General features: G+C 43.4%; 2 protein-coding genes across 2 annotated transcripts; both read left to right on the forward strand.

Moving 5' to 3' along the window:
* Window positions 1-8720: 8720 nt before the first annotated feature.
* LOC308302239 (fibrinogen-like protein 1) lies at window positions 8721-21474 on the forward strand (the record flags this gene model as incomplete). The annotated part of the gene is made up of 7 exons (XM_080746497.1): window positions 8721-8789; window positions 10997-11228; window positions 12571-12733; window positions 17119-17207; window positions 17709-17797; window positions 18378-18565; window positions 21270-21474. 7 exons carry the CDS (start codon window positions 8721-8723, stop codon window positions 21472-21474), a joined length of 1035 nt encoding a protein of 344 aa, XP_080602623.1.
* Window positions 21475-22250: 776 nt separating this feature from the next.
* On the forward strand, window positions 22251-48011 carry LOC308302240 (fibrinogen-like protein 1; the record flags this gene model as incomplete). The annotated part of the gene is made up of 7 exons (XM_080746498.1): window positions 22251-22342; window positions 23518-23653; window positions 25420-25496; window positions 30797-30885; window positions 36533-36621; window positions 37645-37832; window positions 47807-48011. The coding sequence occupies 7 exons, from the start codon at window positions 22251-22253 to the stop codon at window positions 48009-48011; spliced, it is 876 nt and encodes a 291-aa protein (XP_080602624.1).
* Window positions 48012-72089: the final 24078 nt, after the last annotated feature.

Raw genomic sequence — 72089 nt, forward strand, 5'->3', positions numbered from 1 at the left:
CTCTTTCCGCCGGTGTCTCCGCGCCTTCCGGCCCGGCGTCTAGCGGATACGGATACGTGCCCGGATACGGAACCTCTCGGTCCCGTCCTTCCTCTCCCTCCCGGCCCAGTAGTCCCGCTCAGGCGGTACAACCCCAAGGCTTCTCCGTTGCTCAGCAACACGTTAGCACAGTGTGCAGAGCAATGGAAGCGTTGCAATCCGAATCACTGGGTGTTTCGGACGGTGACACGGGGCTACAGACTACAGTTCGCGGAAATACCCTCCCTATCCAGCAAGGTTATTTACACTCGAGCCCGCGGCTTGAAAGCGGATGCCTTGAGGGAGGATATAGACTCACTATTGCGCAAGGGCGCTATAGTGGAGTTATCACGCGACCAGAGCCGTTTAGGCTTCTGGAGCCGTTATTTTCTGGTTCAGAAAAAAGGAGGGGGGCTGCGTCCGATTATGGACTTACGTGCTCTGAACAAGCACTTGAAAAAGTTCAAATTCAGGATGCTGACGTCAGAGTCACTGATGAAATCAGTGAGACAGGGGGATTTCCACTGTTCAGTGGATCTGAGGGACGCTTATCAGCACATCCTCATTTATCCCCCACACAGGAAGTTCCTGCGGTTCGCCTTCGAGGGGCGCCTGTACGAGTACACGGTCCTCCCTTTCGGTCTTTCCCTGAGCCCTCGGGTTTTCGTGAAAGTGACCGAGGCAGCCATTGCTCCACTGAGGCATCAGGGAGTCAGGCTGGCGAACTACATAGACGATTGGATGATTTCCGCCGCCTCCTGCTCAGAAGCGGCGCGCCATACCAATCTGGTGTTGTCACACCTGAAGGCCTTGGGTTTCAACGTCAATTTTGGCAAAAGCATGTTGTCACCCTCCCAGCAGATTTCCTTTATAGGAATATCTCTGGACTCGGCCACCATGTCCGCTCGCCTCTCCCCGGAGAGGGTGGACAGGTTTCTGACTTGTCTCGGCTCCTTCCGACTGAACCAGGTGGTCAGGTACAAGGAGTGCATGAAGTTGACTGGGCTGATGGCGTCAGCGGTGCAACTTCTGCGTCTGGGCAGGTTTCATATGAGACCCTTCCAGCGGTGGTCACTGGCGCTCAAGATTCCTTCCCTGCAAGGGTACAGGAAGGTGACAGTCAGCCAGGTCTGCATGGACGCTCTGGTCCCATGGAGGGACCAGGCGTTGTTGACGAGTGGGGTCTCCATGGGCGAAGTGGTGTCACGCAAGGTGATCACCACAGACGCCAGCCGCTCAGGGTGGGGCGCCACCCACGAGGGGCGCTCAGCCAGGGGCCTTTGGACCCAGGCCATGTTGGAGTACCACATCAACTATCTGGAGTTAATGGCGATCTACTTGGCGCTCAAGCATTTCGAACCATTTCTCCGGGGTTGCCATGTCCTGGTCAGGACGGACAACACGGCGGCCCTGTATTATCTCAACAAACAGGGCGGCCTCTCCTCGCGTACGCTGGATCAGCTGGCGCGCGAGATGACCCTCTGGTGCTTGCCTCGGTTGAGGTCCATCAGAGCCTCCCATGTCCCGGGCCTTCAGAACGGCGGCGCCGATCTGTTGTCCAGGGGGGAGCCTCGTTACGAGGATTGGTCTCTCCACCCTGCGGTGGTGAGGCAGATTTTCTCCAGGTTCGGTCAACCTCGAGTCGATCTCTTTGCCTCCCAGGAGAACGCGAAGTGTCCCCTTTACTTCTCAGTGAGGGGACCTTCTCCTCTGGGGACGGACGCGTTTGCTTACGAATGGCCACAAGGTCTTCTCTACGCGTTTCCACCCCTGGAACTGATCCTTCCCACTCTGGAGAGGATCAGATGTTCCAACCAGGAGGTTCTTCTGGTGACACCATCCAGGGGAGTGTGGAGGTCTCTGATCACCCCACTGCTCTCTCGACCCCCTTGGCGGCTTCCCTTGCACAGGGATCTGCTGCGCCAGGCAGGGGACGAGATCTTCCATCCAGACCCACGGGGCCTAGACCTGTGGGTTTGGCCCGTGAGAGGGAGAACCTGCTCGCAGCAGGCTTCTCACCGACGGTTGTAGCCACTATTCAGAGTGCTAGAGCCCCCTCTACTAGGGCTGTGTATGATGGAAGGTGGAATGCCTTTTTGGACTGGTGTGAGCTACAGGAGCCACCTGTGGTGGCTCATTTAGCTTCGGCCCAGAGGGTGTTAGATTTCCTGCAGGACCGCCTGGACCTTGGTCTGGCGTTCTCTACACTGAGGGGTTATTTAGCGGCTATTGATGCCTGCCACCTGGGGGTGGCAGGTAAAGGCCTTTCTAAAATCCCTGAGGTGGTCCAGTTCATGCATGGTGTTGACCATTTGAGACCTGTGACTAGAGCCTTGTTTCCTGTGTGGGATCTACAAGTGGTTCTTGAGGGCCTTTGCAAGGCACCCTTTGAACCGATTGGGAGGACCTCTTTGAAACATTTAAGTTTCAAAACAGCTCTTTTGCTTGCCTTGTCTACGGCTAAGCGTGTGAGCGACCTTCATGCGCTCTCTGTGAGCCCTGATTGTATGAGGTTTCTCAATAATGACTCCAAGGTTCTTCTTAAACCTCATTTGAGTTTTATTCCTAAGAACCGTGTGGTCCCGAAGGAACCTGTTGTTTTGACGGCTTTCCATCCTCCTCCGTTTGCATCGGAGGAGGATAGGCGTCTTCATTGTCTTTGTCCAGTTAGGGCCCTGAAGGCCTACTGTGATAGGACGGTGGACAGCAGGTCTACTTCTCAGCTTTTCGTGGTCATGAATGCCCGTCAACGAAAAGCGGTGTCCAAGCCCACTCTGTCGAGATGGCTTGTGGATGCAATTAGGTTGGCTTACACCCGGTCTGGGTCTGAAGTGCCGGAAGCACTTAAGGCCCACAGTACTAGGGGTGTGTCTACCTCTTGGGCTTTGTCCAAAGGTGTCTCCATTGAGGAGATTTGTGCAGCGGCGAATTGGTCTTCGCCGTCCACCTTTGCGACCTACTATCACCTGGACGTTGCGCCTTCTGCTATGGCGCATACGGTTCTGGGTGCTGCTGCCCTTCCTACTATGTAGTGGGGCGGCTCTCTCCCCTTCCTGAGACAGCATGCTACTGTCTCTAGGATACATGGGGGGGGACCCTGAGTTTTTCCCTTATATTACTGCAGTTTTATAAGGTGGACCTGTGTCTGCCCTTAGTGCATAAGGCAGGCCTCGGTCTGTCAGGGTCTTTTTCTGTCTGAACACGCCCAGGCCCTGTGGGTCTGGGTCGGATCAGTCCTGAAAGGGGTCACGTAGGTTGACGGGACCTCCTTCCGGGTGTGGTCGGTGTGCACGACAGTCTTGTCGGTTCATGGCTTCTCGGGGAGTGTATGAGTCCCATAGGGGGACCTTGTCTGGAGGTATGACAATAAACGTATAGGTTCCGGACGGAACCATGTTTATTTAATACCGGAGGACAAGGTCCCCCGAATAAAGCCCCTCGGTTCGCTAGTTGCGGGCGCAGAGGTGCGGCTTTAGAGGAAGTTATGATAGCCCACAGGGCTTATATACACTCGGGGGCGGTGCCCTCGTTTGTGATTGACAGCCCTCCCGACAAATGATATTTCTCGTACGGGAGCTTATGAGTTTTACTCTGTTGCAGCGCCAGATGGCGCTGTTATCCCATAGGGGGACCTTGTCCTCCGGTATTAAATAAACATGGTTCCGTCCGGAACCTATACGTCCTGTTCATCGACTGTCCGACCTGGAGGCCAGCCTCCATCCACATGGCCTGGTTCGATGAGTCCATGTCAGAACACTAGAAGTTGGATATAGAAGGTAAGAACATATACAGGGTTTGTTTCTTCCTTCATATGTGTGATGGGAAATGAAAGAATATAGTCTGAAATTACCACAGCAAGGACATGTATGCCCCGCTCTCCACATGCCGTTATGATGTTTTTTATGTAGGCCCAGAGAGTTCTCCCTGAGACTGATGGCCCAGTGAAGTCATACGCCACTATTTGTTTGTAGTCATTGGTCAGGGAGGCCAGAATTGTGGTGAGGACCTTGGTTGACAGGGAGTCATTTTGGGGGGGCAGTGTCATGGTTCCCAACACCATTTTGCTCCCTTGGTCAAACTGCATTTCTTTCTTGATGGCCATTTCATCAATCTATAAAAAATGAATTATTTGCATTAAAAGCCTAAATTAGCATATGAAGTCTTTTTGAAAAATATCCAATTTAAAAAAGTTGTATGATGAGTTTGTATTACTTAATAATTCTGATTTGGATAAAGTAATAATGGATCTATACAAATTAACTATACATTTTCAATTTAAAGCACCTTTAGGACAGCAAAGCGGCCACTGGGAGGAAGATCCTGCACTTTGACCGCCATCAAATCTAAGATTTCCATTTGGATTCCTGGCTGGAATGTAATTGCTTCCAGGTGCCTGGTGATGGTCCTGTAGCTGGGCATTGGGAATTTCATCTCTAGATTGTGTAAAGATATTTTTGTGAAGTTAAGACATTGTAAATATGTGATATCAAAAAAAGAAACAAATCAAGGGCTCATACCTTTTCTTAAATACTCATACCCACTGACCCCTGTGGCAACTCTGACCTTTAACGATTTGTTAATGGTTTCTGACGTCCAACTTTTGAGCCTGTGTTCAGACTCTGGTGGGTGAAATCTACAGTATAAAGAAAGGGGAATTGAGAAATACATTAGATAGACAAGCATGGGTAGCGACTCCATCATACCACATCCTACCAATCCTTCAGCAGTGGTTGTTAAGTCAGCATTTTTGGAAATTATAATAATGCATTTGTGTCCCCTCTCCTAATCTTAGCATATGTTCAGACCCCAGAGATCTTCCTGGTGATCTGGTGTAATTTTAGAACGTCTTCAAAGAAGAACTTCAGTGTAAGTCACTGTACACAAGACTTGTTGTGTTGGCCCGGACAGTTTGAAAGATTCAACATGTAGATTCCAAACACTAGAACACTAAATGTGTTTAGTAAACCCGCTTCTGTTACCACCTTGGCTTGTAGTGATGTAGTTATCATCTCACCTGCTTTCAAGGCTCTGAATTTGATCAGCGTTAAAGAGGCTCTGAAGCATCTTATTCTGAAAGGAATAGTGCATGGTCATGGCAAAAGAAAAGAGAAAGCATTTTGCATTAATGAAGCTTCAGAAACATTTGTAAATAAGGTATACATAATACTTTGATCTCTAGCTCAGCTTCCAGTTCACTGATCCTGTCTGGTTGTTCTTGAACTCTCTCCTCTGCAGGTTCTACAATCAGGAAAGAGGACAGTGTCAGTGACAACCCAACCTCAACATGACTGATGGAAGGTGTCTGGTGCATCCAAGTTTCAAAGACTGATGCTGCTGTTGCATGTGTAGCACTTTGACAGCGAAAAATAATTTACAATATTATAACATCTTTGCGATGGATACTATAGTTTGTATTTGTTTTACATTTTCCAAAATAATGTCTCTTAGTCTTACCAGTTGATTTCTTGCAATATATGTGATCAGTGGGGCGTATTAGGTCGCCGTTACTGGTGGCACTAGTGGTGCAGATGCTGATGCTCTCTGTGCAGGGGAGGTTCATTTGATCATTGGCTGCTGTAGGGAGAAGACAGGTTTTTAAAACTGGGTGTTTGAAAAGCTATCCTTAATGTGTCTTTGTTGTTGATCATGTTCATGATTACGCTTGATTAAAATGTGTTTTTTTTTACCAGTTGTTTGAATGCAGTGATCCATGGGTGCTGGGTTACTGATGCAGATGCTCTCAGTTATGCATTCTGTGTCATCTTGATCATTGACTGCTGGGTGTGCTGGCTCAGCTGTAGGGAGAAGACAGGGTTTTAAAACTGGTTGTTTGAAAACTTTTGATTAAAATGTTCAGGATTAGATCAGCACATGTTTTTTTTACCAGTTGGGTGCTTGCTGTAGGTGTGATCCATGGGAGTATTGATGTTGCGCAGGGTACAGGGGGTCTCGCTCATTGAATCAGGGACTGCACTGGGCAAAAGACGCCCTCTGCAATCATACTGGGCTCTTGAAAAGTGATCCTAGTTTTGAGAAAGAAGAAGGTGAACCTTTCCAATTATTGACACTGAAATAGCTTTGTGTGTTTTTACATAATGTCTTACCTCACAGAGCCTTGATTTGGGTGTGGGTTTCCACAGTGTGAACCCATCTGAAGCAGCTCGTTTTATAGCTTTAACCCATGTTTTGCTCCTTACTGGATCCTTGGGAAAGCTATAAAAAGACTTTTTGTGTGGCCCTGTTCTGGACTTGCAGTTTGGTGCTGCACAGCCAACCATTGTGACTGTTGTGAAAAGACGCATTAGAGAAGACAAAACAATATGGCCAGTAAAGAACTCAAGATTGTATCTAAAGACTATATTGACTTGACTTGATCATGCTTAATGTTAAGCCCTACCTCTGCTTAATTGGTTAAAAAACTGATCTACAAGCCCACATGGGTCTTCCCTTTAGATAGATTGAATATCTAGCACAACTGCTTGGTCAGATATCTAGCACCAGATATAGCAACCCTAGCCCTTTTTACAAATGTTTCCATGACATAATTTACAAGATGGACTACTTACTTTGTTCACAATCAATGGGTAAAGGGGAAACCACTGGAAAAAGACAATATATATAGTCTAGAGCCACCAATTAGCTATCATGAGATGGTGATGCTGATTGGGAGCTGTATTGATTGAATGAATACTTTATTAGCATAGGAAAAGCACAGGTTTGATGGATTACATTGGGTCTTATGACAGACAAATATACTCAATAGGCCTACTACTATGGAAAACAACAATCATATAACAGTGGGAAATCATGAATAGAAAATAACAGTTTACAAACAGTACTTGTCTTTCAACACATTGGCATATGTTCATATATGAACACAAATAATACACGTGAGCTGTAGAGAATATGAATTAGAAAGAAGACAACTGTAAGTGAGACTGTAGCAGAAATGAAAGAGGTATGACTTGAGTATTAAGAGTGACAAATATGAACGTTTTGAGTTGTATATGTGCTCAAGTTATGTATCAAATATAGGTATTATTATTATGTGTTAGGTGACGCTGGTTTTCAAAGTAGTAGCATTGAAGAGGTCAGTAGATGGCGGTAGTGTACAAGCGCTTGCCAAACGCCAATAAAGAAGAAGTTCATTCTCGCGTTGGTAACACATTCTGCCCAGTGAGACACTCTCTGTTTCTGCTCTTTGGATATTTATATATCAGTAAGTAATGTACACATAAAAAAAACAAGACAGCTGAAAAAAAGTTTTATGTCTTCTTTTATTTTCCAGAAGTGATTATTTGACAAAGGTCTAAGACAGTCAGAATAATTGTTTGTTGGTGGTTTGTTCATGAGCTTCTCCACGGACTTCCATGGAATCCAATGCAGGCAACCAAACTTCCGGCTGCAGGGCTGGCTCCCATGGTGAGACGAATCTGCCGTCTGGAATTGCATGATAGCGAAAATGACGTATATGTCCCTACCTTCTTTTTAATTTCCTTGGTTAAGCCTGGTTTCATTGGCTAATTTTGGTACCGAATCAAACGTGACGTGGACCAGAAACCCGTCTATATGATTATTGCTGAGTCATGGAGACATGAGCGTACTTACCGAAGGTAGAAAGTCATTGTGCGGAATGTCTCATGTCACACATTTTCAAATGTATAAAGTTGCATACAGATATTTTGAAAATAGCAGATCTACAAGCTCACATCATTGAAAATAATTGTAGTGCTGCAAAAGTACAATATTTGCCTCTTTGATGCAGTTGGAGTAGAAGTAAAAGTAACGTTTAAGGGCCTACTCCAGTAAAGTAAAAATACCTAAAAGTTGTACATAAGTACAGTACTCGAGTCCATGTACTTAGCTACTGATGGTGACATGCCTAGATATATAGGAAGACCATATAAGAGAGGAATTACAATGAGTTTGCAGTGAACTGAAACTCCTGAACACTCAGCTATGCTGCACTTTGGCTGACCCTGTGCTTGGACTTCTAACTCAGTGTTTATCAAACTTTCACATTTCAAGGTGTCCCTTTAACTCTGACAGTGTACAAACCAAATGGACCTCAGGACCTGTTAGGGTCCATTTGGTTCCATTTCTACACTGTCAGAGTTACAGACTTGTAAGGGTCAATTTAGACCCCCATAAAGGAACCCATAATGTTCCAACTGCTAAATTTTGGTACATTTGGAGAAGACGATCATTTGAGAGTGTTTAAACGTAATATGATAATGAAAGTCTGTTCTATTGCAAAACACAGTTAACATTTACATTTCTTTCCACCCAATCCCTCTGGCTTTGGCATGTGTGAGTGCATGCATGCATGCGCGTGCGTGCGTGCGTGCCTGCGTGCGTGGGAGCGAGCGTGGGTGTCTGTTCTGAATCAGCACCCTGCATATTTGGGATTTTTATGACTGCAGCAAATCTGGTATTCCATCCGAATTTGCTAGATTTTTTTTTCCTCCTCCTCTTTCTAACACGCCTGCACTCTCCAAGAGGGGAGAGGGAGGATCGTATTATGTGTGCATGTAATGCCTCTTAGCACACAATCCCAGAGATTCTTCAGGGTTCAAATTCAAACGGAGCTTAAACAGAAGCGTATCTTTTTGACTTCTTAAAAAGTTTTTTTTTTTTTTTTTACGAGAAGAAGTTTAAAGGATTTCAAAGAGTTGAAGTGTTTTCATGCTGAGAGGATCATCATGGGAGGATGTGTTCTGCTTCTCATTGAGTTGGCTGTCATCATCTCAGCTGGCTCTCTCACCCTGGCTGTAAGTATGCTCTCTCACCCATCGCCCTACTAGTATACTCTCTCACATAGGCACATGCACACATAGACATCAAAGGGGGCTTGAGCCCCTGCCCTTTTATCCGTCTGTGCCCTCTCAAGACCATGAATGCAGTTTTTCACTATGGTGAAAGAAATGCGAATTTCAATTTCAATTTCCATGCCCTACCTGAAGGCAGCATTCAAGAGAATCGCCTTGTCCAAACTCTCCTGAACTTGAATGCATCTTATGTTGAAAGAATTGCCCTCTGTGTAGAAATCAAGCATCAAGTCACAAGGTATTCTATTTTTGATATTTTCACCAAAAGGCCCTTTTAGAAATGTCGCAGTCCCTACCTCTCTAACATTCTCTGCACGTCCATGCATGAACTGAATGGCAAAATGAGTGGCAAAGTGAGTCGCAAAGTGAATTTAACGTTGTTGACTTTTCTGTTTGGATGTATGGGCTGTCAAGGCCAGAAAGTTTTTTGCCACTCAGTAGCCGTTCTCACATAACTGTCTTCCGGGTCAGGTTCAGGTGCAGGCGTTGGAGTTTCACAGTATGCTCATTTATATAGTTATAGGCCGATAACTTGCCAACTACCAAAACATTACAAGCTTTGCTGTAGTGTCCCACTCCTGTCACTCACCGGACCCGCCTCCATTTGGCTAACCTGGCGTAGCCAGGCTTACTCATCTGCAAAGAGAAAAGCCTGCGAGCAATATGAGGCAGAGAGTGGTTAGAAATGTTGGTTTCCGCCGTGAGAATTTCCCCGGAAGTCTTTTTTTTAAAATTATTATTCCATATTGCGGTGTTCTTAAACGTATTCCCCACTCAGACAAATCTGTTCTACTTCTCCCGCTCCTCCAATTGTGCTCGTAATGTCCAAACAAAAACATGGATTCTGACAAAGTTACACCTATTAACTCATACAGGGCCAGATTTCCAAAATATGAATATGAATGTGCGCTTATAACGCCAGGAAATAGCTATTTTGTATCCCCCCAGACCACCTTAACCAGACCACCTTAACGAATGCACGTTCATCATACCATACCACCAGATGACCACTAGAGACCACCATACACCATACACTGACATGGTCCCATGTTAAGCCTGTTTAAATCCACATAACAGGATGAGACGCTGACTTGGTCCTCATTGACTTAACATGGACGGGCCGCCGGTCACCATTTCAGCTCAATACTGTTCAATTCGTGCTTGATCGTCTCAAACCACCATTGGTATGGGCATCGGGACGTATATAGATGCCACACAGAAAGTTTCAGAATCAAAATCCGACCTAGTGAAGCTACGTGAGGGTCGGATGGTTGCATTGAGGCTAACGCTAGCAGAGGCCTGTTGTCAACAGGAAGCCCTGGTTTAAAGGTGACGTCATAATCGTATCCTTTTTTTTCACGGTTTACGTGTGGACATTAGCTGAGGTAAGCTAACCATTTCGCTCCGTCTATAAACACATATTAAAATCTTAAACAATGCTTTTATATAAAAGTCGCTCCGAGTCGCTCGGCACCAAACGCCATAGTGAACTAGTCGCTCGTAAAGTCGCCCGGCGCTAACTGAGTTAAGAGCAAGTTAAGAGCCACAATCTATTTGTGTTTGTTTCACTGGGTGATGTAAACAGAGTTGCACCGCATGACGTAACTTCCCTTAAACGCAGCACTTCTGCCAAGCGCAGGTCGCGCCCACAGGGTGCCATTTGGCTATGGAGCACTGCAGGGGCGTCAATTGGGTATGGCAGGGGTATGCAGCTGCCATACCCTGGGTCCAGGGGGAAGATAAAAGTTAGTTCTAAATTTGAATCCATGAATGTCTCTTTGTCTATCTGTGCGGGTTATTATGTTGGTAAATTACAGTAACATAACTACAAATGCAAAATTTTACAAAATGGTCACTTTAACAAGGTATTATAATTATATTTTAGGTATAGGCCTATATGTTTATATATTATATGTACTTCTTCTTAAAATAAATATGTCATACCTGTTGCTAAGGTATGTTGCCATACCTTAGCTTTTTCTGAACTGACGCCACTGGAGCACTGTACGTGGTGGTAGGCTTTCTGCTTTTTTCACAAACGTGTGTGTGTGTGTGTGCGTGTGCGTGTGTGCGTGCATGTGTGTGTGCGTGCGTGCGCGTGCGTGCGTGCGTGCGTGCGTGCGTGCGTGCGTGCGTGTGTGTGTCTCCAGGCGTCAGACAGGTGTGCAGAGGAGTTGTCTCGTCTCAGAGAGCAGGAGAAGCTGCTGAAGAGCAGGGTTCTGAAGCAGGAGCTCCTGCTCCACAGACTGCAGCTGCTCAACCAGCCCAACCTGAACAAGGCTGCAGCCAACCAGGCTGCAGCCAACCCGGGCCTGGAGGCTGCAGACACCCAGGCTGCAGACAACCAGGCAGCGCATAAGAGCACACCACAGCAGCACAGAGGTTAGACCCATAGACCGGACACGTGCACAGCACACATAGATATCAAAGGGGGCTTGAGCCCCTGCCCTTTTACCCGTCTGTAAAAAGTGCCCTCTCCAGACCATGAATACAGTTTTCACTATGGTGAAAGAAATGCAAATGCCCTCTTTTCATGCCATACCTGAAGGCAGCGTTCAATTGCCTTGTCCAAACACTCCTGAACTTGAACGCAGCATCTTTCTCTGTGTAGAAATCCATGTCGTTACGCCACATCTCCAGTATTCACTTGATTATGCTTAGTTCAGTGTGGTATCAAGCACCGGAAATAGCTGACACGTTGTGAGCTTGGAGGTCTGCTATTTTTTATATTTTCACTAAAAGGCCTTGCACGTCCCTGCTATGGAACGTAAAATGAATGTAGGCTACTACTGTACGTTATGCCCATATTCTCTACAGATGGTAAATGAAGCCTATATTTACCAAGAGGGCGATAGCAAGAGGGCAGGACAGTCCCGTACTTCCCGTTTCTGCCTGACGTAGGTGGATACCTTTTTAGGAGGCGGAAGCATGTTTGGAGTCTATTCATTTACAATGAGAGAGCTAACGTGAACACAGCTTCTGAACTAATATGTTGACTCTTTGGTCACTGAACTAAATATTGGACCCGATCTTCACAAGCCACATAATATTAACAAAATTGTCATACTAAAGTAGCTTTTTTTCAGCTACAAACAAACACACAACAAACACTATAATTAAAAAATCGAACCTCTGTTCGAAGTGGAGCTGTGTGTGTGTGTGTGTGTGTGTGTGTGTGTGTGTGTGTGTGTGTGTGTGTGTGTGTGTATTGCAGTTGATGCTCAGGGCAGGCTAGACTCAACAGCACCTCTCTGGTCACCCAGGGTTACTACATACAGGCTACATACAGACCCACAGACCCACCCACCCACATACCCACATACCCACATACCTACACACACGGCCACGTATAGGGTAGCTTGTGTTCCACACAGCTCCAAAAAGGAGTAGGCCTAATAGCCACACACTCTTAGCTGCCGATGCAGCTTTTTATTAATAGGACACAGGGGTCCACTCCTCTATGTGTCCTATTAATAAAAAAGTTTGCATCGCCAGCTATACGATAGTGCGGCTATACTCCTTTAATTTTATTTTTATTATAACTACTGTATGTAACAATGCTCTGCCGTTTAGGCTCTTTGTAACTGGCTGTTCTTTCATAATGTCTGACTGCACTGTCATTGTTTATGACCTTTGTATGAGGCATTCTTGTACTTATAATCATGTGCGCATAAATAAACATTTCAAATGTGTGCGTGTGTGCGCGTCTGTGCGTGTGTGTCAGATTGCTCCCAGGTGTTCCAGGCTGGCTCCAGGTCCAGTGGGGTGTACACCATCACGCCACTAGGGGGCGGCGCTGCTCCAGTCTCTGTGTACTGTGACATGAGTGATGAAGGAGGCTGGACCCTCATACAGAGACGCACTGATGGCACAGAGAGATTCAACAGGTAGGCGTGTGTGTGTGTGTGTGTGTGTGTGTGTGTGTGTGTGTGTGTGTGTGTGTGTGCGTGTGCGTGTGCGTGTGCGTGTGCGTGTGTGTGTGTGTGTGTGTGTGTGCTCACAACAAGTAGTACAGGTACAGGGCCAATCACCATGCAGCTCTTGATGGACATCTTCATTAATATTTCATTTTTGCCACAGACATGCAAAATAATCATTTTACAAGAAAACACATTGACCTAGCCCTAGATGTATACTGTACCAATGCACTGATAATGTGCCATAGGGTCTATTCCAATATAGTGCAACATGTTAAAACAATTGTATTCTGCATCAACTATTGAGCCACTTAACCACCCAAATAAAATCCTCATTATTTTTGGTCAAAAATAATTGAGTGTGATCAGTCATCCATCGCAAAAGGGCCACTTAGCTGCAAAGGTGAGTGGGTGTGTATTGCTTTTCTTTTCTTTTCTTTTTTTTTTTACTTATTTTCTATTTGCAGTTTGTTGCATGTATAAAACATTCACAGGGTCAACATCATTACAACATTTTGATTATCACATTTTAATCATAATATATTCGTGGTGTCATTTTGTTGGGTTGTATATATTCAGTCCATTTTTCCCATTTCTCAAGGAACAGTTCTTCTTGTATCATACATATATTTCCTCGGCAATGCACAGCCACTGGCACTGCCTGCGCACACGTTGGAGGGTCACTTTTACACCCTGAGGCAATCCCGGCTGGGCCGAAATGTCCGTTTGCCTGCAGCTGCTGGGGCAAATAATTAAATAAAAAAGGAGAAAGATCACAAGTGAGTGCTGGCATCTTTTCTAAAGTTCATTCGCTCCCTGAGCCGTGCACTGAGACTAGTATTGGAACTTTTTATACCACAATCTAGTTATTGTTTTTTCGCTGGCTGCCAGCAGCACCTTGACCAGATACATGTCGTCTCCATGTGTGTTTTCCTGCGTCAAGTTTTCTAGGTACAGCACCACACTTGTCGGTGTGTAAGCCTATTGCTTTTCAAAGGACAGTGTTACTTGAGGACAGAAGGAGATCAAAACAAGTTCTACCAGCTATTAAGCATTGTTTTGGTTTGGCAAGGTACGGTACAATAGCTAGTTGTGGCTTCCTTATTCTCAGTTGATGAGAAAAGTCCATGGTATGAAAACCACACGTGACACTTGATTTGATTTATTAGACATAATAATTACATCTTAGCTTCTCACAGACAGTGGTGGAAAAAGTACTCAAATGTTTTACTTACTGTAAGTAAAAGTATCAATACTGTGATGTAGAAATACTCAGTTACAAGTCAAATTCAAAATTTAGTAGAGTAAAAGTACAAAAATATTGGTTTCAAATTCTAGTTCCAAAAGTAAAAGTACTCATTAGGCAGAATGTCCCTTTTCAAATGTATAACATCTTTTGAAAATAGACAATCTATAAGCTCACAATGTGTCGCTTCACGATGCATTGTGAGCTTGTAGATTGGCTATTTTCAAATGTAGGCCTATATAGGGTTGAGGTGGTTCATGTGTGTTTTGTTACTAAATCTACAAAGTAACTAATAACTAAAGTTTTAAAATAAAGTAAAAGTACAATATTTGGATCCGAGATGTAGTGGAGTAGAAGTAAAAGTATTCGAAATTGGAAATACTCAAGTAAAGTACAAATACCTCAAAACTGTACTTAAGTACAGTACTTAAGTACATGTACTTGGTTACTTTCGAAATGCCAATGGAAACTTGAGACAAAAAAGATGATGTAGGCCGACATGATGAGTGATTAATGAAGCCATGCCAGGAATGTAATTGAATGCAGTGTCACAATAGTTTCTTGTGAAGGCAGAGGTGATCAGAGGTGAGATAACTTTTAGGTTGGAGGAGGACGTGGGTGGAGGGTTACCATGGATTATGTGGATTGTGGAGTGTTATTATAGTTGTTATTGTCATTATAGTGGACATTTTGAAACACTATCTCTCAACAAACAACAACTATGCTTTACTTAAATGCAAATAGCTCCTTCTGAACGGATGACGGATGACTTTGCTCTTTTCCTGCACCATTGTTTCACTGTGGTCCCTTGCATGCCGTTGGTTTGAATCGTTTCATTGTCTGGTTGAGGTTGTAACAGGGTTTAAATGGAAAAACAAATCCAATATCCAGCAGGCAAAAACAGAGGTCAAAATCCAGGTACAAAATGTGACTAACAGTGCAGAGGTGCAGAGTATAGACTAGAGGGGCCGAATTGAGGGCTGTTCCAATTGAAATGGGTAGAAGTCAGTGAGGGCTGAGGCCTGCCCCTTTATGCAACATTTCTGTATGTCAGGCGTCAAACGCCAGTCATTTCAAGTATGCAAATGGTCATGTGTCACGGTTCTCAAAGGGCCGCTACTATAACAGGGCGTACATTAACCGGTCAGCCAAAGAGCCAGGCTGGTTAGCGAGCGGCAACGTGCCGTGAAAGGAGTCGAGGAGGTGGAGGAGTCGTCACCCCATCCCATGAGTCGCACTCGGGACCCCGGTTTCACACATACTTTCTGCCTGCCTGCTTGCCATGTATTGTCCATGCATGATTAGAAATCAGGACAAAGCTGTCAGATCCAGTTTTCCCAACTACTGTATATGAATAAAAACAATATTCTACTGATACCCAGAATCCTGTTTGGTAACTCACTCAGTGGCACTGACTCTTCGTTGGGTTGCTTTATCTTGTTGCATAGTTTCATGATTCCATATGTTATGTATCCTACACATAACACTGTCAGACAGACAAGCCCTGTCAACTGGGGCACAACATAGACAGTTAAGCAGTGGTATAGTAAATATTAACAGGAAAAACTATTTGACAAGGCTAAGAAAATTAAAAGTTAGTAGGCTAGGCAAAGGACATGCAGCATTGCAATAAGGATTTAGAATATTGTGTTACTATCAAACCCTCCACCACCTGTCTGTCCGTCAGTCAGTCAGTCAGTCAGTCAGTCAGTCAGTCAGTCAGTCAGTCAGTCAGTCAGCTCCAGGGACCCCCAGGGACCCCCGCCAAAAAGCAAAAAAAAAAACTACGAAACTACGACATCGTTGCCCCTATCCATGTGAAATTTACCACACACAATCCTTGTCTGCCAATCCACAACCTCCACCCTTCCAGGGACCCCCACAGCTCCAGGGACCCCCAGGGACCCACGCCAAAAAGCTAAAAAAAATCACACAAATCGCTACACAGTATGTCTACACTCATCTCATCAACTTGGATCTGTCCCATATAGCGCCACCATCAGGCCGACTTTTTTAACACAGTTGACGGTCGCTTATCTCCCGATTAGGGAGTCTTACTGGTGGGATAGAGGTCCTTATTACTGTCATGTACTTTACAGTATACTGAGTATATTGAACTTACCTGAGAATCAACAATGAACTGCTGTGTTCTTAGCATACATCCTTCGCGAATTGTGAGGTTCATGTAGTGAGGTTCATGTAAGCAGATAAAAGTCGGATCAATTGGCTCACACCATCTTCGTGGCATTGCATTTTCAAGAACCACATATCTTCCTTCCCAGTCAGTCAGGACACAAGCAGCGTACTGGCCGTCGAGACATAATAACATCCACCAAGTGCTGCTGGGGAACAAACTGGCCAACAAAATCTTCCACCACACTCTGCATGTCAAAACTCCTCTTTGCAACAGCAACATTATGTAGGTGAACATGATGGCTGGAATTAAACCGACGACAAGTACAAACATTTTGTTGATCGATGTTCCATCACAAGGACACTCAAATTGCATGGAAATAATCTTCTCAAGTCCCATGAGGATGAGGCCAATAGTTGCGTGTGACACTACAGGTTTCTTTACCAATTCTTTTGCCAACTGATCCAAGCCCTTGCCCAAGACTGCTGCCATACTGACTATAGATGCAACAAGTGGCACTCTGCCACTGTATACTATGCTGGTATTTAACAGAGGAGGGAGTGCCCTCAGGGCTCTGGTGTCAGGCATATTGGGCGAGGCTTGCTGCTTAAACCTAAGCCCTGTTGACATTTGAAACTAGCCAATGTAGGAGCTCTCAATGTGTCATAAAATTAAACGGTTTAATACTAATAAAACACATCATCACTGTAATGAATTAATACACAAAGCTGCAGAACAACACTAACGTTTCTATACACCTTCATCACAGTCCAGACATTTGTGACACAGATACAGACTGCAGGTTAATACACAGCTTCACATGAGCATCACATATGCAGTAGGTGCCGCTTGACACCGTAGTTATGGCTGCTGCTCTGAGAAATCGGTCTATAGGTGGATTAACTGTCTGTCCTCCCACCCACCCACCCACCCCTCCATCTGTCTGTCTGTCTGTCTGTCTGTCTGTCTGTCCAGGTCATGGGCTGACTATAAGTCTGGTTTTGGAGACATCCGTTCAGAGTTCTGGCTGGGGAACGACAACCTGCACCACCTCACTGCACAAGGTCACAGTGCATGTCGATTGATTGAATACTTTATTAGACAGAAATATAAACAGCACAAGGTACAGTCAGACATGCGAGCTAAAAGGATAACACAAAAAAGTCCTGGGGATTTGTTTCCATTGTGATAACCAAACTAACTAAATCAAAGCTCACAACGCTGTGAGCTTGTAGATCTGCTATTTTGGGCTGATCAGATCCTCAGGTTCAGTGTATGACGGACACTTTCATGCAAAATGCTCTGATCTAAATGTCTGTCTCCTGCTACTGTACATGGGAATATGCTCTATTCTTTATTTTTATTTGTTTTTGGGCTTTTATGCCTTTATTGATAGGACAGTAGACTGACAGGAAATGGGGGGAGAGATGGGGAGTGACACGCGGTAAAGGTTGTCTGGATCAAATGCCTATGTGGTATGCGCCTGGACCAGTAGGCCAGCAGGCACCGCTGGCCTACTGGTCTATTCTAAATTTGTAAATGTGTAAATGTGTCTCCCCCTACAGGTGACTATGCTCTAAGGATCAACCTGGAAGACTTTGATGGAAACCAACGTTATGCAGAATACAACAACTTCACTGTGGACAATGAGGAGGTGGGAGGGAAAGGAGGGGAGGGGTTGGTGGTGGATGGATGGATGGATGGATGGATGAGGCTTGCCTACCCCAGATCTTCTCCCGCTAATATAAAACTGATTTCATGAATCATGATACAGTGAAAACAATAACGTTCTGCTTGTGACTGTTACACCCTCATACACATTTATCGTAGCTTTTGTGACAGCATATCTAACATGTGTAGGCCTATATTGTATGTGCTTTAATGAAGCACTATTACACAGTGTCCACCCTGTGTCTGTGAGGTCGGGGGTTTGATTCCCCGGTCGGGTCATACCAAAGACTGTAAAAATGGGACCCGGTGCCTCCCTGCTTGGCATTTAGAAGCAAGGGTTGGATTGTGGGGTTAAAGCGCGGCACGGCTACGGCTCACCGCTCCAAAAGATGGGTCAAATGCGGAGAACAGATCTAGCATACAGCATGTGACAAATAGTAGGAGTAAACTGTACCTACTGTATGTTCCCTACTGTATGTTCCCTCAGCCCTTTATTGCTCTATATGCTCTCTCAAAACTAACACTAAAAACATAATCTAACCCTCCTCTCTTCTTATCTCCAGGAGAAGTACAGGCTAGCGTTTGGCGCGTACTCGGGCACAGCGGGCGACGCGCTGTCTGCCAGCTACCAGCCGGGCGTGTCGGTGTGGGCCAGCCACCAGGGCATGGCCTTCAGCACCTACGACCGAGACAACGACCGCTACAGAGGGAACTGCGCCCAGGAGGACCAGGGAGGATGGTGGTTCAACAGGTATGGGAAAAACACTCAAATGTTTTACTGAAGTAAAAGTATCAATACTGTCGAAATACTCTGTTTCGAGTAAAAGTCCGGAATTCTAAATTTACTTGAATAAGAGTACAAACGTGTTGGTATCAAAATGTACTTAAAGTAGGCTACCAAAAGTAGAAAGTACTCATTATGGAGAATGTACCATTTCCATTACCATTTACCAAGTTTTCAAATAAAACCCTAACTTGTTATAAAACGTCTAAAAGTCTTTTAGAAAATAGTAGATTGTGAGCTTGTAGTTCGGCTATTTTCAAATGGCCAAAATGTATACTGTATCCACCTGTTTCCGCGGGAGTTTACTGGAGATTATTTGGACCACACTTCCGGTTTAACAGCAGACATACAAGCTCACGTTGCGTCGCAGCTTGTAAATCACACTCGGCTGCGGCGCCGGAAGCTCGGTACAACGTCTGCGCAATGCACTATGGGGCATTGGAAAGCCGTGGATAGGGCAGGACTAATTGGTGCATTTATATAACGCCTTTTCCCAAGGCACTTTACAGAGATTGTGCATTATATTCACCCATTCACACACACATTCATACAACGATGGCGGAGGAAACCATGCAAGGCACCAACTTGCTCATCGGGAGCAACTAGGGGTTCAGAGTCTTGCTCAAGGACTCTTCCACACTAAGGCGGCATTCACACAGGCACGTTTTATTGCGATTAAAACGAATCCTCTAACGTATTGTCAGAAAATACACAACGTTTGGGCATGTGTGAAGATGCATCCGTATTCTTTTTCGAATCAAAGAAACAAATGCAAATCCACAAAAAAACGGTGGTTTCGATTCGCTACAGCAAACGCTTCACTGTTGGTGTGAATCCAACCGTCTCAAATACAGGCAATATATAGAGCCATGTGCAGGTTCAATCCATAGTTATTTATAAAAGGTTAAATCCCCCTCCAGACCGTCCGTTCTCATTAGATTTCTGACTTTCTGGCCGCCTCCTCCCCTCATTGATTCAATTTCTGATCACCGCTCCCTCGATCGCACATGGTGTATTATTTGTGAGGAGTTGCTCACAGTTAGATAAAAGGAAAGTGCCACAGGAGTCACTTGTATATCATATATAGGCTATAGGCCTAATATAATATAGGCCGATGTGTGGGTCTCTCGCCCTTGCTTGCGCGCGCGGCTCTCTGTGCCAAATAATGTCCAAATGGAGACGCTTCATGCGCGGAGCGCAGAGAGGGAACCAGCGGAGGGCAAGACGAGGGGCAGAGAGAGAGAGAGAGAGAGAGAGAGAGAGAGAGAGAGAGAGAGAGAGACGTTGATGTCCTCCTCTTTGTAGATATTCATATCTTGCTATTAAAAGTATTTGCTGTCTGGTTTATTGCTGGTAGATTTTGCGAGTCCCTCCGGCCGCCGCTGGTTTTATTTTTTGATCGCCCGTTTACGACCGTCGACCGCAGATAAATAGGCTGACGCCTGCGCCTCAATTTTGTGGCGGTCCTGCGGTTACATTGTGAGTTGAACTTGAAGAATTAATAAACACAGGGAGATGGAGGGGGCATTATTATGCAGCTTGGATACATACATGTCCCATGGACAGACGTGGACGATTCCTTGTTTCGGATGACAAAGTGCAGTGCGAGCGCAAACGTATCAATTAAATATGCAAGAATGTAGCAACTTCACCCCTCCCATTCGCACGACTAAACCGAATTATATTATGAGAATGTGGCCTAACTCTGGGAGAGCCCAGGATCAAACTGGGAACCCTTCGGGAACCCTCCGTGTTCTAAGACGGCAACTCTACCCCTGAGCCACTGCCGCCCCAGGACTAAAGTGGTTAATCGTATAACAAAAGAATTCCACAGGTAGACATTCTTGTTCTGTCCCCAGGTGGTGTTTGCGTGTGCTCCTTCTTTTCTTGTTTTTATCATGTGTTTGTTTTGACACAATAATCACACTTGCACACTTTTATTCTGTAAAAGTGTTCCCTGCTCTCCGTACCCGTCTTGTCTCACCAGGCCTGTGATTTTGGCAATGTTTTGCAACTGTTGCACTTTTAGTTTTGAAACATATCCCTTTAGTCTAGCTGTGTCTAGTATTCCCATTTTTGTTGTTGACACTGCATGTTGAGATCATATTTCACATGGTATATTTTTCACAACCATGTCACATAAATGTGTGGGGTTAGATTCTCTAAGCCTGTAGTGGGTTCCCTGAGGAGGTTCTAAATAAACGGACCGTTAGGCCTTGACAATTCAAAAGCTTGAGAACCAGTGCTCTAAACACTATGAACTACTTTAACTATTAAAAAAAAATAGCAGATATACTTGAAGATCTGCTATTTTTCAAGTCTTTGAATATGTGTGACCCGATTCTATAAATGTCTTCTAAATCATTCTTGTAAATCAGTGGTTCTCAATCCCTTTCATGTCAAGGACCCCCTTCTCAAAATATGTTGTTCCAGGGACCCCCAGAAGCAAATATTTGAGTTACAAATGTTTGCTTTTAAAAATATATATTCAAAAATAGCAGATCTTCAAGCTCACATCACTGCACATGGTGCCGCGCTGTGAACTTGTAGATCTGCTTTTTTTCAACAGTTAAAACATTAAATAATTCGAGGTCTACAACTAAAAATAGGACGTGACCAAATGGACCCGTAGACTCTCTGAGTTAAGTCTACCCTTCTCTCCTCCTAATAGGTGTCACTCGGCCAACCTGAACGGCCTCTACCGGCCCGGGGGTCCCTACAGCGCGGCCACAGACGACGGGGTGGTGTGGTTCCCCTGGAGAGGGTGGTGGTACTCCCTGAAGACCACCGTCATGAAGATACGACCCTCCACCTTCAAGATGGACCCCGACCATGACCCCAACGCTGTGGGGAAGAGTGTCACCCCAAGACCATGAAGACCCCGACCACGACCCCAACGCTGTGGGGAAGAGCGTCACCCCAAGACCATGAATCTTTCATCTAAACGCAGTGGTTCTCAACCTGTGGGGTCCCCAAATTATTTTGGGGGGTCCCCAGATGATTGACTCAATGTGCAACATTGTTTTCTCACTCAACAGTAAACAAACCAACATAAAGTTTAAATGTATAGAGGGTATCTGCACAATTTAAGGACTTTTTAATGCCTCTAAATTGACGAATTAAACATTGGCTAAATTGCTAAATATTAGAGGCAGAAATTGTGAAAATAGCTGATCTACATGCTCACAACGATCTACATGATCTACATAATCAAGCCGCGCGTTGCGAGGCGTTGTGAGCATGTAGATCTGCTATTTTCACAATAGAACCGTGCATAATGTTATGCCTCTACTCTAGTAGCACTAGTAGGGTGGGGGGGGGGGGGGGTCCCCAGTTAAAATATGATTATTTTGGGTGTCGCGGCCTGAAAAGGTTGAGAACCACTGATCTAAACGCTGCGGTGTGAGCTTGTAGATCGTCTATCTTCACTTTTTCTTTTACTTTAATGGAGTATGTCCAGTTTTTAGAACTTTTACTTCTACTCCACTACATTTTAGAAGCAATTATACATTTACATTTACTCCACTACAATTATTTGACAACGTTAATGACTTTGTAGATTTGAATTGTTGTTACAAAACCACCAACCACCACCAAACCACCAAACCATCAACCACTTCAGCCTCTATCCACAAGTTTCCAGCGTCCCATCATGCATTGCACAGAATGTGGGCGGCAGTTCCGTCGTCGCAACCGCGCCGAGCCGAGTGTGATCTACATTGTCGGCCACCGTCGGCCACCGCCGTGAGCTTGTAGATTCTACAAGCTGTGAGCTTGTGAGCTTGTAGAATCTACAAGCTGTGCGCTTGTAGAATCTACAAGCTGTGAGCTTGTAGAATCTACAAGCTCACAACGGTGGCATCTGCGACGCAATGTGAGCTGTTCTCAGCTGTTCTCTACACGATTACACACATAATTCTACAGTAAATTGAACAGGGAAACAGGTGGATATATGTTTCGGCCATTTGAAAACATTTGAAATGATGAGTGCACTTTCTACTTTTGATACTTGTACTTTTACCCAAGTACATTTTGAATTCAGGACTTTTCCCTGTAACATTGCAGTATTGTAAAGGCCATGGCATATTTAGCCTTTTATTTCACTTTGAATATCCCTTGTTTGGTATACAATTGAATAAACCTTATACGATTCAAAGAAGAGTCTTTCTCTGGAGTTGTGTGCTTGCTTAACATCCGGGAGCAACATCTAAAAGGTCAATGTAGTCTTCAAAACAAAAGAAAAAAGGACAACAGCAAATCAAGACAAAAAATAATGTGTTACTGTCAGATACTCCCTAGACAGTAGACACAGACTTTCTGTGGAGAATTGGTGGACGGTCCCTGCAGGCTTCAGATAGAGCCCCGCCCCCCCTCACCAGCTGTAAACAGACAGACAGACAGAAAGCTCCATTATGTTTGGAAGTAAAAAAACAACAACAAAGATAAATAAGGACAAAGTTGGAAGTTTGGTAGTTTTCAGAGTGTCAAACTGTGGAGTCACATCTGTGACAGTCGACTCGTAGTGACAAACAGCGGTTGCTTTCTTACTGTGTTTATTTTACAGATAGGCTAAGTTGGCTACCAATACAGCTACCTACGTGTGTGAGTGGCTGTGCATGTTTCAGATACAACTTCTTTCATCCTAGAACAGGATCAGCACACTTGAAAGTGGTTAATGTAATAAAACATTAACATAAAACATTTTGGCCTGTAGTAAGGACATCCTTGGTGACCTGGCTGGACCTCCTGTTGAAGACCCCTACTGTAGATGTAGAGACTGTTCTCCCTATAGCCTACAGCTGTGAATGTTGTACCCTGAAACCCGCTCTCCAGATGTCCCTGTGACGGGTCACTGTGCTCCACCACAACGCTATATGAGCTGTACTAAACATCAGTCAGGATGAACACCTTACCGACAGCCATCAGCATGGGGATGGAGGGCTACTGAGGGTGAGGGAGAAGGTGACGGCAAGGAGCCAGGTGGTCGTGGTCACTGCCTTGGTGACACCAGGAGCTCCCAGCAGGAGAGGAGAGCAGTGGAGAGCTGGACAGGATGTTTGGAGGATGGAGAAGACACCACTGGAGGGATGATCTGAGAGAGAGGAGAACAACATCTCTCTATCCATTGGTATCCAGTTTGACCCTGGACATCACCTACACTACGGAAGTCAAGTAGGGGATCTTTAATATTTTTTTTCTTTGATGCTGCTGCTTTTGTTGTATGTTTACTAGTGTGATTCTTGCTGTTGTTTTTGAGACCCAATAATGACTCTGGCTCTGGAATGGTTCTGGTCTGGTAGATTTGAAGGCTGAGGTGAATCTACGCTGTGCGTGTGTGCGTGTGTTGTGCTGTGTTGCCTCCAGTTGAAGGCAGTGAGTTGGGAACAGTACATAATGTGTATGTTGATCTTGGTTTCACACAATTATCCTTTGCTGTGTGACAGTGCCGTTTCTCTTTAAGTTCCAGCTATAGAGGTACTTTGTCTTGGACATAGAAGCCAATAACTCCAAAAGTTCCAGTGCTGGCCACAAGATGTCACTGTAACTCTGTCTATCTATTCAGAGCCTTTTGTTAATACACCAACCACTGAGGATCTCTCTCTCTCTCTCTCTCTCTCTCTCTCTCTCTCTCTCTCTCTCTCTCTCTCTCTCTCTCTCTCTCTCACTCTCCCAAAGTTTGCAAAGTTTGGCATGAATAGGGGCAACGGTGGCAGAGATATGAGTAGGGCAAAAGTGTGACAGACTGACAGCCGGTGGAGGTTTTGATAGTAACTCATAATCATATCGTGGAGATTAAATGTATCGTGATATCATCCTCCGTCATGCAAATTCACCTTTTATTGGCCGAGCTGCATATCCGGTACCACTTAAACCCTCTATAATTGATAAAAGGTACTTATAACGTACTTGATACTTTTTCACTCACTTGTTCATGAAATCATTTTTCATGATTATCTCTTAAAACTTTTGACTACAGCTTGGAAGAAGCCTTTCTAACCAAAGTGCTGAAATATCAACAACTAGAGCAGACCATCTCACAGCAAGGCTAGAGATGTAAACGTTTAGTTTTTATCTTTGGCAGCCTAGGGCACAAGTTGGTTGTGGGGCGTTCAAATGGCAGGCCTCTCCAAAAGGAGGGCCAAACAGTTAGCAAGGTATTGCTCAGTGTCAATTTGGAGGAGGCGTTGTTTCGTTTACGCATGATTTATGTCCACTGTGTCTGACAAGTAGGGTTATGTCAACTATATTATACAGATGTGCTGTTTCAACTCTTCAGTATTTACTGCTCTTTTCCTGAAAATGTCCTGCAAACGCATTTTTTCCACAGGTTTCTTTCCCTGTTTTGCCTTTCTAATTTTTATGGAGAATGGAGCGTATTTTTGTAGAAACTCGCAAATGGCAAGAAACCACTCTATTCCCACTGAAAAGCAGAATCCACCTTCACAGGTTTAAACTGTGAAGTCAGAAAAGGTCATAAAAATAACAAAAATAGCTGCAAATCCATTAAAAATGCCAATGGCAGAACATGTGATGTCTTGAAATGGCACATCTGTATTTAACAATGCTCTGCCGTTTAGGCTCTTTGTAACTGGCTGTTCTTTCATATTGTCTGACTGCACGGTCATTGTTTATGACCTTTGTAGTCATCCTTGTACTTCTATTCATGTGCTCATAAATCAACATTTCAAATGTGTGCGTGTGTGCGCGTCTGTGCGTGTGTGTCAGATTGCTCCCAGGTGTTCCAGGCAGGCTCCAGGTCTAGTGGGGTGTACACCATCACGCCACAAGGGGGCAGCAGTGCTGCTCCAGTCTCTGTGTAGGCCTACTGTGACATGAGCGATGGAGGAGGCTGGACCCTCATACAGAGACGCACTGATGGCACGGAGAGATTCAACAGGTGTGTGTGTGTGTGTGTGTGTGTGTGTGTGTGTGTGTGTGTGTGTGTGTGTGTGTGTGTGTGTGTGTGTGTGTGTGTGTGTGTGTGTGTGTGTGTGTGTGTGTGTGTGTGTGTGTGTGTGTGTGACTAGGGCCCGAGGTGGAGGGACCTTAATTATTTCATACTTTAGCTATTGAAAAATAGCAGATATATTGCAAGCTTGTAGATCTGCTATTTTTGAAAAGTTCGTGAAAATGTGTAAAACAAAATGGCGAATATTTGTAACTCAAATTTTGCTTCTGGGGGGTCCCTGGAACAAAATATTTTGAGATGGGGGTCCGTGGCCAAATAAATATCATTTTGGAAGTCATTCACATGAAAAGGTTTGAGCACCACTGACATAGAAACCTAATTTTTTCAACAAAAAACATTTTACTAACAGTAACTGACCGCAATGCTGGCAAACTGCAGGTGGGACTGAGTTGCAAAGGCTACAGGGGGCCAATTCCAAACCATTCCCTTACAGACTCAGTTACGCCAGCCTGAATTTTGAGATTGGATGCCGCCCTCGAACATACTGCAATGTCGGCAATGGAGCATCCTTCATTGATTAAAAAGGGAACATTCCCTGCGCTGACTCTGACGCAACGCCCGATGGCTGCAGTGGAGCCCTGGTGTTGGGCACGCGTTCATGTGAAGTCCCTTCCATTTGAAATGGGTTAAGCCAGTGAGGGCTCAGGCAGAGCCCTTAAATAAATGCACCCTTGCTGTAAGTCAGCGTTGATGCAGACTTTGGCCCACAGTTCATTGCGTTACCAGAGGAATGAGGGGAATCCACCTCATTCCAAGTATGCAAATTGGTCATGCGTCACGGTTAGAAACAGTCAACAGTAAGTAGTACGTTCTCACCTTTCTCAAAGGGAGATGGAATGGAAGATAATATATTTAGTACAAAATAAAAAGGGACACAAGATAAGAAATTATCAAAGTAAATACAGAAAGGATTGGAAATACAATTTAAAATGAATAATATACTACCCCTGATCTAAACACACAGTTGCCAGGACAATGTTGTCACTGTTGAACTTTGATACCACCTTGATACGTTCTAGAACTTCATAAGAATCATGTTGCAAAGCTGTCCGCTACCACAGTTTGGTTGCTTGGAAACGTTTCATCTGCAAATGCAGAATCACCATTGTTCTGTGAACTAATCTTTAAACCAGGGGTCTTCATCCCAAGGACCCCTTAGTCGAGAGAGAGAGATGAAGCAGGGACCCCCACAACCTGTTCATAGATTCCATATAGTTTCATTGTTTCACATCACAATCGTCAGTGTATTTTGGATTCATGTCAATTTGTGTTTCAAGATATTTAACCACTTGAACCGTCAATACTTAATAAACTTGACCTTTTACTCTGTACTTAGTCTGCGTTTTTCCAAAGCTCTTTGCCGAAAATAGCCGATCTACAAGCTCACAACGCCTCGAGCTGCGAGGCATTGTGAGCTTGTAGATCTGCTATTTTTGGCTAAAATATGGACGCTAGAGTTATTATAGAAAAGGAGAAAAATGTTTCTATCACTCAAGGATTTGGCGGCCCCCCTGTAGTAACTCTGTGGACCCCCTAGGGGTCCCGGACCCCTTGTTGAAGACCCCATGCTTTAAACAAAGTATGTTTGTTTGGAAAGTGTGTGAGAGGCGAACGTCATGGTGACAAATATCTATTGTAGCCTAATACCCAATAATTATAGCCATGCCTATATAATATGTGGTAATGTAATGTTTGGGAACCAGTGGCTATGGAATGCAGGCGTGAACCTCCACTCTGACTGTCTGACCAGAGCATGTTTTAGATCCCATGATATTGTGGCTGGAAGTCTATCGCTGAACCTAGCACGCCACCGAAGCAGCCGTCAGAATTTGGTTTTCGGTAGTTATTTGAAAGTCGCGTAGCCTTGTGTGCTCTGCTTGCTTGACCCTCCCGCTCCCGTGTGGGAACGTGTACGATTCCCTTCAGCTGGAGGCTCCACTGTTATCACCTGAAATGCACATACAATAAAATAACATTTTATATTTATTTTAGGCTGTTTATTTGTAATTCCAAACATACATGTTTTTCCCCTCAATGTCCCTTGAAAGATCACGGATGAATGAGTTACTGTACAAGTACATTCGTAAATTACCTCAATTCAAACACGTTATTATTCGCTGTTTGAAAAATGCGTGATCTGACTCCTACGCTCACTTAAGGTCTTTGCACACTGCTGCGTTTTTTGTTGCGAAATGCGTTTTTCAGGGCAAGGAGAGAGAGAGAGATAGAGAGAGCAAGGGACCGAGTGGTGCGTGAAACGGGCGGCAGTGTGCAAACGTGACTGACATAACGTGTGGTTGATTTTTTGCATTTGCGCGCTCCAAAATTCACTCCGATATTCGGCCCTGAAAAATGCAGCATGTGTGCAAAGACCTTTAGGATTAGTCGGACTCATGAGCTCCAGCCCCTAATCATTTACAAATTAAGCACTAGAGCCTACACTGGATGACTCATGGGAAGGCAGTCTTGCATCAGGCATGCACATTCTTTGAATTTGCAGGCAACGTGTAACCTGACTCCAGATGGTGGCAGCATTGCATACATGCTGCATGTACACCTGGACTCGCTCAGGCAAAACCACTGTAAGGGGCGGGCCATTTTTTCAAGTTATTTAGCAGGTGATTGGATGGGGCCGTCTGTCTATCACAGTCTGGGAGTGCCAAATCCAACCACTCATATTGGCCTGTCTGCATGACGTTCCACCCAGAATCCGCCTCCTGGGTTTCTGTGGTCTGCAGTCAGACTCTTTTGGCTCAGAGCAGCTCAGAGCCCGCCCGTAGCGGCCGCTGATTGGTCTGGACAGGGACTTTACGGTGATATCAATCTCCTTGAGCGAGTCTAGATGGTATGTGCAGCATGTATGCAATGCTGCCACAGAATCAGGTTAGGCGACGTGTGCAAGCTAAGGGGAAACTGTGGGAATGACTTTACACAGCGTTCCGAGACGACTACACCCCTGATGAAAAACCATTCAACCTAAACGGCGGCATGTTGTCGGAGCCAACTCCTTTCCCGAGATGTTTTGATACAGAGATACCATCACACACACACACACACACACACACACACACACACACACACACACACACACACGCACACATGCGCTCGCTCGCGCACACACACACACACACACACACACACACACACACACACACACACACACACACACACATATTTCTGCCTGCCTGCTTGCCTTGTATTGTCCATGCATAATTAGAAATTAGGACTAATCTGTCAAGTAAAGTTCCAGTTCTCCCAAATATATGAATGAAACAATGTTCTACTGGTACGCACCATGCTGTCATCCGGTGACTGATTCATGAATGGCACTTCGTCTGGTCTATTCATGTTGCATTGTTTTCTGATCCCATATGCTATGAATCCCACACATATGAGAAACAGGTGGAAAAGCCCTGCCAACTGGGAACAAAATAAGCAGTTAAGCAGTGGTATAAGTTAGCAGGCTAGGCAAAGGACAAGCAGCATTGCAATAAGGATTTTTCAATACTGTGTATTCTAATGGGATAGAGGTCCTTAATACTGTCATGTACAGTACTGTACAGTATACTGAGTATATTGAACTTACCTGAGACCTTGCAATGTACCACTGCGTTTGTAGCATACATCCTTCACGAATTGTCAGGTTCTTGTAGACGGGGCAGGTAAAAGTTGGGTCAATTGGCTCACACCACCTTCGCGGAGTTGCATGTTCAAGAACCACATATCTACCTTCCCAGTACGTCATGAAACAAGCACCGTACTGACCGTCAAAGCATATTAACATGAACCAAATGAGGCAGGGGACCAAACTGTAAATAATCACCCTAAACCGTCCTGTGTATGTCAACGAGGCAAGTCTTTGCATTAGAATCATAACGGAGGTTGCCGTGATGCCTGGAATTATACCGATGAGAACTACAGAAATTTTGTTTTCCCATGGATCACAAGGACACTCGAATTGCATTGAAATAATCTTCTCTAGTCCCATGAGGATGAGGCCAAAGGTGGCGTGTGACACTACAGGTTTCTCTACCAATTCTTTTCTCAACGCGCTCAAGCCGCACACGACTGCTGCCATACTGGATTGAGATGCAACAAATGGCACTCTGCCACTGTATGCTGGTTTTTAACAGAGGAGGAAGTGCCCTCGGGGCTCTGGTGTTGGGCACATTGGGCAAACACTAAACACATCACTGTATCACACTGAATCACAATACACAAAGCAGCAGAACCTGTCTGTATCACAAACATTTGCATCACCTCATTTTCCTATATAGACCTCTTTACCAGAGTACTGCCATGTATCTGTGGTGTCTGCACACAGCCGCACAACCACACACACACACACACACACACACACACACACACACACACACACACACACACACACACACACACACACACACAGTAGGTGCCGCTTGACACCGCGAAGAAGCACATTTTATTAAATTATCAAAAAAAAAGGTTTGTTATAATAATCGATGTAAGCCATTTACCATGAGAGGGAGTGGGTTGTTGGCTGATTTACCACTGTTTGTTTCAGGGTCTCTCTCGAAACAAACAACCCTGAAACAGTGGTAAATCAGCCAACAACCCACGACCCTCGAATGGTAAATTGCTTTTCTACCACTTCTACCATATAAATGAAAGAAAACACAGTTGTAACTTGCAGGATCTTGGAAACAGTCAGTGGGCGGGGTCCATGAGCCAACTCAAGGTTGTTGACTGATTTACCACTGTTTTGAGCCAATCAGAATCCAGTATCTATTTGTTTGATTAACTGTTACAACCTTCAATAATAGTCTCTTGTTTGTCTTCCCACCAGGGCAGGGATTTCAGGGAGGCCATGAAGGCCATGCATGGCCGTCGTTGCCCCTCAGTTTGGCACCAGTCTACTCTCTTTTGTCAAGTCCCCATTTTTAAACCAATCCAGTATATTTGATTGGTGCAGGGCTGAGCATGGATCAGATTGTAAATACCAATTTATTTATTTCACAGCAGATAGTCTACATATTACATTTAAAACCATCCTTAACCCTTAAATTCAGTTAATTATTTCAATGGAACAAAATCTTGATAGCCTTCCTGCCCTGGCATTTGTGCCCTCAAACAATGGACAACACTAAAGGCCAAGTGGCCTTGCCCCTAAAATGACGAAATTCCAGGCCTGCTTCACCCACCCTTCCGTCTGTCTGTCTGTCTGTCTGTCTGTCTGTGTGTCTGTCCAGGTCGTGGGCTGACTATAAGTCTGGTTTTGGAGACATCCGCTCAGAGTTCTGGCTGGGGAACGACAACCTGCACCACCTCACTGCACAAGGTCACTATGCACCACCTCACTGCATCACCTCACTGCACCACCTCACTGCACCACCTCACTGCACCACCTCACTGCACAAGGTCACTATGCACCACCTCACTGCACCACCTCACTGCACCACCTCACTGCACCACCTCACTGCACAAGGTCATCATGCACCACCTCACTGCACCACCTCACTGCACCACCTCACTGCACAAGGTCATCATGCACCACCTCACTGCACCACCTCACTGCACCACCTCACTGCACCACCTCACCGCACCACCTCACTTCACCACCTCACTGCACCACCTCACTGCACCACCTCACTGCACAAGGTCACTATGCACCACCTCACTGCACCACCTCACTGCACCACCTCACTGCACCACCTCACTGCACCACCTCACCGCACCACCTCACTTCACCACCTCACTGCACCACCTCACTGCACCACCTCACTGCACAAGGTCACTATGCACCACCTCACTGCACCACCTCACTGCACCACCTCACTGCACCACCTCACTGCACAAGGTCATCATGCACCACCTCACTGCACCACCTCACTGCACCACCTCACTGCACCACCTCACTGCACAAGGTCATCATGCACCACCTCACTGCACCACCTCACTGCACCACCTCACTGCACCACCTCACTGCACCACCTCACCGCACCACCTCACTTCACCACCTCACTGCACCACCTCACTGCACAAGGTCACTATGCACCACCTCACTGCACCACCTCACTGCACCACCTCACTGCACCACCTCACCGCACCACCTCACTTCACCACCTCACTGCACCACCTCACTGCACCACCTCACTGCACAAGGTCACTATGCACCACCTCACTGCACCACCTCACTGCACCACCTCACCGCACCACCTCACTTCACCACCTCACAGCACCACCTCACTGCACCACCTCACTGCACAAGGTCACTATGCACCACCGCACCACCTCACTGCACAAGGTCACTATGCACCACCTCACTGCACCACCTCACCGCACCACCTCACCGCACCACCTCACTGCACAAGGTCATTATGCACCACCTCACTGCACCACCTCACTGCACCACCTCACTGCATCACCTCACTGCACCACCTCACTGCACCACCTCACTGCACCACCTCACTGCACCACCTCACTGCACCACCTCACTGCACCACCTCACTGTACCACCTCACTGCACCACCTCACTGCACAAGGTCATACTGCACCACCTCACTGCACCACCTCACCACAACACCTCACCGCACCACCTCACTTCACCACCTCACTTCACCACCTCACTGCACCACCTCACTGCACCACCTCACTGCACCACCTCACTGCACAAGGTCACCGTACACCACCTCACTGCACCACCTCACTGCACCACCTCACTGCACCACCTCACTGCACCACCGCACTGCACCACCTCACTGCACAAGGTCATACTGCACCACCTCACTGCACCACCTCACTGCACCACCTCACTGCACCACCTCACTGCATCACCTCACTGCACCACCTCACTGCACCACCTCACTGCACAAGGTCATACTGCACCACCTCACTGCACCACCTCACTGCACCACCTCACTGCACCACCTCACTGCACAAGGTCATACTGCACCACCTCACTGCACCACCTCACTGCACCACCTCACTGCACCACCTCACTGCACAAGGTCATACTGCACCACCTCACTGCACCACCTCACCACAACACCTCACCGCACCACCTCACTTCACCACCTCACTGCACCACCTCACTGCACCACCTCACTGCACCACCTCACTGCACCACCTCACTGCACCACCTCACTGCACAAGGTCACCGTACACCACTTCACTGCACCACCTCACTGCACCACCTCACTGCACAAGGTCACCGTACACCACCTCACTGCACCACCTCACTGCACCACCTCACTGCACCACCTCACTGCACAAGGTCACCGTACACCACTTCACTGCACCACCTCACTGCACCACCTCACTGCACCACCTCACTGCACCACCTCACTGCACAAGGTCACCGTACACCACTTCACTGCACCACCTCACTGCACCACCTCACTGCACAAGGTCACCGTACACCACCTCACTGCACCACCTCACTGCACCACCTCACTGCACCACCTCACTGCACAAGGTCACCGTACACCACTTCACTGCACCACCTCACTGCACAAGGTCACAGTGCATGTCACCATTATTTATGGACAGAATTATTGTGATCATTTGATTGATTGAATACTTTATTAGACAGTATTATTTATAAACAGCACAAGGTACAGTGCAGACATTTGAGCTACAAGGATAACAAAAAAAAAAGAAAAAAAAAGTCCTGGGGACTTGTTTACATTGTGATGACCAAAGGAACTAAATCAAAAGCTCACAACGCTGTGAGCTTGTAGATCTGCTATTTTGGGCTGATCAGATCCTCAGGTTCAGTGTATGACGGACACTTTCATGAAATAAATGCTCTTATTAAATAATCTAAATGTCTGTCTTCTGCTACAGGTGACTATGCTCTAAATCAGTGGTTCTCAACCTTTCTGTTGTGAAAATAGCAGATCTACATGCTCACTATTCACAATTTCTGCCTAGGAATATTTGACAATTTGGCCAATGTTTCATTTGTCATTTTAGAGGTATTAAAAAGTCCTTAAATTGTCACTTTAGAAATGTGCAGATACCCTCTATACACTAAAGGGCCAGTTCACCTCTGGGACAACCAGATCTTATTTTATTGTTGTTCTGGACAATTAAGTTCAACACAATCCTGAGTTACTTTTTGTGTTCAATCTGTGTTTTGAGATATTTTAGTATTTCACCATGAATGATGATGCATTTTGCATCATTAGTCAGTTTCACTGTGTATTTTCGTTGGATTTTTTGGGGGATTAGTAAAACTATACATTTTTGGAATCTTCAGAGCATGGGGAATCCAAAAATCTTTGTTGGCATTTGCACAGACACCTGCAAAGCCGTCATTTTGGCCGTTCAAAATGGCCGACATAAAATACATCATTTGTGCTATATTGGCTTCTAGACAACAGAAACTTAATTAAACATGCCAATCCTATGTTTTCTGGGTCAAGGAATCAAATGAGTAAATGATGGGTGTAAAATGTTCTGGACCCCCACCCCCTTTCGGGGGGTTATCTATTTTGGGACCTCCCAGAACAGTACGCCAGCCTTTTAATGTCAGATTTTCATTGTTTTGTAGGTTTTAAAACATCCTGAGTTCATTGATTACAATTTTAAATCAGCCAGAATAACCTTTCTGACTTTTGGTTGGGGTCTTTCCTCACATGGGACCCCCCAGACAGACCCTTGAGCCCATCTCAGTAATCGCTCTGCTCCTGCTCCAGAACAATGTTAAATTAGATCATAATTGAAGCATAAAAGTTGTTGTAGCTGGGTTCTGAAAACAAAAAGGAGTATTGGCAAATACCAGGGGTCTTCCACTGGGGGTCCGAGACCCCTGCGGGGGTCCTCAGAGTTACTACAGGGGGCCTGCCAAATCTTTTTCTTGTTTTACATTTGAAAGTTTGAATGTTTTTACGTATCTGAGTGTATGTACTTTGATGGGTTATTAGTATTCTCAGTATTATTTATAACATTTCTGTGTTAGACAGTTATGGTTGACAGCTGTTATTGCAGGGATTGCAATAATGAAGGTATTGCAACTTCTGACTTTGGGCACGCAGAACAACTTGTTTCTTCGATTGGTGGAAGCTCTTTTCAGGTATGATTTGTCCTGCATTGTGACGTATTTGGCATGGAGGATAAGTGGTAGCAGTGCAGCACAAGTTGGAGGTAGCATCTCACCCTCCAAGTTATTTGACAGAAATAGTTCCCATCTTAGTAATCGCAGGGTTGTTGGACCTTTTAAACTGTAAACACGGCATGCAAAATGCTCCAATAACTACAATGTTGATGGAAGCTCACCATTAATAAGCTCAATAGAACCCTTGCCAGGGTCAATGAAGCGGTTAATGGCTTTGTCATCATTATCCGGCTTCAAGTAGGTGTTGACACATGTATTTTTTGGAGATTCCAACAAATGCTCTTCCCCAGTCAGCACCAGATAAATTGTGTAGGCCAAGGAACCCTTGACATTTGTGACATCCAATCACTTGAACTCGCTTGAATATATCTATTTCCATTTTTATTTAATTTTTTGTACCTTTGACTGTTGCAAATTTCAGAGAAGTAACAGTATGAGGACATCAGTGTCGGGTGACCAAACACATTATGTTTCAGGCAAAGCACTATAAGCACCAGAGGCAAGGACTTGATGAGGAATCAGGGTATCAGCCTCTTCATGTGTGTGCACTTCCTCAAAATCATCCTTCCTCAGGAAATGTATTGTAGTGAATCTCTTTGGGCATAATTGACCATGAGCTTTTTAAGAGGGTGAGGGTTTTGGAGTGACGATAACAAAGAGGTGTGTGTGTGTGTGTGTGTGTGTGTGTGTGTGTGTGTGTGTGTGTGTGTGTGTGTGTGTGTGTGTGTGTGTGTGTGTGTGTGTGTGTGTGTGTGTGTGTGAGTGCTGTGCAATAAATGGACAAGTTGTTCTGCGTGCCCAAAGTCAGAAGTTGCAATCCCTGCTGTAATGTCTAACACATAAATTTTATAAATAATACTGAGAATACTAATAAACCATCAAAGTACAATACATAAACTCAGACGTAAAACATTCAAAGTTTTCAAAAGTAAAAACATTCAAAATTTCAAATGTAAAACAAGTAAAAGATTTGACAGGCCCCCTGTAGTAACTCTGAGGACCCCCCCCCCCCAGGGGTCTCGGACCCCCAGTGGAAGACCCCTGGTATTTGCTAATACTCCTTTTTGTTTTCAGAACCCAGCTACAACAACTTTTATGCTTCAATTATGATCTAATTTAACATTGTTCTGGAGCAGGAGCAGAGCGATTACTGAGATGGGCTCAAGGGTCTGTCTGGGGGGTCCCATGTGAGGAAAGACCCCAACCAAAAGTCAGAAAGGTTATTCTGACTGATTTAAAAGTGTAATACATGAACTCAGGATGTTTTAAAATCTACAAAACAACCCTATTATTATGAACATCTGACATTAACTGGCTGGCGTACTGTTCTGGGAGATCCCAAAATAGATAACCCCCCGAAAGGGGGTGGGGGTCCAGAACATTTTACACCCATCATTTACTCCTTGACCCAGAAAACATAGGATTGGCATGTTTAATTAAGTTTCTAGGTTGTCTAGAAGCCAAGATAGCACAAATTATGTATTTTATGTCGGCCATTTTGAACGTCCAAAATGGCGGCTTTGCAGGTGTCTGTGAAATGCCAACAAAGATTTTTGGATTCCCCATGCTCTGATGATTCCAAAAATGTATAGTTTTACTAATCCCCAAAAAATTCCAACGAATAAACATTTCTTAACATAGTGGACCTGACTAATATGAGTCATCATGCTGCATGATGCAAAATGCATCATCATTCATGCTGAAATACTAACTCAAAACACAGATTGAACACAAAAAATAACTCAGGATTGTATTGATCTTATCCCAAACAACAATAAAATAAGATCTGGTTGTCCCAGAGGTGAACTGGCCCTTTAAGTTAATCATCTGAATAATCAAAATAATGTGTAAATGTCTCCCCCTACAGGTGACTATGCTCTAAGGATCAACCTGGAAGACTTTGAAGGAAACCAGCGTTATGCAGAATACAACAACTTCACTGTGGACAACGAGGAGGTGGGAGGGAGGGATGGATGAGACTTGCCTACCCCAGATCTTCTCCCGCTAATATAAAACTGCATTTATGAAACATGATACAGTGGAAACAATAATGTTCTGCTTGTGACTGTTACACCCTCATACGCATTTATTGTAGCTTTTGTGACAACATATCTAACGTGTGTACAGTATACAGTATGTGCTTTAATGAAGCACTATCATTACACTCAATGGTATACAGTACCAACTCTGTGGCCTTGTGGTTACAGTGTCCACCCTGAATCTGGGAGGGCGGGGGTTCGATTCCCCGGTCGGGTCGTACCAAAGACTGTAAAAATGGGACCCTGTGCCTCCCTGCTTGGCATGTAGAAGCAAGGGGGAAAATTAGTTGCCCAGAGGCAGCACAGCAGTATAAGGTTATTTACAAAGTTATAGAGAAGTATGAAAAAGATAAAAAAAAAAAAAACAAGAACAGCACAATAAGTACAGTAAGAGCAAGGTACAACAGGAAAGGGAACGAATAATATATATACATAAAGTGTCCTAAAGCACGACTATCAATATAATACAGTGCCCAAATCAAAGTGACCATAACATTCAATGTTAGTTAGTGCAACAAGTATCTCTACAACACAAGCAGAAATACTAAAAAAAACTACAAACACAACCTAATAGTGCAGTGTCCAAAGGTCAGAGCGATAAAAACTAGCAAAAGAAAATAAAAAAAAACAAGAAAGGGTGATGCAGCAAGACGCACAAGAGCACCCTCCCTGGAACGTCCTTAGAGGTCAGAGTCAGTGCAGATATAGTTCCAGTAAAAAAGAAAAAAAAAGGCTACTGTCGTCCCACATAGGAAGGTAGTCCTTGTCAATCGACCGTTGTGTGTCTCGTTGTACAGCTTGAGAGCAGCTTGAGAACAGCAATGCATGTGACAAATAGTAGGAGTAAACTGTACACTTTATGTTCCCTCAGCCCTTTATTATGCTCTCTCAAAACTAACACTAAAAACATAATCTAACCCTCCTCTCTTCTTCTCTCCAGGAGAAGTACAGGCTAGCGTTTGGCGCGTACTCTGGCACAGCGGGTGACGCGCTGTCTGCCAGCTACCAGCCTGGCGTGTCGGTGTGGGCCAGCCACCAGGGCATGGCCTTCAGCACCTACGACCGCGACAACGACCGCTACAGAGGGAACTGTGCCCAGGAGGACCAGGGAGGATGGTGGTTCAACAGGTATGGAACTGTGGTGGGAAAAGTACTCAAACGTTTTACTAAAAGTATCAATACTGCAACGTAGAAATACAAGTATTTTACAAGTAAAATCCAGAGTTCTACATTTTGAATAAAAGTACAAAGGTGTTGGTATCATAATGTACTTAAAGCCACCAAAAGTATAAAGTACCCATTATGCAGAATGTACCATTTCACAAGTTTTCAAATGTATGAAAATGTGTAAAAGTCTTTTAGAAAATAGCAGATTGTGAGCTTGTAGTGCAGCTATTTTCAAATGGCCAAAATGTATACTGTATAGGGCAGGGCTAAATGGTGCATTTACCGGTATATTGCACCTTTTTCCAAGGCACTTTACAGAGATTGTGCATTACATTCACCCATTCACTCACACATGGCGGAGGAAACCATGCAAGGCACCATCCCGCTCATCAGGAGCAACTAGTGGTTCAGAGTCTTGCTCAAGGACTCTTTGACATTAACTCAGGGGGAGCCCGGGATCGAACTGGGAACTCATCGGGAACCCTCTGTGTTCTAAGACGGCAACTCTACCCCTGAGCCACTGCCGCCCCAGGGCTAAAGTGGTTAATAGCAACTTAACTTTTCCACAGGTAGACATTCCTTTTCTGTCTCCAGGTGGTGTTTGCTTGTGCTCCGATCTTTTCTTGGTTTTATCATGTGTTTGTTTTGACACAATAATCACACTTGCACACTTTTATTCTGTAAAACTGTTCCCTGCTCTCCGTACCCGTCTTGTCTCACCAGGCCTGTGATTTTGGCAATGTTTTGCAACTGTTGCGCTTTTAGTTTTTTTTTTTTTTTTGAATATTTTGTTTTTATTTTCAATTTTCTCAAAAGTATACAATGCACAACAAACACACAATTCTCCCATTCCCCCTCCCCACACCCCACATACAAACCCACATACAAACAAAACATAAACATAGTACAAATAATAGTACATAAAAGAAATAATAGAAAATAAAATAAAACAAGAAGAGACAATTATACTGTATAAACATTAGATAGCTTCAGGAGGCAACCGACCAGACTGAGGCAGGTATAAATAACTTACAACATCTCTGACACAGGTAATGACAACGTTTCCATATGGGTCAAATAGGGTTGCCAGATTTTCAAGAAAGTCTCAAATCCTGTTTGACTTCTCAGAATATAAGTAATTTTTTCTAGCGGAACACAGCTGTTCATTTCTGCGAACCATTTTGCAATGGGGACGGGGGAGTCAGACTTCCAAGTTATTGAAATACATTTCCTAGCAACTCCGAGTGCCACCTCGATAAACTTTATTTTGTGTTTTCTTATATTTGCACTGATGGTGGTGAAATTGCCCAATAGGCAAAGTTCAGGGTCTAATGGGAAGGGGGCATCTATAATTTTACCCAGTGTATCACAGAGATCATACCAGAATGTTTTAACTTTAACACATTGCCATGTACAATGTAAAAAGGAGCCCTCTTCTGTGCCACATCTAAAACACATGTCTGATATCTCAGATTTGTATCTATGCAACTTTTGAGGTGTATAATAAAGTTGGTGGAGAAAATTATAGTGGGTCAATCTGTACCTGGAATTAATTGCAGCAGAGAGGCTATCACTAAACAGATCTGACCACAAAGATTCATCAATAGTAATATTTAAGTCTGACTCCCACCTTTCCCGAGATTTGTGTATACCTACTCTTGGGTATAGACTCATCAACACATTGTACATATTAGAAATGAATCTATATGAACATTGATCACTATGTAACAAATTCTCCACATCAGTAAACACAGGTAAAGCCATCTCCAGCCCCAGAGTCCTTCTGAGGTAGTCCCTCAGTTGCAAAAAACTGAAAAAATGCCTGTTTGACAAGTCATACTTCACTCTCAATTGTTCGAAAGACATAAGCCTTCCATCTTTATAACAATGCTCCAGGAGTTTTATCCCATTATCATGCCAGCTCTCCAGGATTCTATTGCCCACAAACATGGGTAAAAGCCCATTTTTCTTTAGTGGCGTTTTAGGGGATAAGTCTGTTTTACACTTAAGAATTTTGCGAACTTCATACCAAGTTTTAATCGTATGAATTGAGAAACTATTTTTGGATTTGGTAGCAATGGTTTTAGGATTCCATTTGTAAATAAACTCATTAGCCACAGTATCCTTTAGAGCATGCATTTCAATTTGAATCCAGGAGGGGGCATCATCATCCTTAAAGAGAAAAGAAGTGAACCTCATCTGAGCTGATAAATAATACAACTTGAAATTTGGCAACTTAAGGCCCCCTTGACAATAGTCCCATGTAAGTTTTTCCATAGACACCCGTGGTGTTTTATTATTCCACAGGAACTCCCTAACTTTTTTATTCAAGGATTTAAAGAAGCTTTGAGGTACTGGGATCGGTAGAGACTGAAAAAGATACATAAGCCTGGGCAATATATTCATTTTGATGCAGTTAACCCTGCCAATCAAAGTAATAGGTAAATGTGTCCATCTATCTAAGTCCTCCTCTATTTTTTTAAGTAGAACAGTATAATTAAGTTTAAAGAGATTTTTCACATCCTTATCTACATTTATGCCAAGATATTTAAAGCCGTTCGGGGACCATTTAAAAGGGGTTATTTGTTGATAGTTTGTGTAGTCAAAATCTGTAAGAGGAAGTATTTCGCATTTGTCATAGTTAAGTTTGTAACCTGAAATAGTGCCATAATCCTCAATCAGGCTTATTAATTTAGGGAGAGAAACAGACAGGTTTGTCAAAGTCAGACATACATCGTCTGCAAAAAGATTAATTTTATGAGTTACTTGTCCCACCTGAAAACCATGTATATCTGCATTTTGTCTCACGGCCTCTGCCAAAGGTTCGATGGCCGCGACGAAGAGTCCGGGAGAAAGCGGGCAACCTTGGCGGCTCGATCTACTTAACAGAAAGCTGTCTGACATATGACCATTCGTAGTGATCCTGGCCTTCGGGCTGTGATATAGTGTTTTAACCCAGTCAATAAATGAAGGCCCAAAACCAAATTTAATAAGTACTCTGTACATATACTGCCATTCCAGTCTATCAAAGGCATGGCTGGCATCGAGTGCCAAAACAATACTATGTTCAGGTCTAGATTTGGCCAGTTGAATAACGTTGAATACTCTGCGAAGATTATTAGCTGAAGCTCGATTTCTGATAAACCCCCCTTGATCTTTTCCAATCAGTTTAGGCAAGTAGTTCGCTAATCTATTGGCTAGAATCTTGGAAATCAATTTATAGTCTGTGTTTAATAATGAGATGGGTCTATATGACGCTGGTTTTAAAGGATCCTTGTTCTTTTTATGAATAACAGTTATAATTGCTGTGGAAAAGGAATCAGGAAGAGTCTTGGTTTCTGATGCCATTTTGAGTACATCTATAAAAAGAGGAATTAACAAGTCTTTAAATTCTTTAAAAAATTCGGGTGGAAATCCGTCCTCTCCTGGTGACTTATTAGATTGTAAAGACAACAGTGTCTGTTCAATTTCCGCTTTAGTGAATGGCCGATCAAGGTCATCCTGGTCTTCTTGATTTAATTTAGGCAGTTCAATCGTAGATAAGAACTGATCAATTCTAGTCTCCTGTGGAGATTCTGATGAGTATAATTCAGTATAGAACTGCTTAAAAGTATTATTAATTTCTTTTGGATCATATGTAATCAAGCCAGCATTGGTTTGGATAGAATTAATAGTTCTTGAGCTTTCCTCTTTCTTCAATTGCCAGGCTAGAACCTTGTGTGCCCTGTCCCCTAACTCATAATATCTCTGCTTGGTTCTAAGAATAGCTTTTTCTGTTTTATAAGTACCCATTGTGTTGTATTTGAGTTTTTTATTAACCAGTGAACGATGCAATTCCTGACAACCAGTGCGTTGAAATTCTTTCTCCAGGTCTAAAATTTCTTTCTCAAGTTCCTCCATTTCACCTGTATATTTTTTAGTAAGAGCTTTTGTAAATGAAATTATTTGTCCTCGTAAATATGCCTTTAAACAGTCCCAGAGTATAAAACTATTAGGTGAGGATGGACAGTTTGTCTCACAGAAAAATGAAATCTGCTCCCTCACAAACTTCTTAAAGTCCTCTTTTTTAAGAAGGCTTGGATTTAAACGCTATCTATATGTGTTTTGTATCTTTTCAGGTATCAAAATAGTCAGTGTCAGAGGTGAGTGGTCTGAGAGTATTCTGGACAAATATTCAGATTCCAAAGTTCTGTGCACCAGTCGTGTCGATAACAGGAAGAAATCAATTCGACTATGAGAGCCATGACGGGCGGAGTAGAAACTATAATCTCTATCTTGGGGGTGCATTTGTCTCCAAATATCTGTTAAGTTCAAATCTTTCATAAATGATAAAGTAGAATTTGCAGCCTTTGATCTTGTTACTACATTAGTTGATGACCTGTCAAGAATTGGGCATAAAGAAAAATTCCAATCTCCTCCGGACAAAACATTCCCCTGAGCCCCAGACAGCTGAAGAAACACATTTTGAATAAAAGGAGCATCATCATAATTCGGGGCATACACATTCAAAAATGTCCAAGATTCAGAATACATTTCACAGTGAATAAGCACGTATCGGCCCAATGGATCACAGATAGTTTCTCTGATTGTCAAGGGAATATTTTTTTTAACCAAAATTGCAACACCCCTAGCTTTAGAATTAAATGATGATGCAAACACCTGTCCTACCCATTCCCTCTTCAGCTTCTTATGTTCACTTACTGTAAGGTGAGTTTCTTGTATAAAGGCGATATCGATTTTAAGCTTTTTTAAATATGTAAGCACTCTTTTCCTTTTTATGGGCCCATTTAAACCATTTACGTTGAAACTTATAAACTTTACCACATTAGTCATTTGTCCTATGGAACATACATCTTATAACCAACCAGTCCAGTCTAACACCCCCCGAAGCCAAGTATCTAAATACACTTATGTCTCTTCTAAAACAGGAAAAACAACAAAGAAAAAACATACAAACCTCCCTCCCCCCCGGTACCATCTTAACAAAACCTATGGCACCAATCAAAGCCCAAAAGGGGGCCATGTGTTTCGCACTTGTCAAACCAACTGCCTGACTAACTACACACACTATCGGGTCTAGAGCTTTAGATAATAGTTAACAGAAAATCACTCATTCAATCAAAACAAGAATAGGTATCATGAGTGTCCATTTGAATGACTAAGATTACGGTCGCAGTTTAAGGAAAGTATCCCTTAATAAAAATATAAAAATAATGGTAATAAAAGTAAAAATACAAAATAAAAGCTATAAAATAATAAATAGCTATAGTTATTCAAAAATGTGCGACCCTCAATAAACTTCTATTTGGGACAGTTTGAGAATATAATCTTGACGGAAATAACTAAATATCAATAATTTGTTCAAAACAATAATCTAAACAATAAAATAAAAATAGTTAAAAACAAACACAAAATAAAAGGCAAAGATTTATGACAACCAAGATAGGTTCACAATAATAGTTCACAATAATTCCAACCCCAAAACTGCAATATCTATATAAAAATAAATTATAATCATAATAATAAGGATAACATAAAAACAAAACACTCACAGCGATTGGTGGTGATCACAAAATTACGTTGAGTCCGTCTTTAAAGTCCAGTTGTGATAACTTCCAATAGAATTTAAAGTAAACCAGGAAAAATAAATAAACAAAACAAAAAATTAGTACCTTTGGTGATCAGCAGTCAGCACGTATTACGTTTACCCGGTCCCAGTGGCCTGGTCTGTTTCCACGATATCGATGGGTTCGCTGGGTTCAATGGTAACGTCTTCTTCTGGGCTTGAAAGACCCTCGAGAAAGGCAGCAACTTCACTCGGTGTTTTGAAGAACCTTTTCCGTCCATCAGGCATATCCACACGGAGAGTAGCAGGATGTAAAAGAGAGTAGCTGAGGTTTCTCTTCTGTAACTCCTTTTTCACTTGGGTATACTCCTTTTTACGTTTCAGCAACTTCTCCGTCACATCAGGAAAAAAAGATAGGGGCATCCCATTGAAAGTAATGGAACCATTCTCCATTGACTGCTTTCTGGAGAGGTGTAGAATTTTGTCTCTGTCTCTGTCTTTGAGAAAGCGAATGAGCATCGTTCTCGGGCGCTGTCTTGATTTTGGAGCCGGTCGTGGACCACCTGTCCGGTGTGCACGTTCAATTATCAATGGTTCAGTAAAGTGTTCCTTACCCAGAACAGTCGTGATCAGATCAGTAATGAAATGGACTGGGTCGGTCTTGGGTTCAATTCCCTCAACCAAGCCTGTCACGCGAATGCTATTACGCCGGCTATAATTTTCGAGCTGGTCAATCTTGTCAAGTAAAAAAACATTTTCTTCACGCAGCTTGTTAACAACAACTTCCACCGATCCGAGCGTGTCTTCAGCTGCGCTGATGCGTTCCTCCGCCTCAGTAATGCGTGTGCTCACCCCATCAATTGAATTCCTCAGTTCAGCAATGGAGTGATTGATTTCGTCAGTTTTAGAATCCAACCGCTCCAGCTTGTCAGAAAGAGTCCTATTACCCCTTCTGATCTCCTGCAGTATGCGTGAATCTGCTCCATTCTCGTCGTCAGCCTGGCCACGTGAACCCTTAACAACAGTGCTAGCAACCTTAGCATATGAACTGCTAACGTTAGCTGGTGTAGCTGCCGTCACCACTGGTGGAATACTTTTCTCCATTTCGTTGTTATTCCGTTGTTTTTTTCTGGTCAAAGCGGATCTCGTTAGCATAACAGTGCCTTCAGATAGAAGAACCACCACTTTGTTTGCATGTAATGATTCAATAAATGAGATAAAACAGGATAAGTTTGTTGGAGCTCCAGGACCCTGCGTCTGCCTAGCTCTGCTGCATCACGTGACCGCGCTTTTAGTTTTAAAACATATCCCTTTAGTCTAGCTGTGTCTAGTATTCCCATTGTTGTTAATACATGTTGACACTGCATGTTGAGATCATATTTCACATGGTGTATTTTTCACAACCATGTCACATAAATGTGTGTGGTTTTATTGGGATTGGGATTGGGAAGCCTGTGGGTTCCCTGGGAGGTTCTAAATAAACGGACCGTTACAGGCCTTGACAATTCAAAAGCTTGAGGACCAGTGCTCTAAACACTATGAACTACTTTAACTATTAAAAAATAAATAGCAGATATACTTGAAGATCTGCTATTTTTCAAGTCTTTGAAAATGGGTCAGTGACGTGACGCCCCAAAAAAATGTGTTTTTAAAAAAACTTTAAATTGCAGGCATAAAAGTTATTTACTTTTGTTCTACTCACTCTCAACCTTATGGAAATACATTTTGTTTTTAGATATTTTATTGGAATCAGACTTTATTCAGCAGTTTGTTGTACTTGTGCCTAAAATCGTCATATGGTGTGACATGAAAATAATTGTTCATAAAATGAAAATGGAGTACATCTTTCTTAAGTTACTCACTTTATCAAAGTCCTTTATCATAAATAACCAGTGATCCACTATAGTTTTTTGAAAATTAATTATATCTGTATATTTTTTTCATAATCGACACTCTGTGTGAGGCCCATGTTCATGATCTTACAACATATTTTAAATGTATTCTGTCAAAACTTTCTCTAAAATTACACAAATATTTGTGACTCTTCCTGATAATATTCTCTATGTAATCCATAAACATTTTTTTGGTTTAATCATTAATAAAGGTATGATTTTTCACTATTTGGAATGTCACACCAAATGATTTAGTGTCACACCGTATGATCATATCTTCATGTGTCAAAGCAAACTGTGTTTTAACCTACCTATTAGTGAGTACTGAACTTTACTGATTGATTAAACAATTACCCAGGATAACATGGCCTTAATATTTCTGAACAGGATATTATTGTAGGGCTTTAACATGGGATAAGAAAGAATTGTAGTAGTAGATGGATGATGAGGATGTGCACAGGAATGCTACGCACACCTAAGTCTTCTGCCGGCCCACGGCAGAAGGATCCTAAAGAGACAATAAGGCGCATAGCCACACTTGGAGCCAAGGCAACATTTTATTAACACCAATTAGTGGAAACAGAACTCAGCATTCAGGTAAATTGCTTTTTTCCGAAGTCTCCTGAACTTGAACACAGCATTTTGTGTTGAACAAATGTAATTAGGAATCATGACATTACACCACATCTCCACTAGCTAAAGAGTGATGGGTTGCGCAACTCCGAAAATAGCTGATCTACAAGCTCTCGCAGCACAACGTGTTGAGAGCTTGTTGATCAGCTATTTTCGCTAGTTTTGTCTCGGGTCCTACCTTAACACTGTCCACTGTCCAGTCCAGTGAGTGAAAGTACAAAAGTATTAGATCAGATTAGATTATACATTTAGACTGTATTGTACATCAGCCAGTCGTATTTGGTGAGGGTAGCAAACCGGCTGCCTTGTTGCGGTTCTGCTATGCCACAGACAACCTCCTGCTCTTCGTAGAAAATGCAGTCTCGCCCCTTTGGCTCCTCTCTCCTTGCTGGGTCATTGTTTAGTTTCTCCCTGTACTTTCTCGTTCTCTCAGCACTTGTCATTTTCCAGCTGACAAAAGAAAATGGAATGTATAGTTTAAGACAAAGAGAAAATATTGTTTAGATTGAAACAATATGTTAAGGTTTCTGTGAAGGGGTTTCTGCTCTGTCTGATGAATTTGAAGTATCACTGAATGAAGCTAAATTACATTTTATGTAAAAATGTTTAAAACAAATGTTTAAATGTACAAAAGAAACATGGAACTTTGTTATTTATTGTTATATCTGTAGTTAAATACAGTATAAATCATATGGTGTGACAATCAAGTCATATGGCGTGACAAGCAGACATGTCACACCATTATGATTAAGTGTCACACCATATTACGTTTTCTGCATTTAGGTTTACCTTGAGGCTACTATGTACACATTAGCATGCTAACAGCATGCTAGCTATAACAAAGCAACCTAGATCTACATGGAAATATGACCAAAACTTCAAATAACTTAAGCTTTTTTAATGAAAAGGTGTCACACCAACAGACATCCAAAGTGGTGAGTTTGTCAAAGTTTCAACAAGATGGCATTTCATGAAAATGTTAAAATCATAACTCACCTCAGACACCTGTCTTGCAGTTGTGCTGGGAGTGCTGAATAGCCTTACAGAAGAAGGACCTCTCTAGCCAATAGGTGTCCAAATAATTGCCTGTTTAATTTGTCCAAACTAGTGTCACACCAAATGATTTTGGTTTGGGGGACAAAATGTTTTTGATCAGAAATGACTGAAAACATTATGCTTTGACTTTGAAAAGATATAGGCTCACAAATAGACATTTTTTTTAGCCTAAATTCATTTTCAAATGATTTTTAGCAATTCTTTTTCTTAGTTTTATTCAAGTTCCCACTTTGAGAAACAAGGTCAGGACAGTCACACCATATGAGTTTTGCCATGTTTGGTTGAAAATTCTGAAGAAATGAGGAATGAAATGTTTTAATCTTGAGTAAGTTCACATAAAGCTTAATGTCCTGCACAATATTCAGAAGGTTTTTGACAAATATATTTTTTATTTATACATGTTTGACACCGAGGACAGCGAAAACGTTACGTCACGTCACCCACCCATATGTGTGACCCGATTCTATAAATGCCTTCTAAATCATTCTTCTAAATCAGTGGTTCTCAATCCCTTTCATGTCAAGGGCCTCAAAATATGTTGTTCCAGGGACCCCCAGGCCAGAAGCAAATATTTGAGTTACAAATGTTTGCTTTTAAAAAGATATATTCAAAAATAGCAGATCTTCAAGCTCACAGCACTGCACATGGTGCCGCGCTGTGAACTTGTATCTGCTTTTTTTCAACAGTTAAAACATTAAATAATTCTAGGTCTACAACTAAAAATAGGACGTGACCAAATGGACCCGTAGACTCTCTGAGTTAAGTCTACCCTTCTCTCCTCCTAATAGGTGTCACTCGGCCAACCTGAACGGCCTCTACCGGCCCGGGGGTCCCTACAGCGCGGCCACAGACGATGGGGTGGTGTGGTTCCCCTGGAGAGGGTGGTGGTACTCCCTGAAGACCACCGTCATGAAGATACGCCCCGCCCACTTCAAGATGGACCCCGACCACGACCCCAACGCCGTGGGGATGAGTGTCACCCCAAGACCATGAAGCTTTCATCTAAACGCAGTGGTTCTCAACCTGTGGGGTCCCCAAATTATTTTGGGGGGTCCCCAGATGATTGACTCAATGTGCAACATTGTTTTCTCTCTCAACAGTAAACAAACCAACATAAAGTTTAAGTGTATAGAGGGTATCTGCACAATTTCTAAAGTGACAATTTAAGGACTTTTTAATACCTCTAAATTGACAAATTAAACATTGGCTAAATTGCTAAATATTAGAGGCAGAAATTGTGAAAATAGCTGATCTACATGCTCACAACGATCTACATGATCTACATAATCAAGCCTCGCGTTGCGAGGCGTTGTGAGCATGTAGATCTGCTATTTTCACAATAGAACCGTGTTATACAAAATGTAATGCCTCAACTCTTAGTGCTCGTCAGGGTGGGGGGGTCCCAAGTTAAAATATGATTATTTTGGGAGTCGCGGCCTGAAAAGGTTGAGAACCACTGATCTAAACACTGTGAGCTTGTAGATCGTCTATCTTCACTTTCTCTTTTACTTTAATGGAGTATGTCCAATTTTCAGAACTTTTACTTCTACTTCACTACATTTAAGAAGCAATTATACATTTACATTTACTCCAATACAATTATTTGACAACGTTAATGACTTTGTAGATTTGAATTGTTGTTACAAAACGTACATCAACCACTTCAGCCTCTATCCACAAGTTTCCAGCGTCCCATCATGCATTGCACAGAATGTGGGCGGCAGTTCCGTCGTCCCAACCGAGCCGAGCCGAGTGTGATCTACATTGTCGGCCACCGTCGGCCACCGCCGTGAGCTTGTAGATTCTACAAGCTGTGAGCTTGTGAGCTTGTAGAATCTACAAGCTGTGCGCTTGTAGAATCTACAAGCTGTGAGCTTGTAGATTCTACAAGCTGTGAGCTTGTAGAATCTACAAGCTGTGAGCTTGTAGATTCTACAAGCTGTGAGCTTGTAGAATCTACAAGCTGTGAGCTTGTAGAATTTACAAGCTCACAACGGTGGCATCTGCGACACAATGTGAGCTTGTACGTCAGCTGTTCTCTACACGATTACACACATAATTCTACAGTAAATTGAACAGGGAAACAGGTGGATATATGTTTCGGCCATTTGAAAACATTTGAAATGATGAGTGCACTTTCTACTTTTGATACTTGTACTTTTACCCAAGTACATTTTGAATTCAGGACTTATCCCTGTAACATTGCAGTATTGTAAAGGCCATGGCATATTTAGCCTTTTATTTCACTTTGAATATCCCTTGTTTGGTATACCATTGAATAAACATTATACGATTCAAAGAAAAGTCTTTCTCTGGAGTTGTGTACTTGCTTAACATCTGGGAGCAACATCTAAAAAGTGACTGTAGTCTTCAAAACAAAAGAAAAAAGGAAAACAGCAAATCAAGACAAAAAATAATCTGTCATTGTCAGATACTCCCTAGACAGTATAGACCCAGACTTTAGGTGGAGAATTGGTGGACGGTCCCTGCAGGCTTCAGGTAGAGCCCCGCCCCCTTCCCACCACACCAGCTGTAAACACACAGACAGACAGACAAAGAAAGCTCCATTATGTTTGGAAGTATAAAAAAAACACAGATAAATAAGGACAAAGTTGGAATTTTAGTAGTTGTCAGAGTGTAAAACTGTCGAGTCACATCTGTGACAGTCGACTCGTAGTGACAAACAGCGGTTGCTTTCTTACTGTGTTTATTTACAGATAGGCTAAGTTGGCTACCAATACAGCTACCTACTTTGTGCGTGTGTGCGTGAGTGGCTGTGCATGTTTCAGATTCAACTTTCTTTTTCTTTTAATCCTAGAACAGGATCAACACACTTGAAAGTGGTTAATGTAAAAAAACGAAAAAAATACATTTTGGCCTGTAGTAAGGACATCCTTGGTGACCTGGCTGGACCTCCTGTTGAGGACTGCTGTTGAAGACCCCTGCTGTAGAGACTGTTCTCCTTATAGCCTACAGCTGTGAATGCTGTACCCTGAAACCTGCTCTCCAGATGTCCCTGTGACTGCATGGTCACTGTGCTCCACCACAACGCTATGAGCTGTACTAAACATCAGCCAGGATGGACACCTTACCGACAGCCATCAGCATGGGGATGGAGGGCTACTGAGGGTGAGGGAGAAGGTGACGGCAAGGAGCCAGGTGGTCGTGGTCACTGCCTTGGGGACACCAGGAGCTCCCAGCAGGAGAGGAGAGCAGTGGAGAGCTGGACATGATGTATGGAGGATGGAGAAGACTCCACTGGAGGGATGATCTGAGAGAGAGGAGAACAACATCTCTCTATCCATTGGTATCCAGTTTGACCCTGGACATCACCTACACTACGGAAGTCAAGTAGGGGATATTTATTTTTATTTATTTTTTTTGTTTTGTTGTTTCTTGTGTTGTATGTTTACTAGTGTGATTCTTGCTGTTATTTTGAGACCCAATAATGACTAGCTCTGGAATGGTTCTGGTCTGGTAGATTTGAAGGCTGAGGTGAATCTACGCTGTGCGTGCGTGCGTGCGTGTGTTGTGCTGTGTTGTCTCCAGTTGAAGGCAGTGAGTTGGGAACAGTACGTAATGTGTATGTTGATCTTAGTTTCACACAATTATCATTTGCTGTGTGACAGTGCCGTTTCCCTTTAAGTTCCAGCTATGAGGTACTTTGTCTTGGACATAGAAGCCAATAACTCCAAAAGTTCCAGTGCTGGCCACAAGATGTCACTGTAACTCCGTCTATCTATTCAGAGCCTTTTGTTAATACACCAACCACTGAGGATCTCTCTCTCTCTCTCTCTCTCTCTCTCTCTCTCTCTCTCTCTCTCTCTCTCTCTCTCTCTCTCTCTCTCTCTCGCGCTCTTCCCCCCCCTCCCTCTTCCTCCCTCCAAAGGTAGAAACATGCCTCCATGACTGCATGCCATTGTGTGAGGATGCTGTTTCCCTTTAAGTTACAGCCATGGTTTGTTTGGGGCTTTTGACACTAGAAGCCATCAATTCCAAAGGTTCCTGTCTAGGCCACAAGGTGTCACTGTGACACTGTCTATGTATCCATAGCCTTTTGTTAATACACCAAACACTTAGGATCTCTCTCTCTCTCTCTCTCTCTCTCTCTCTCTCTCTCTCTCTCTCGGTAGAACCATGCCTCCATGCCTGCACGCCAGTCAGTCATCCATGCATTGCGGCAGTGATCCTCATGATGCGTGTCTGAATTAATTACGCTCTGAGAAATGTACAAATCACTCACAGGAAGCGTGCGTCCGGTGAGACGGCATGAGCCTGGAAAGCACAACAGAAACCTTCTCCATTATTCTGACGTTTGGTGGTTTTTTGCCATAAATTAACAATCATAACTACAGCGTCAGACACAAGCATCGGAAGTACTTGATCCACAAACTCGAAAAAGGACCTGAAGCAACGCTTTTTTGAGCTTGTAGATCTGCTACTTTTAATGTTTTTTTTTTTGTTTGTTTTTTTGTAAATCCTGAAAAGTAACAAATGTAACTAATCCAATAAAATGGATTGTTAATATTGATGGCCCTATATATTTTGGCCATTATATGCCCATATATGGGCACGTCATTAGGCATACAGTACTGATGACATCGGGGATCTTCCTATATGGGCATGTGGACAAGGACAGACAGATAAAGAGACGTCCATGTATGGGCATAAAAGGGACAGAGACAAGTCGGGCACAACTGTACTATTTTGTCTTGTCTTGCTAGATTGTTAATGACGATTGATTCCTCCTCACACCCTGTGTTGTCACTGCTGTTGTATCCTGCTGACTCATAGTGTGTCCCCAATGTCACAAATAATCTTCCTCCCACGAACACAACTTCACAAGTCGTGACTAGGGATGGGACGATAAGCCATCGTTCATCATGATAAAAAAAACACTCACGACCAGTAAGACTCCCTAATCGGGAGATAAGCGAACGTCAAGTCACATGTCTACACCGCTTTGCGGGATTTTAGGGCAAAATCTGTAGGAGCAGTGTCCAAAAATGTGTTTTGCAAGAATCGGCCTCATGGTGGCGCTAGAAGAGGGCCATGTGAGAAATGAGGGGTTGTGGTTTGCCAGCCAAGGAGTGTGTGTGCAAAGTTTGGCATGGATAGGGGCAACGGTGGCTGAGTATGAGTAGGGCAAAAGTGTGACGTGTGACGTGACTGACAGACAGACGGATAGACTGACAGCCGGTGGAGGTTTTGATAGTAACTAATAATCATATCGTGGAGATTTAATTTATCGTGATATCGTCCTCCGTCATGCAAATTCACCTTTTATTGGCCGAGCTGCATGTCTGGTACCACATAAAGCCCTCTATAATTGATAAAAGGTAGTTACCAGTAAGACTCCCTAAATCGGGAGATAAGTGCCCGTCAGGTCGCATGTAAAAATCGGCCTGATGGTGGCGCTAAATGTCGTCCTCTGTCATGCAAATTCACCTTTTATTTGCCAAGCTGCATATCCGGTACCACTTAAACCCTCATATAATTGATAAAAGGCACTTATAATATACGTACTTGATACTCAATTATCTTATCAAATGTCTGTGCCAAAAAAATCAAATAGCCGATCTACAAGCTCACAACGTGTTGCGTTGCGACGTGTTGTGAGCTTGTAGATCTGCAGTTTTTTTGGCGAATGTTCTTAAACAGCGCTGTAGCGAACACTGGCTAATTGTGGTCACGTAGAGCAGGGCGCACCGCCGTGGATTCGAACCCACAACCGGGTGCACAGGTACTCCTGACACAGCTAGAGGGCACAATGGATGTTGCATAACTGGGGGAGGCAATTACTCCCAAGTTGCATGTCAAACATTTCTCTCTCTCTCTCTCTCTCTCTCTCTCTCTCTCTCTCTATCTCTCTCTCTCTCTCTCTCTCTCTCTCTCTCTCTCTCTCTCTCCTCCCTCTCTCTCTCTCTCTCTCTCCCTCTCTTTCTCTCTCTCTCTCCCTCTCTCTCTCTCTCTCTCTCTCTCTCTCGCTACTAGTTACCATGGTTGCTGCTGCCTGGCGACATGTTGATGCGCAACAAACATAATGAAGTCAAGGGCAGTGTGTGTGTGTGTGTGTGTGTGTGTGTGTGTGTGTGTGCGTGCGTGTGTGCGTGTGCGTGTGTGCGTGCGTGTGCACGCACATACAAGAGCAGGCTGTGCTTTTGCAAAGAACATGGCTTACTCACTCACATGCCTTTTCGTGGGGGTGTGAGACGCGCGCTTCACAGCAGCGTGAAGCCCGGTGGAGGCCGATTCAGCGAATGTCTTAAATTCAGTAGTTCTCAAACTTTCTTTTGAGCCACGAGGACCCCCAACATGATACTGATTTGGCCGCGGACCTATATAGCTACCAAGCCAGCACGGTCAGGACCTGGACCAATCAGTGACGTCTCCATTGGGGCCAGATCAAGTCAAACCATGGCTAGTCATATCTGGCCTAGAATATCACCTGATTTCAACCAACACAAATCCTGCCCACTGCCCTGGATTAATCAGAGAGGGTACGATCGAGGCCAGATAAAAATATCATAATTAGTCAGACATGTCCCAGAATATAACCTTTTCAAACCAAAAGGTCCATATGACGCCCTTCCTGGTATGGACGTCAAGATCATCCCCATAAGGGCTGTGATCTGGCCTAGTTCTGAACGTCACCGGAGTCACCAACATTTATTTGAAAACTTTAGTTACTAGTTACTTTGCAGCTATACATTATTATATAATAAATACAAAACCCACTTCAGCTCTGTTTTATACCTAGGCTATTTGAAAATAGCCCAGCTACAAGCTCACAACGTCACATCGCTACGCGTTGTTGGTCCTTTAAGTATATTTTGATGCCAATACCTTTGTACTTTTACTCAAGTACATTTTGAATTCTGGACATTTACTTGTAACAGAGAACATCTACATTGCAGTATTGATACTTTTAGTAAAGAATGTGTCTCCACCACTGCAATTATGATATTTTAACATTTCCCATCATGCAACACTGATCCACAGGCTTGCGCGCTGTTTCCGCGACCAGTCGCGACGACTCGTGAGCAGGCAGGTGCACACATATACATCAAAGGAAGGCTTGAGCCCCCTGCCCTTTTATCCGTCTGTAAAAAAGTGCCCTCTCCAGACCATGAATGCTTCTGTTGTTTTTACTATGGTGAAAGAAATGCAAATGCCCTCTTTCCATGCCATAGCTGTAGTAGGCAGCATTCTCTTGAATTCCCAGAGAATTGCCTTGTCCAAACTCTCCTAAATTTGAAGGCAACGTCTTATGTTGAAAGAATTGCCCTCCCTGTGTAGAAATCAAGCATCGAAAATAGCCAACCTCCAAGCTTGGAGGTCTGCTATCTTCAATATTTTCACCAAAAGGCCCTTTTAGAAATGTCAGCCCCTGCCTCTCTAACATTCTCTGCACGTCCCTGCTCATGAGCTTCGCACGGCAAAGAGATTTGTGAAGAGAAAAGGGAGGACTAGGGGGTCCTCAGAGTTACTACAGGGGGTCCTCCAAATCTGTGTGTGATAGAAACTTGTTTGTTCCCCTTTTTATATTCAACCCTCGAACCCTAGCGTCCATATTCTGAGAACTTTAGCCAAAAATAGCAGATCTACAAGCTCACAACGCCTTGCGCTGCGAGGCGTTGTGAGCTTGTATATCTGCTATTTTTGGCAAAGAGGTTTGTCTAAGGGGGAAAAGAGCAGTCTAAGTACAGAGTGTAAGGTCAAGTTTATTAAGTATTGACAGTTCAAGTGGTTAAAGATCTGAAGACACAAATTTACATGAATCCAAAATACACTGATGATTGTGCTGTCAAACAATGAAACTATATGGAATCTGTGAAAAGGTTGTGGGGGTCCCTGCTTCATCTCTCTCTCAACTAAGGGGTCCTTGGCCTGAAAACGTTGAAGACCCCTGATGTACAGAAAGGGAGTGAAGCAGACTCTGAGATTTGGAGTAGAGGGAGTGCTCCAATAGGAATTGCTTAGCAAACCTTCTCTGTATTAATAAAAAGCTTGACACACACACACACACACACACACACACACACACACACACACACACACACACACACACACACACACACACACACGCACATGCACACATGCAAAAAAATGCTAGGTCAGACTTTTAAGTTTCTTTATATATGCGTGCGCGCAGAGACACACGCACGAGCCGAGCCTTCCAGAGGTAGAGATTAACGAGGAGAATCTTCAATCAATGGATGCATGAATCTCTGTCAGTTACCCAGGTTACCATAAGACTCTGAGCACTTATACAGGGATATAGAGAGAGAGAGAGAGAGGGAGAGAGAGAGAGAGAGAGAGAGAGAGGGAGAGAGGGAGAGAGAAAGAGGGAAAGAGGGAGAGAGAGGGGGAGAGAGAGAGAGAGAGATCCTAAGTGTTTGACAGAGACAGACAGAAGGATGAAAAGAAATGGACAAAAGCAGTAGAAATATCAGATCTACAAGGTCACAATGAGTTGCAAGGCTGATTGATTGCATGTTTGTTTGTTTGATTGTTTGATTGATTGATTGATTGATTGATTGATTGATTGATTTAATCCTTTATTAACAAGACATACAGCTAGTACAGTCAAGACTTTGACTGTTTTTTCCAGGGTCCACTTTGGAATGGCAGCCAAGCTGTAAAGCCATAGTCGTTTTTTTAGCCATCACCTTTGGCTTTGTAATACATTTTAGGTCAGGGGTCTTCAACAGGGGGTCCGGGACCCCTAGCGGGTCCTCAGAGTTACTACAGGGGGTCCTCCAAATCTTTGAGTGATAGAAAGTGTGGTGTTCTCCTTTTTTATATTAACCATTTGAACCCTAGTGTCCATATTCTGAGAACTTTAGCCAAAAATAGCAGATCTTCAAGCTCACAACGCCTCGCTGCTTCACTCTAAGTACAGAGTGAAAGGTTACGTTTTATAAGTATTGACAGTTCAAGTGGTTAAATATCTGAAAACACAAATTGACATGAATCCAAAATACACTGATGATTGTGCTGTCAAACAATGAAACTATATGGAATCAGGTTGTGGGGGTCCCTGCTTCATCTCTCTCAACAAAGGGGTCCTTGGCCTGAAAACATTGAAGACCCCTGTTTTAGGTCATAGATAGAAAACTACACTGCGGTGAGCTGATATAGCTCTTCACCTTATAGACGCTTAAGAGAGTATAAGGATTTACCGTTGGCAGAGCGTTCCGCGTCTTTGTGGCACAGCGTGACACGGGGTAACAATGCCTCGATGGAACACAATACATCAGTCAATCCGTGGACGCAGCCATTTGTGTCAACACGGCTATGCTCCAGTTTGTCAGCAGCTACTATCCTCCTACCCCCCGTCCTCTTCTCTTCCTTTTCCACCGTCTTTTACATAATAATTCTCTCCTCCGTCTAGCTCTTGCTGTCTTGGGGGCACGTTGAAGGAGGGGGGGGGGGGGGGGGGGGGCGACGACTGTGAGCTAAATTAGGCTACAGAGAGAGGAAGGAGGCGACAGAGGGGAGGTTGGTGTCAAAAGGCTTTATATCCAGCAACCTTTTTCTTTCCTTTTCTTTTTTCTTCATACTGTCTAACCTCATTATTTCCTAGATGCATGGAACACTCTAACGTGTTCACAGAGTGACAGCGTCGGGGCCGACTCTCACTCTGCTATACCTGCACGCGGTGCACAGTGTTTGTGTGAGTGTTTATTATGACACAAGAACCTTTTGATAGTCAAGGTTTACAGCTGTCACGATGGAGGAAAGGGATTTGAATTTGAATTAAATATGATTTGAATTAAATGTGAGATGATGAGCCCAGCTGAGACCTGAGACACTACACGCGAATTGGAATGATATTCTACAACAGTACGCACGTTTAAGAAGTAGTGAAAGAAGCAGGGACATGCTGGGCCTCTGATTCAGCCCGGGGAAAAAGAGGCTCTCATTGCGCGCTATAGAAAGAGATCTCTCTCTATAGCGCTGCTGCTATTCAAAGATTTGCCATTTCAGATCATGACGAGTGACTAGCCAGTGGGCCAATTACATGAGTTATATTTCGTTGTTGTCGGGTGGAAACCTTGTATGTCCAAAACCGTTTGTTTTGTATTTATCATTTTAAAAATGATTTAAACTAGTGAAAACAGCCGATCTACAAGCACACAACAGTGCTTGTAGATCTGCTGTTTTCACTACTTTTGTGCGACGGCCTTGTATGATGAAGCAGGGCTTTGCTTTTCGAAAAAAAAAAATTACAAATTTGAAACTTGGCGATACAAGGTTTCTGCCCGACAGTGACGATTTACTTTATTGCCCGCCCAGCCCCAAAAAATGGAACGAAGGCTGACATTTTATTTTTATTTTTTTCCATTCCCGGCCGTTCGGGAGTTGTCCCGCTTTTCCCAATGGCCAGCACGTCCCTGGAAAGAAGTATAGTGAAAATAACTTGGCTATTTTTAACAGCCAAGGTATGAAATATGGATAAAGTGGTTGAGATGATTGCTGTATCAACACATTTCGCCTGGAACCCCATGGTACCTTCAATTCATGATTTGTATTTATTTTGCGTTATTGTCGCATTCCTAAGCCGCTGATTTGATGACTGCTGGAATCTCCGGGATGAAACTTGTCTCCTATCCCGGAGACCAGGCACGTGCACACATGGGGCTTGAGCCCTTGCCCTTTTATCCATCTGTAAAAATTGCCCTTTCCAGACTATATGAATGCAGTTTTCACTATGGTGAAAGAAACGCAAATGCCCCCTCTTTCCATGTCATACCTGAAGGCAGCATTCAAGCCTTTTCCAAACTCTCCTGAACTTGAATGCAGCATCTTATGTTGAAAGAATTGCCCTCTCGGTGTCAAAATCCATGCCGTTACGCCACATCTCCAGTATTGACTTGATTATGCTTACTTTAATCTGGTATCATGAACTGAAAATAGCCAACCTCCAAGCTCACAACACGTTGTGAGCTTGGAGGTTGGCTCTTTTCGAGATTTCCACCAAAATGCCATTTTAGAAATGTCAGCCCCTGCCTCTCTAACATTATCTACATGTCCCTGCCAGAGGCATATTTCTGCCGGTCACCAAATCATAGCCTAAGAAACGCGACAAAAACTGAAACAATCTCCACAACTTCATGTCTGCAATTGATCCTTAAAGAAGTCATCTTTTTTTTGGGAGTGAACAACCCCTTTAAGCACGAGATTATAAAATGACAGGGCATCACAAACAATCTACAGGATTGTATTATGAATTATGATTATCAGGCTTTGCCTGCAGCAACAGCAACAAACAAAGTAAAAGATGTGATTGTTATCCCCAGGATTGCACAGTGCTGCACCCTGATGTGCTGCCATATAGCATCACATTAGTCTGATGTCTGGGATAAGTCTGCTTTATGTTCATATATTTTAGCCCACTGAGTGTGAGCAGCCAATAGCATCTGGCACATTACTCACTCTCACCCAGCTCTGTGTGTGTGTGCGTGTATGTGTGCGTGTGTGTGTGCGTGCGTGCGTGCGTGCGTGCGTGCGTGCGCGCGTGCGTGCGCGTGTCAGTGTGTCCCAGTGTGACACTACTGCTGCATGCCGACTAGCTTCGCTGCTATCCCATTGTCCTCGTGTCTGTCCAATCTTGATTGTCTCCTGTCCATCTTTGTGTGTCCACTCCACTCTGATGATTGTCTTCTCGTGCCACTCTGTCATTGTCACTCTGGTTCGCTTCCCTTCCAGCTTTGTGTCATTTCCGTGCGATAGTGCCGCGACTCAAGTAAGTGTGTGTGTGTGTGTGTGTGTGTGTGTGTGTGTGTGTGTGTGTGTGTGTGTGTGTGTGCGTGTGCGTGTGCGTGTGTGTGGTTTCAGTTTGTGCTGTGCAGTGAGTATAGTGGTGCAACGCTGTGATCACTGGGTCGGTAAACAACAACCAATCCCTCCTCTCCTAACCCCTCTCCCCTGGCTTCATGCTCTGCGCTCAGCACCCCCCCTTCCAGCGACGTGCAGAGAATGTTGGAGAGGCAGGGGCTGACATTTCTAAAAGGGCCTTTCGGTGGAAATATCGAAAATAGCCGAGCTCCAAGCTGCGACACGTTGTGAGCTTGGGGGACGTGTCTCCATTACGTTCTTACTGTCGGAGTGGCGACACTTCCATAGAGGTTAGGTTTAGGGTTAGGGTTAGAGATAGGGTTAGTGTCGGAAAGGAGACATGTCGGAATGGAGACATGTAACCGTGAGCTTGGAGGTCGGTACTTGATACCACACTTAACTAAGCATAATGAAGTCAATACTGGAGATGTGGCGTAACAGCATGGATTTCTACACAGAGAGGACAATTCTTTCAACATAAGACGCTGCATTCAAGTTCAGGAGAGTTTGGACAAGGCCAAGGTCTCTTGAATGCTGCCTTCAGGTATGGCGTGGAAAGAGGGCATTTGCATTTCTTTCACCATAGTAAAAACTACATTCATGGTCTGGAGAGGGCACTTTTTACAGACAGATAAAAGGGTAGAGGCTCGAGCCCCCTTTGATGTCTCTGTGTGCTCGTGCCTGCCTCCATACCATCTCAATCTTCTGGCCTCTCCATCTCTCCTTGGTCGCACTCCTACAGGTCTCCTCTGCCTGGTTTGGTTTCTATCAGAAGTCATCCATGCATCTTCCACTCACTGAGACTCATCCGTCATCTCACTCCATCTTCTCCGCTATGCTTCCTCCAGGGTCGTCGCACCAAATTCTGGGCCCTGGGTACAAGGATTCACTGAGGGCCCCCCATGAATATTCTTCATAGGGGGAGGGGGTTTACCCATTTTGACTGGGAACGCATTATTACGCCATCATATGACTCATCATGCTGCATCATATGATGCAAAATGCATCACTAGTCATGCTGAAATACTAAAATATCTCAAAACACAGATTGGACACAAAAAATAACTCGGGATTGTGTTAATTGTGTCCGAAACAACAATAAAATAAGATTCGGTTGTCCCAGAGGTGAAGTGGCCCTTTAACTATTGAAAAATAGCAGATCTACAAGCTCACAGAGGGGCACCGAGTGCCACCCTGTGAGCTTGTATATCTGCTATTTTTCAATAGCTAAAGTATAAAATAATGAAGGCCCCTCCACCTTTGCCCCTAATAACTCAGTCCCACGGTTAAATATCTGAAAGCACAAATTGACATGAATCCAAAATACACTGATGATTGTGCCGTCAAACAATGAAACTATATGGAATCAATGAACAGGTTGTGGGGGTCCCCGCTTCATTTCTCTCTCAACTAAGGGGTCCTTGGCCAGAACATGTTGACCCCTGCACTATATGATGCATTTAGGAGTGTAACGATATAGTAACTGAATCGAAAAGTCGATTCTAATTTGCAACGATCTACCATGTCAATATGCAAAAGCAAAATATCTTTCCGCTTTGCATCGTATCGTTTTACGATGCAGATAATCGGTATTGAATCGTTTTGCAATGCAAATAATCGATTGTATGGAAACTAAGTATTTTGCCTTGTATTTAGCAATTTTAAGAGGGCAAATAAAAAAAAAGGGGTCTAATTACTTTTACTAATTCCATTCCAGTAGCTTGGTCTGTTGATAAATCTCTGTGTTCATGTCAAGATGCAGGTTTGTCCTTATGTGTTGAAATATAATGTCCATGTATGTGCTAGAGAACCTCAGTGTTTACTTATTTATATCCATAATAATTGATTTTCCCTTAAAAAAACCTGCACTATTGACACATTTCACACATATTTAATTTATTTGCTAAATAGTTACTATCAATTTTAAATCATTGAATCGAATTGTATTGTATTGCCATGAATGAACCAATATTGTTCATGTATCGTATCGTCAACCATGTATTGTGATGCGTGCGTATCGTATCGCTATTAAATGTATTGTTACACACCTAATTTCAACGTTTAGGTTCATGGTTAGGGATAGGGGTTAAGTTTAGGTTGGGTCCTTCCTTATGCCTGATTCATACATTCCAATCTTGGGGCCGGAACCCCAAGTGGGGGTCCCCAAATTATTTTGTGGGGTCCCCGGATAATTAGTTTAACGTCATTTATTTTCTCACTCAACAGTAAATAATCCAACATACAGTAAGTGTTTACAGGGTATCTGCACATTTATAAAGTGACAATTGAAGGACTTTCAAGACCTTTTTTAATACCAAACTGACCAGTGACCAAACTGTCAAATATTAAGTAAGATAGAGGCAAACACTGAGAAAATAGCCAATATATAAGCTCACAACGCCACACTTTGCGAGGCGTTGTGAGCTTGTAGTTCGGATGTTTTCACAATATGAATCTGTGGAAACGAGTCAAACTAAATGTAATACCTGCAATTCCATTTGCTTGTTTGCTAGGATGAGGGTCCCCAGTTCAATTATGTTTATTTTGGGGGCCTAAAAGGGTTTGGTAACCAAGATCACATTACGCCTGGCATGCAACCAGCACCACACCTTTCTTCCTCCTCTCCGACTCACACAGCAAGCAACCCACACAGAATAAGCGAAAAACAATTTCAATTTCCATTTGTACAGAAGAGAGAATAGGATATGCAATGTACTGTATGTGACCTGAACGATGTGGAAAATGAATTCCATTTTATGTTTTATTGTACTCTATATGATGATTTGAGGGTCCCTTTGTTTGATGTAATGCCAACAACGAAAACCTGAGCTGTTCTGGGAAGATGATGGAATGCTTGTTTAATGATGCAGTCTTTAAGACGGCACATTCTGTTTAGAGAGCCTGGAGTCTCAGCTTTTCAAATAGTAGCTTTTAAAGTTGGTTATTTGATTGTTACGTTGGCCAATTGTTTATGTCAAATGAAATGTAAAAGTGTCCTGTAAGTCCATATATGGGCTGGGCTTCCTTGGAAGCATGACACTTTAAAGGATCAGTTCACCCCCAAAATGTTTTTTTTTTCTATTGATAACTCACACCATGGAGACTTGAGTTCAATAATATTTTTGTGTATTTGTCACATTCCTAAGACAAAAATGTGATTATAGTAAATTTACCCCCATTGATTCCAGATGGGTCTCAAATGCATTTGGGTCCCCATCCGGAATCAAAGGGGGTAAATTCTTTGTACTCACATTTTTGTCTTAGGAATGCGACACAAAACTAAAAATATTATTGAACTCAAGTCTCCATGGCGTGAGTTATCAATAGAAAAAAAGTCATTTGGGGGTGAACTAATCCTTTAACACAGGGGTATTCAACGTTTTCAGGCCAAGGACCCCTTAGTTGAGAGAGAGACGTAGCAGGGACCCCCACAACTTGTTCATAGATTCCATATAGTTTAATTGTTTGACGGCACAATCATCAGTGTATTTTGGATTCATGTCAATTTGTGTTTCAGATATTTAACCACTTGAACCGTCAATACTAAACTTGACCTTTCACTCTGTACTTGGTCTGCTCTTTTTCCCCCTCTTTGCTAAAAATAGCCGATCTAAAACTCACAACGCCTTGCAGCGCGAGGCATTGTGAGCTTAGATCTGCTATTTTTGGCTAAAGTTCTCCGAATATGGACACCAGGGTTCAACTGGTTAATGTAAAAAAGGAGAAAAAAAAACATTCTACCACTAAAAAGGTTTGGTGGACCCCCTTTAGTAACTCTGAGGACCCCCTAGGGACCCCTTGCTTTAACACTTCCGATGCTAATTACGTCCAGGAAAGTGATAGGAATGATGGCGGTGCGGCACCAAGGCCCCGTTATCACGTCCAGGGACGTGTTACCCGGTTGCCATGGTTACCAGGTAAACAGGCACTGCTGCGGCCGCTGGTGAGCGAAAACACTACATATCCCATGATGCAACTCGTCGACCGCCAGCATCAGGAAGGGTGTAATCTCCATATAGGCTCCTATTTACTTGGCTGCGGCATGAGAAAACATACGTTTACATTGCCAAAGCAAGTTTCAAAACATAATAAAAACAGTTGAAAATGGGTAACATATTATACAGTTGGAGGATATAAACAGAGCTATGTTACCTTTTGTCGTTATGTATGGGTATGAAGTTTTTTGGTAGCCTGATTTCAGACTCTGCGCTGGAGATTGAGTCTGACATTGTCCCATTGTGTTGAGATTTTAAAGGGGAGGGGATTTGAAATTTGAAATTCCCAATCACAAGAGATCTGGTGGGAGGGTTTGTTTTTGACTTGTGTGTACACAAAAACATTCCCCCCTCCCCCTCCCCTCTATGACAGGCATCAAACAGGTCATTGTCTTTGATGCTTTCATTGATTAGAGAGATCACTAACGAGGTGTGCACAACCCCCTTTGAAGTTCAAAGGGAGCAATTAAGAGTTCCCGCTGAGCTCCCTTTCCCTCCACTGTTTCTGTTGATTTGCTGTCTCGTTAGACCCACCCCCTCCTCCGAGGCTCCGACTCTCATTGGCCTGGTTTGCCTCAGACCAGAACAGGTAGAGGTTCATTACGCAACACCAGACCAAGAGAACCAGTCCGCTCAGAGAGTGGGTGGACCTATGGGCTGGAGCCAGGCAAGCTTTTTGGAACTAATATCAGCATTTCTTTTTTTTCTCAATACAATTTCAATAGCAAATGAAGGAAAAGAAAAAAAAGCCTCAAATTTAAAAGGTGTTTAAAGGTAGCAGCTCTGTATATACTGTATGTGCAGCAGTAGGTCTAGATGTCAACCAATGGTTTGTAGTCCTTAGGGTGGTTGTATTCCATTCTCTAGCCTTTTTTTCTCTCAAAAGTTCACACATCTTGTTGCTTATGTTCACTTCACACATTGTTGTATTTCTCCCAGTAGGCATGGGAGTTTTTTTTTTGTGTCGTTGGTCATGTTTACAAAGTCACTTTGGGCGTGTGGGTAATCTGAGGGAAGTATGTGTCTCTGATGTCTTCTTGGTACACCACCCATTGGTGGTCCCCTGAAAGCAGACATCATTCTGACACATGACCAGAAGGTTATTTTATCTGCTGCAAGGCCTCTTCTTTTCTTCTGTTTTTCACTTTATCTCTCTCAATTCTCTCTCTCTCTCAGTTCTCTCTCTCTCTCTCTCTCTCTCTCTCTCTCTCTCTCTCTCTCTCTCTCTCTCTCTCTCCTTTCCCAGATGTCAGGCTCCATCTAACACTCAAACGGCAGCACGATGAGAGACGCGTGTCTCTCTATCATCTCGCTCGCTCTCATTTCATGCTGTCTGAGCGCCCTAACGTAGGGAAGGTGTGATGCTCTCTCTCTCTCTCTCTCTCTCTCTCTCTCTCTCTCTCTCTCTCTCTCTCTCTCTCTCTGGCTGAGTGTTTTCTCTTATCTTCTCCCTGCTCCGTTTGCTTTGAACGGAGACTCTATTATTCTGTCCTAGCCCACTCACGTCGGGAGCATTATCACACGCACATCATTACTTGTCTTTAACCTTTATTTAAATGCTTTAACTATTGAAAAATAGCAGATGTACAAGCTCACGCGGCACCGAGTTGTGAATCTGCTATTTTTGAGAAATTGTGGACATTTGTTCAAGTCTTTGAATATATTGAACCGATTCTATAAATGTCTCCTGAATCCTAACAAGTTTCTGAAAAAAAGAAAACCTATGTTTCTATGTCAGTGGCGCTCAAACCTTTCATGTCGAGGACCCTCAAAATTATATGTATTTGGCCACGGACCCCCATCTCAAAATAAGTAGTTCCAGGGACCGCCCCAGAAGCAAAATTTGAGTAACATATTTTCGCTTTAAAAAGTACATATACATATTCAAAGATTTGCACAAACATTTTCACGACTTTTCAAAAAAAAAAAAAAAAATAGCAGATCTACAAGCTCGCAGTGCGGCACTCGGTGCCGCGCTGCGAGCTTGTAGATCTGCTATTTTTCAATAGTTAAAAGCATGAAATAATTCCAGGTTTTAATGGCCTAGAGGAGGAGGAGGAGGAGTAGGGCTTCTTCTTCTTCTTAACTCCGTGGAAGGTGGGGGGAGGGAGGGAGGGAAGAGATATACGAGTATGTGCTGTGCTGCGTTTGCTATCTGTCTTTCATGGCTTTGCATTTAACTACAAAAAAATAAAAATAAAAATAAAAATAAATCCTTTATAGTTTGAGTGGGGGTTCCCCAGGGCTCTATACACTTTTTCTTTTTAATTCCTTGCCTCTGAAATTTGAAATAGGTGAACAACAGAAAGAAGGAAATCCAGTGACCCCATGTGGATAAAGTGTTTGTGTTGTTTTATTTTTCATCTTTGGCGGGGTCCTCGACATCGAACATTGAGTGGTGCCTATGAGCAGTTCATTTAAAGGAGTAGTTCACACCCCAAATGTTTTTTTTTCCTTCTTCTATTGATTACTCACACCATTGATTCCGGATGGGGACCCAAATGCATTTGGGTCCCCATCCGGAATCAATGGTGATAAGTTTACTATAAACACATTTTTGTCTTAGGAATGTGACAAAATGTGACAAAAATATTATTGAACTCAAGTCTATGCATGACATGAGTAATCAATAGGAAAAAAAAAAACATTTTGGGGGTGAACTACTCCTTTAAGCTATATACTGTATATGAATTATTGTGTTGGCCATTAATGTCATGTTTAGTTGACGCTGTTGATACTGCTGCGTGCCATCTGGTCACCCAGCAGTATTGCAGCTGTAGCATACTGCATCTGCATGCCGCAGACATACATACCTAGTCTAGTGCACACACAGTCAAGCATGGGAGCGCTTTGGTAAATGCTCAAAAGGAGTTTGAGAGACTCTGATTTAAGGTTAAAGGAGATCTAGTTAGAGAGAGAGAGAGATAGAGATAGAGATAGAGATAGAGAGAGAGAGAGAGAGAGAGAGAGAGAGAGATTACATTCTGGGACAATAAAGGCATTAATCTTTCCACGTCTCCCTGAGGAAATGAGAGAGAAATGCCATTCCATTCACGCTGATTAATTACAACCTGCACTGTAGCTTTGTGCGCACGGATGTACATTATATGTGTGTGTGTGTGTGTGTGTGTGTGTGCGTGTGTGCGTGCGTGCGTGCGTGCGTGCGTGCGTGCGTGCGTGCGTGCGTGCGTACATGCTCGTTTACTGTACTTTTGGAGGACCGACAAGTACAGTGTAATAATTTAATGAATAGTACATTGTGTGAGAGTGTGTGTGGGTGCGTATATGAGGGAGGGCATGGAGGGCACTGCCCCCTTTGACTCTCTTAAATACCAATCTCAGTGATGTTTGCCCAACCCTGTCTTCTACTATGAGCCATCCTAAACTAAACTTAACACTTTATTCTACCCTGAGCCGTCCCAGACTGTCAAGGTGTGTTGGAATTAGGAGGCTCGTGGGCTTGAGGGCCCGAGAAGCCGTCGTATCAGTTTGTTTTGGGAGGTCTGACACTTTATTGGTTAGTGACGATGGGCCCGATTCATCAATCTGGTCAAACATATAGTGTAAATAAAGTGACTAAATCTGGCTTATATGTCTGTCTTAACTTCAAAATCCCTTCAAAACATTGCTGACACTGACTTGGGAATTGTCCTAAATGCCGGTAAGATCAAAATATGGGCATAATTTGGCCGTAAAGTGCTTTTGGTCAAAACTGCCTGTTTTTCTATATAGACCATACAGGCGGATGATAGAGGCTGTAATTTTTCTTCTCCGCGTGAAAGAAAAGACATTCGTCGACCGCGCAAGGGGAACCCAGACCCCGCGCACACAATCAACACATGCTGCGTACACGGAGCCCCCGAAAATCAAGTACAGTAAATACAATAGGAACTGCAAAACTATGGCAGTCAAAGTGTAATTGAGAGCACTTTTGTTGACATGTTTTTCTTGATCACTTTTGTTTTCGATGCCATTTTGTTTCCACCTGTCAGTTTGTTGTCAAGCCTACAGCCCGAATAGGCAACCTTGCTAGAGATTACTGACCTTGAAATCATTTGCATTCACATTAAACTATGGGTATGTTTGGACCCCAAATTAATGGATTGTGTTTTCCCAAGGTGTCGTACATGACAGTTTATCGGAAAAGCCACGTGCGGATTTTGCTGAGTTCACAACCGAGAGTTTCCTCACAACTCGCATGTTGTCCTCGCCCCGAGACCAGGAGTGCTGAGTCAGCGGCGAACGAGAACAAATTGCAGTTAGAGGTTGCGTTCATGTTGTTAGGGTATAGACAGAAGTGTAACGGCCCTAGTACGCTTATCCTTTGGGGACGCCGCCCGCAGTTCACTGGGAGGGATGAGGACAGGGTCCCGTTGACATCAACCACTTGATCTCTCCCCCCGAGATAGGATTTCATCCAGTTTACAGATGTAATAATAATAGCTCAAATGTATATAGCACTCTTTTTAAATGCCCAAAGTCGCTTTACATAAGGGAAAGGAGGAACTTTAATAGGGAGGGGAAAACTAAAAAGACAAAGGTTCTAGATTACAAATTGGGGAGACAGCCTAACTACAGACCTCACCTGGGAAAGGCTATCCTGAAGAGGTTTGTTTTGAGTGTGGGCTTCGTTCTTTATGAGCTTGTACTGTTAAATCGTCTATTTTCTGTCAAGGTAATTTCAAGATGTGAACATTAAAATTCACTGAAATGTATTATACTGTTTATTGTCATCCTGAGTGCTCCATTAGTTGCTGTGTGTTTTGTCTTGTGAAGGGTTTTACGACGGGTATATCAATGACTGTGACAAAACAGTAGTCTGATCTGCATATAGTCTTGTCACAGCATCACTCCTCAGTGTTTACTTAATGTTTCCCGAGGCTGGAGCATTGTTGGAAGTTGTTTTTACTTGTGTAGATCTTTTGCAGCTGTGGTCTCACCTGACATACAGTATGGCACTGAGGACAGGTCTATGATCCACCTTCCCTTAGATTTAAGGTTTGCTTGTGGGAGGGACTGCTGTTATGAAACCATGAGTATAAATAAAAACCATGTCACACTTTGGGTTCTGGGAACTTGACAGGGATTTTCCAATTGCATTGTAATGGATTGCATTTTTATAGCATTGTAAGTTGTTGTTGTAAGCATTGTAAGTCTTGTTCCTTTTGGTACCAAAATACAATTGCTTTTTCCTCTAAACTGCACTTATTCTTTCTTTTCTTTATTCTTTCTTGTCCGCCTCGTCTTGATGTCCGTTCAGATTCTGTTTAATTCGCAACAGTTCTGTGCGACACTCTTGCAATGATGAAATTGGGGCATTAAATTACGAAAAACATATAACGTAAAAGTAGTAGGAAATACAAGGTTTCTGCCCGCCAGCAACACAAAGGGACAAACTAGCATCAGTGTTCAACTCCAGCAGAGTAACAACAATAACAGATTAGGCTAAATGTAATGTGCATTATGATCACACAAATTAAAACACACCTGCGTGTGCATGTTTTATTTATCTTTTTCTCTCTCACCATTAGTGGAGCTGAAAGTGATGATTGTTGACCTGCATGGAACGCTGTCTCTTCCATTCATTTTGGCACATTATGCCTGCTCTCTAGGCCATTTAGACCGTGAACGTTTTAAGATTTGTTTTTGGGCTTTTTTGCCTTTATTGATAGGACAGTAGACTGACAGGAAATGGGGAGAGAGATGGGGAATGACATGCGGCAAAGGTCGTCCGGTACGGGAATCGAACCGGCGACGCCGCGGCAACCATGCCTATGTGGCGGTGCCCATGTGGTATGCGCATGGGCAGTAGGCCACCGGACACCCCGTTATTACGAATTATTACTTTAACCATCGTTTTATGCTTTAACTATGAAAAATAGCAGATATACAAGCTCACAGCGCGGCACAGAGTGCTGCGCTGTGAGCTTGTAGAGCTGCTATTTTTGATAAAACGTGAAAATATTGAATTTTGACAATGTCTATTCTACGTTCTATTCTACGTCTATTCTCGCGGCTACGTTACTCGCTAATGGCCGGCCGGGGGGCGGCCGGATTTCGAACACTGGATTGAAAATTTAGGCCCAGGCTTCAGAAGGCCTCGGATCATTTTATTCATTTCATTAAAAAAGCCGAACATGTTCGGGATAGGCACACTGGACGTCGTTCCGGAAGTGGCGCTGAACATTCGGTGAACTGTGGGGGGCTCAAAAATGTATTTTAAACCATTTTTAATGGAATATATCGTCGGACCATGTAAAATGGCTAGCTGGCTAGCGTAGGACGAGCCAGGACCACCCACGACTCTACAAGCAGCTCAGGGTAAGTCAATTAATAAAAATAAATTGTATTGGATTGAAATAAAGCCGAACTTGTTCGGGATAGGCACTGTATGAGTTAAAAGTATAAAATAATCCCAGGTCTTAATGGCCTAGTGTATTGTTGCTGTCGGGCAGAAACCTCTTATCTCCAAATTCTCCTGTAGATTGAAGTCCTACTTCAGAGGTTTTCAGCCTTTTTCATATCAAGGCCCATTATTTATTCAGCATTTGAGCCGTGGACCACCATTTGATGAGATTTAGCCTCTAGGACCCAAAATGTCGAATATCTTGCTTTGTTGTCGTTGGATGGGATTTTGTCCACAGTTACATGCTGTATTGATGTTCGTGCCGGCTCACTTGTGAGCTTGTAGATCTGCTATTTTTGAATAGCTAAAGTATAACATAATTCCAGGTGTAAATGGGTTTTAAATGTAGACAGCCCTATGTGTGCTTCCCTGTACCTTTTAGCTTGTCATTCCACAAGGCAGTAGACTGGCCTGATCTCCTTTGAGACAACACGATTTGTGTCTAGGGTTGGGGACGGTAACCGCCGTACCGCCGTACCGCTGTATACCGCGGCCTACCGCGGTGTCAGGGTCCTTACCGCGGTCAAAAAAGACAATAAAGAGGCAATTTTTTATTGAGAACGAGCGAGTTTTAAAACGGGGGAGAAGCAAGGACTGCATGCGCTCCATGCCGCTCTGCTCTGGGCCGCGTACCACATGTTTGGAAGCTTAATGGGCCATCAGTTTCCTTTTCATCAAATTGAAACCAACGCTAGACCCTAGGTATTGCCGTCACGCGGAGACAGAGAAATCCACACTGGACACTGACTGGAGCCGCTGTCTCGTAGCAGGCAGCAGCGTTAAACTTTCTCCATTATCCACAAGACACAAGTATGTTTATACATACCTTGCAGATTATTTTTTATTCATACAGACAGAGCGCGAGCCGTGAGGACTAAAACCGAAAATTAAACCAGCTTCTACTTTTTCCAGCTGACTCCGTCGGCGATACTTTTACAGAACAACATAAATGATAACTACACAACCCACAGGCAACTACACAATACATAAATTGTATAAGTTAGCGTACAGTTCTCACCAACAAGGGGAGTATGAACATGACATTGGCAAATAACAACTTAGCATTAGCAAGCTGGGATCTTTTGGCAATGTGTGCCCTGGCAGAAAAAAGGTTGAGAAAGGGTTGACACTAGTAACTAGTGTTGTTGCTGAGTTAAGAACCAATTAACCAGTCTGCATCTGTAGCAGCTAGTTGACAGTGTAGAGAGACATAATTGCCTTCCTTTGATCCATTAACAAGGGGCCGTCTAAATAAACATAAATGTTCCCTCATCACAGCACATATCTCCACCAGGCCTGGTGGTCAGTATTCTGTTATGTATATAGTATATAATAGTAATCACACCATTTTAAAAACAAGTGTGGAAAATAGAAACATCTGCCTATTGGTTAATAGAAAAAAAACAATAAAAGGAGAAAATAAGTCATTGCGTATGTGTGAGCTCATGTCGGCGTAGACCATTTGGTCGTGTGAAACTCTTTCCACATTGACTACAAGGAAAGGGTTTAAATCCTGTGTGCACCAGCTTGTGACGATTTAAATGAGCTGATCGACTAAATGCCTTCCCACACTGGTCACACTGATATTGTTTAATTCCTGTGTGAATTCTCTGGTGTCTTTTAAGGTTCGACATGTCAATGAAGTGTTTTCCACACTGAGCACATCCATGTGGTTTCTCTCCAGTGTGAAATCTCTGGTGTTTTGTTAAGTCAGTATTTGTCTTAAACTTGCTCGCACACTGGTCACAGTGGTAAGGTTTTTCTCCAGTGTGAATTCTCTGGTGTATTATCAATTCAGCATTTGTCTTAAACGTGCTCCCACATTGCTCACAGTGGTATGGTTTTTCTCCAGTGTGAATTCTCTGGTGTATTTTAAGGCTGCCCTTTGCAGTGAAGTGTTTTCCACACTGGTCACAGTGGTATGGTTTTTCTCCAGTGTGAATTCTCTGGTGTCTTTTAATGTCGCCCTTTGTAGTGAAATGTTTTCCACACTGATCACAGCTGTGGTGTTTAGGTTTAGGCAGGCTTCTTTGTTCATTTACTGCTGGTAGGACAGGGAAGCCAGAAGGAGGATGCAACACTGGATTGGAAACAAAAGACAAAGGGAAGATATTGTATAAATTGAAAGATGTAATGGTAACACTTACTTAAAGATATATAAGAATACAATAGCATTGCATTTGTAATGAATTATAATTTGCTTATAGGACAACACATGTTATATATCTGTATCATGTATGACAACTAACCTCAGTGAAACAGCACATTATGATCACCTTAACTTAGATACTTATAAATAGTTATGGTAGTTATATAATAGTTATATAGAATCTTTATGGTTTTGTAATTCATCATTGTGAACATGTGTTATGAAACAGTAAGTCCTTTATGATGCATTATTAATGCAATACAATAGACATGAGTGGAGTTGGAGTGTTACTAAAAGCACTTGGATTCGAAAGTGATGCAAAATGGATGATATTAAAATGGACTACATTTGACTAATGTTAATCTAACCAATTCAACAAAGACAACAAAACTCATGGCAGCACTAATATGCAAGATGCATATTAGACAACTAAACTGCAAAAAGCTACAGCTAAAACCAAGAAAAAATATAACTTACCAGGGTATTGTTGGTCTTTGAGTTCCTCCTGTTCATCAGAATTGTTCCTGGTGCAGTCTAGAGAGTTCATCTTCACCTGAAGTCTGGAGTCCACAGTCAGTTCTGCTTGAAATGATTGATATCCTGGAGGAGTTGTGGAGACATTACAACTACACACTCTTCTTATACTAGAGAGCCTGAGGTGGAGCCACTAACTGCTT

This window comes from Nannobrachium achirus (genome assembly GCF_963921795.1).
Source record: "Nannobrachium achirus genome assembly, chromosome: 17".
Taxonomy (NCBI): Eukaryota; Metazoa; Chordata; class Actinopteri; order Myctophiformes; family Myctophidae; genus Nannobrachium; species Nannobrachium achirus.